The following is a 72,089-nucleotide window of genomic DNA, read 5'->3' on the forward strand; positions in this document are numbered from 1 at the left end:
CGGAGTTTAAGAAAAAAGAAGAAGACTTTTAAAATTTGTGGTCTTAAAAGCTTAAGGTGTAAAAAGTTTGTGGGGCTATGTCATTTGTGTTGTTATAAAAACTTCTCATTAAGGGTAAATGGGTAAAATGAAAGAGTTTAAAGTTGAATTATTTCCAAATTTAAAAATGTGTTATTTGTTTTGAAACAAACTAAAAAGAAAAGTAACTCTAGTAGAATGTCACCTAACACTAGTACTCTTATCATTAAATTTGTATGACTAATTTTTCACCTAAAGCTTTCATGTTATATTTAATAACATCAAAAAGATTTTCATGAAATATTTAAAATCACATGTTTGTATATGTACTTTTGATTCACGTTACAATTCCTAAAAAAAAATTATGTCCTCTTAAAATAGTTATTTCAATAAAAATGGAAAGAACGCTTCATTATAATACATCTCTCAAAATATTTACGGACAACTTTTACCTAAAAAAAGTGTGTATATATATTTTTAATGCCCTTCTTTTGGAGTAAGGTATAAATAAAGACATACTATTTAAAAGGCCGAATTGGTCGGGTCCCTCCTGAACATGACAATTTTTATTCAATTTATTTTTCACCATTATGTTAGCTTAAATGCCCTCTATTAGGTGAAGGGGTAAAAGTTATCAAGTTTAAAGGAATCCTGAATTTTGCCTATCTAAAACGAGCGACATACTATATATTACGAGCAAATGTATCACCACTAATGTTTAACTTTTTGGGAGTGGGTTTTGAAGAATTAGGAGTAAGATGAGGAAGACGACAGATATGATGAAACCATGCGGCTGCTTTTCTAGATCTTTTTTCCCCACCCTTTTCTTTTCATTAGTTTTTGGATTGTTCTCTTGGCTATATTTGGATTTTGCTATTTAACGACTAATTAAAGTATTCCTTTGACGTTTGACATTAGTTTTTAACAATACTCCTAAAATGCCGATACTCTTATAAAATAAAAGCAATTTAGTAAAACATGAACAAGAAATAGAGATAGAGAGAATGAAGAGATTTTCTTCTTCAATTGTGTATTTTTTCCTATCTATTACAAGGCCTTTATATAGGCATAAAAAGTGAAGAAAATATGTCATGGAATATGTCATTGAACATACAAATTATGTCATTGAATATGTCATTAAACATTTTAGATGAAGATCATGGAAGAAGAGTAGACATCCACCATAATGTGATATTCATCATAATACTCCCCCCTGGATGTCCATAGATAATGTGCCTCGTTAAAAACTCTCTAAAAAAAATATTGGGATGTACATAGTTATTTATGATATGCATTGCTTGCTGCCTCATTAAAAACCTTACCAGGAAAACCCAGTGGGACAAAACCTTGGTTAAGGAAAAGAGTGCAGCGTATAGTTACTCCCCCTGATGAAAAATCACTTAATGTCTCGAAGACGACGCATTCCAATCTTATATATCAGCTTTTCAAATATTGAGGTTGGTAATGCCTTAGTGAACAGATCAGCCAAATTATCACTTGAACGAACTTGTTGTACATCTATTTCACCATTCTTCTGAAGATCATGAGTGAAAAAGAATTTTGGTGAAATGTGTTTTGTTCTATCTCCTTTGATATATCCTCCTTTCAATTGAGCTATGCATGCAGCATTGTCTTCATACAATATTGTTGGAATATTCTCTTTCGAAGAAAAACCACATGTTTGCTGAATGTGTTGAGTTATAGATCTTAACCAAACGCATTCTCGACTTGCTTCGTGAATGGCTATTATCTCTGCATGATTTGAAGAAGTAGCAACCATAGTTTGTTTTGTCGAACGCCATGATATGGCTGTACCTCCACTTGTAAATAAATAGCCTGTCTGAGATCGACCTTTGTGTGGATCAGACAAATATCCTGCATCTGCATAACCAATCAATGATGGCTTGGATTCGTTTGAATAAAATAAACCCATATCAATGGTCCCTTGGAGGTATCTGAATATATGTTTAATACCATTCCAGTGTCTTTGTGTTGGCGAAGTACTAAATCTTGCCAATAAACTTACTGAGAAAGCTATATCTGGTCGGGAATTATTGGCAAGATACATTAATGCCCCAATTGCACTAAGATATGGTACTTCGGCACCAAGAAGCTCTTCATCATTTTCATGAGGTCGGAATGGATCTTTCTTTATATCAAGTGATCTCACAACCATCGGGGTACTCAATGGATGTGCTTTATCCATATAGAATCGCTTTAAAATCTTTTCGGTGTATGTTGATTGATGGACAAATATTCCATCTTTCATATACTCAATTTGTAGACCAAGACAAAATTTTGTCTTTCCAAGATCTTTCATTTCAAATTCTTTCTTCAAACAGTCTACTGTTTTTGGAAGCTCCCCAGGAGTTCCAATGATATTTAAATCATCAACATACACAGCGATTATAACAAATTCAGATCCAGACCTTTTTATAAAGACACAAGGACAAATTGGATCATTCTTGTACCCTTCTTTCAACAGGTATTCACTCAGGCGATTGTACCACATACGACCTGATTGTTTCAATCCGTATAAAGATTTCTGAAGCTTTATTGAACAAGTTTCTCGAAAACTTTTATATGCTTCTGGCACTTTAAATCCCTCAGGTACTTTCATAAAAATTTCGTTGTCTAATGATCCATACAAATAGGCTGTAACAACATCCATTAGATGCATATCAAGTTTTTCTTGCACTGCCATATTTATGAGATACCTGAAGGTGATAGCATCCACTACAGGAGAATATGTCTCCATATAATCAATTCCAGGCCTTTGGGAAAACCCTTGTGCCACAAGTCGTGCTTTATATCTAACGACTTCATTTTTATCATTTCGTTTCCGCACAAAAACCCATTTATACCCTACTGGCTTTATGCCTTCAGGTGTTCGAACTATGGGTCCGAAGACTTCACGTTTTCCAAGTGAAGTTAACTCTGCCTGGATAGCGTCTTTCCATTTTGGCCAATCATTTCTCTGTCTACATTCATTGACAGATTTTGGTTCAAGATCCTCATCTTGTTGCATTATTTCAACAGCAACATTATAAGCAAAAATGTTATCGATAACAACATTATTTCGGTTCCATCTTTTCCCGGTTGAGACGTAACTTATTGATATCTCTTCATTTTCATTATTTTCAGGTACCTGGACCTCCCCTAAGGTCTTATCATTTGTTACGTCTTGGGGCTCTTCTTGAGCCACTACCTCCGTGTTATGTTCACTTTGATCATTTGCTCCTTTTCTTCTTCGAGGATTTTATCTTTAGAACCGATTGGTCTACCACGTTTCAAGCATGGCTTAGACTCATTTGCTTTATAACTCAACACATTCAACAAACATGTGGTTTTTCTTCGAAAGAGAATATTCCAACAATATTGTATGAAGACAATGCTGCATGCATAGCTCAATTGTTATCCCAGTTGAAATACAATAATCATTAAAGGCTTGGGATGTAAACTCACCAACATTATCAAGACGGATTGTCTTAATTGCATAATCTGGAAATTGTGCTCTTAACTTTATTATTTGAGCCAACAATCTCGCAAATGCCATATTGCGAGTTGATAGTAAGCACACATATGACCATCTTGTAGATGCATCTATCAAAACCATATAATATTTAAATGATCCACATGGAGGGTGAATGTGACCACATATCACCTTGTATACGTTCCAGAAATGCAGGGGATTCCATCCTAACTTTAATAGTTGATGGTCTAATAATTAATTTTCCTTGAAAACATGCAGTACAAGAGAATTCCTTAAATTGAAGAATTTTCTGATTCTTCATTGCATGTCCATGTGAATTCTCAATTATTTTACGCATCATATTAGAACCAGGATGGCCCAACCGGTCATGCCAAATAATAAAATTATCTTGATTAGTAAACTTCTTGTTTACTACGGCATGTGTTTCAATCCTGCTAATACTTGTGTAGTATAAGCCGGAGGAAAAAGCGGGTAACATTTCAAGCACATATTTCTTACCGGACGTTATTGTAGTAATATAAAGATATTCAATCTTTTCATCATTTGTAGTCTCAATATGATAGCCATTTTGGCGAATATCTTTGAAACTTAATAAGTTTCTTTGAGATTTACTACAATATAGTGCTTCATCAATAGCCAAATTTATTCCTCCTGGTAGTAATAAATTGGCTCTTCCAGAACCTTCAATTAATCTTGTACTACCGGATATTGTATTAACATTCGCTTCTTTCATTACCAAATAAGAGAAATATCTCTTATCTTTTAAAATAGTGTGTGTTGTAGCACTATCCAGAAGACATATATCATCTTTATTAATCTTGAGTCCAACTGAAGACTGTGGAATTTTCATATTCTTCATAAAAAAAAAGACAAATAATACATCATAAGAAATATGAAAGACAAGCAAAAAAAAAACATTAAGAAATACATTAGAAATATAGAAACTAGCAACACATGATGCATTAGGAAAATACACTCAAGAAAAAATAAACTAGTTGCAAACATAAACATAACAACTTTTATAACTTCATTCCCCAGTAAGATGATTCATTCTTCAGTCAATATCCTCAAAGAAGTCTCCAACTTCTAAATGAGTAATATTTGTTAGGCCTTCAAAATCATCATCTTTATATGCAGGATGTGCCTTAGAATCATATTTATTTGAGGGACCTGCTTCATCATTATTATTTTGAAAGGTCAAGTGTGCCTCCACATTATTTTCTTTTTTCTTGAGGGAGGCTTGATAAAGTTTGACAAAATATTCTGGCGTACGACAAATGCGTGCACAATGACCTCTCATACCACATCGGTGACACATACTAGCTTTACCTTTTGAATGATTAATTTGAGAACCCTTATTGTTCTCCAATTTATTTCTACCATAATGACGATAATTGTTTCGCCCCCTGCCACATCCACGTTTACGACCATGTCCACGACCACGGTAATTATTTTGTTTTCTTTCAAACTTATCATATGTTGCTACAACATTCACTTCCGGAAATGGAGCTGACCCAATGGGACGGGCTTCATGATTTTTCATTAATAGAGTATTATTCTGCTCAGCCACAAGTAGGCATGTGATTAACTCAGAATATTTCTTAAAACCTTTTTCACGGTATTGTTGTTGTAGCACCACATTTGAAGCGTGAAAAGTAGAAAATATTTTTTCCAATAAGTCCTCATCTGTGATAGTGTCTCCACATAATTTTAATAGAGAACTTACTTTAAAGATAGCAGAATTATACTCACTTACGGTTTTAAAGTCTTGCAACCTTAAATGTATCCACTCATACCGAGCTTTCGGTAATACCGTAAGTTTTAGGTGGTCATATCGATCCTTCAAATTAATCCATAATTCAAGTGGATCTTTTACTGTTAAATATATTAGTTTTTAACCCTTCATGTAAATGATGGCGAAGGAAAATCATGGCCTTCGCTTTATCCTGATTTGATGCTTCATTTCCTTGTATAATCGTATTTTCAAGACCTTTAGCGTCAAGGTGAATTTCAGCATCAAGGACCCATGATAAATAGTTCTTCCCGGTGATGTCAAGTGCCACAAATTCAAGTTTTGATAAATTTGACATAGTGAAAACTATCATAAAAGATGAATAAGTTAGAGAAATAATTATAATAATAAACAATTAATGAAAACAAAACGATTAAGGTAAAAGAAATGAAAATAGAGCTATATCATGTTAACAATCTACTATTTCATTTTATTCTTGCCATAAAGTAGAAATTATATATTGTTTCATTTCACTTTATATTATTGATATATATATATATATATATATATATATGTTAATAGAATTTAACGTTTTATTAGTTGCAGTGACTAGATAATGTATACACTACATACATATGCATACATTTTTTTTAATGGTATTGTGTCAGGTGTGAAAAACAACATGATAAACAAAAATATGAAAAAGGGAACAACAACATGAATGATGTAAATTATCAAAAATTGCAAAGAAAAATTTAGGTTGTAAGAATTAAGCATATGATATATGTACTGCCATAAATAAAATGATTATAATGATACATACCTCAATAAAATATGGCTCAACTTAGCTGGAGTTAAGAATAAAATTAGAGCTTCGTGCTGATAACGTGTTATAAAATAAAAGCAATTTAGTAAAACATGAACAAGAAATAGAGATAGAGAGAATGAAGAGATTTTCTTCTTCAATTGTGTATTTTTTCCTATCTATTACAAGGCCTTTATATAGGCATAAAAAGTGAAGAAAATATGTCATGGAATATATCATTGAACATACAAATTATGTCATTGAATATGTCATTAAGCATTTTAGATGAAGATCATGGAAAAAGAGTAGACATCCACCATAATGTGATATTCATCATAACAGACACCACATTATTCATTTTAAGTCACATCAGCGCACAATTACTTTGATTAATTAAATTAGGTACCAGACTTTGCTTATCTTTTTCTCTCTTTTCTTTTTCTTTTTCTTTTTCTTTTTCTGTGGTTGCTTTTTATGGTAGGATTTCCTAAAAAACACTCAAATTATGCACCATATCAGGAGAGCAAATAAAGAAATTTTACATATATTTATTAACAAAAAATATAATCCAACAAGTTCTCCTTTACACTACTTTGTCATTAAAGGACCGAGAAACTCAATTTTTGTTAATAACGAAGTCAGTTTCCACAAGCAAATAGCAACTCATTCACTGTTAAAAGAAAATAACCCTAAATGTAGGAGGATAAGTAAGGATAATTGTGATTGCCCATGACGGAGGGCAAGCTGAGGGCGGGTCAAAAAGGACTGACAGACTTCTGAAGAAGGGGTGTATATGTCACCTTAGGCGAATTTCATATCGGAATGTGAGAAGAAAGTGAAGAGTTATATAAGGCAAGAGTTAAGTTTACATGGTACGCCCTCTTTAGGGTTCGAGGCGGCGCTGCCCAAAAAGATAAATTCGTGCGGGCTTAGACCCCAAAGCAGACAATACGTACCATGGGCTTGGATCGTGACAATAATATTTGAAATCATCTTTGCAAAATCTACAAACGATTTTCTTCTTTTTATTCTGAATTTCAAGGGTTTTCTCTTAACCATTAGCAATAGAGGATGTGAGAGAAGCACCAAGAGGCATGACTAATTTTACATTCCAATTAGGGCAATGATCCAATAAGATACAAGGTGCTTAAATGGAGTAATATAAAGAGTGATAATTCATATGGTCGACCGCAATTTGCTTAAATTTGAGAGATAATTGTTCTTGCATATAATAAAATAAAGAATAATGAACGAAAATCTGGAAAAATGACTATAAGATATATCTTCTTTAATTCTGGTAATATATTCTTCTTCCATATTGGAAGTTACCCTTAGGAGATGAAACTATACGGAAAATGAAATACATTTCAGTGTAACAAGCTTAATTTAGAGGAAGCAATTTAAGCCTAAAGCTTGAAGTAGCTAAGTAATAGAACAGTTCTTTGAATTGGAGTTTTTTTTTTTTTTTTTTTTTTGTAATTTATAAAAAAATAAAAGTATGACCAATGACGGTTGCATTGCCTAACTTATGCCTGCGTCAATAAGTTCAATTTCCCATGAAAAACACATGTTAAAATATCTAAGCAGCTACCATTTCAAGCTGCTTCTCTGGCCCAACTTTTTTTTTTAGGTCAAAATTGGTTTCTTTTATCATGAGACATAACATGTGTGTAGGTTAGATATAGTCTTTTCAGCTACGATTTAAGAAAGAATGAAAGATAATATGTGTATATAAATATATACTAGTTTCTATGTACGTGCATCGTGGATCTTTGATCAATTATTTATACGAATAAAAATATTTTTATTAAAACAAAGAAGAAGAAATAATTGTTATAAAGCAATTGGCCTAGATAAAATGCAACTATCTTTTAAATATTGAAAATCAATATTATTTACATTAACATAATACTTAAATTTAAAAAGATTGGATATCATCTGGACCAACAAAAATGATCTATTAATTAATTAAGTTAGTTCGACAGTATTTGTTGCCTGCCTAAAATAAGCTTTGTGAATAAGCAATCCATAATCTCATGTTACAATTTGCTGACCGAGTATCTAGTACCTTAAGATGGAAATTCGGGTAAAAGTGGACTTTTATATTTGCTTCTTCGAATGGGTGTACTTCTACTATAAAAATATGCATTGTGTTTAGACAATATAGTCGTATCTTTGTTTAACCAAAAATTTGAGTCTTTGGTCAAAGCTAAAAAGAAATTCGGGTTACTGATAATCAAGAGACAAAAATAAAATACTTTTGAGAATGATGGTAAAACAACAAATAGTTTTGTATTTCAATGAATTCTCAATAGTCTTCCGTGTCCTTACAAATGATGATACTTCTTTCTTTTATAGGTAATTCTAGGTAAAGGAATGAAGCCTCAGCTTTAATGGTATAATTATGAGTAATAAATGATATTAAATAAGCCGTTATACAATCATTCCTATTAAATACCAATTTTCTAACGTATCAGGTATTTAATAATGAATTTGGACTCCTTTTTGTCATCAGATCTTTGTCTTTAATGCCTTCTAATCCGTTGGCTGTAAATGACTTGAATTGGTACGAGACTCGTATCTGCACTTCGTCTCGTACCTATTTAAATTCCTCTTCCCGTGGTTGTCTCCATCCGTGCCTCTTAGTCAATTGTTGCGCTTTGACCATTTAACCAAACCACGTGTCATGCCACGTCATCTTTAATATAAACTCAGTTTTTTCCCAATACAGATAGTCCCCCCCACTTTGCATTTATTTATCAATTAAATAATTGGGAAGTGGATCTTCATAAAAAAGGAATTTTCGTCACAATTAATGCTTATGACAATATTAACGCCTCAGTAGTCTTTTCCATTTAATGTTCCGCCCATGTGTCATTTTCTGATTGATTATGCTATTTACACCCTTTTTCAAGACTTCTTCATTCTCACTATTCACGAAGTGATAGTTGCCTTTATTATAGGCTTTCCATCATTACACTTCTAAGGTTGACGGTTCCCATTATATACATAACTTTTTCTTCCTTTGTCTTCTTCACAAATCTTCAGCAAACACTTTCTTCTTTATTTCTACTTTCTTTCGACTTATCCTTCCTAACAATGTCTTCTTCAAACCCTAACCGTAAAAAAGTTCCAATTCTAGACCAATTCCCCAACGCCCCTGTTAGACACAGAAGAGGCGGAGGAGGTAGGCTTCGAACAGGGTTAGAATCTACTCGAGGCGGCTCCTCTGGTTCTTCTTCAAGGAGTTCTATCCCAAAGGCCCCCTCTTCTAAAAGTAGAGAAATTCTTGATTCTTCTCAAGAACCCTCAGTTGATGAGATAGTTCCCAGCGATTTATCTTTTGAAAGTGACAAAACGTCTCTTCAAAAGCAAATTGCAAATTTAGAAAAAGCCGATACTTACCCTACAATATTAACCGAGCTTACAATCCCCACCATAAGAAAAGATTGTAACTGGAAGGATAGTCTTCGAATGCCAATTCCTTCCCCAAATCAAAGAATTTCCTCCTTTAGAAGTGGGTATTCTTTTGTTTATACTTACCCCTTCACTTTAGGTTTTAATCCTCCGATTGACCCAGTTATTCTTGATTTTTGCCATTTCTTTACAATTTGTTTGGCCCAAATCGGTCCACTAGTGTGGAGAACAGTGGCTTGTTTGAGATACTTATCCTCCAAAGCCAATTTCAATTTCACCTTCTCTCACCTCATTCATTTATACCACCCTAACTTAATACGCCATGGGGTTTTTACCTTAACTGCAAGGAGTAAAAAAGTTCTGGTAAATCCTGAAGATGACAAAGATCGTGGATGGTATATCCGTTACGTTGTTGTTCGTACGGTGGACTTGATTGGCGAAACAAATACTCCCTTCCCTGAGAAGTGGAATTTTGAACGTAGGTTTCCTTTTATTTACCGTACCTACTTTTGAGAATTTCAAAAGAAATTTTGTTTTTAACCTCGTCTCTTCTTGGTTTTTTGTAGCAACCATGGGAGATGTGGAACCTATTCCCAACTTTCGTGGTTGGGTATACTCACTTTTGAAGATTGCTTCTAGGGAACAAAGAACTTGGAAATCGATTTCTTCCTTACATGGCTGGAAGGTCAAAACACATGGTATGCCCCTTTTTATATGTTTTCTTTTACATGTTAAGCATTTTTTCCTCAATTTTGATCATGTATATCCATCCTTTAATCAGGATTTGGCGTTAGAGGAATGACGACTGAAGTAGTTATGGCCATTCGCATGTCTGCGAATGCTACTCTTGATTTGGATAAGGCTCGAGCCTTGCTGCCAAAAAGGAAAGTTATAAAAGAAAGTTCTGAAGAAGAGGAAGGTACCTCCCTAATTACCAGGCCAAGGGTCAGGAGTCGAATAATCATTGATGATGAAATTGAAGACACTCCTGCTCGAACCTCCACCACTGAGCCTGTTTTGATTCATTCTGACGAGGACACCGAACTAAGAGATAATAATGAGTCAATTCAGCATCTTTTTGATAGTGGTTTCGGGAGTGGCGAGCTCGGCCCTGTTTTTGATGAAGCTCATCTTTCCTCATTCGTTCCTATTTCCTCCATTCCTCTGCCAACCGTAAGTATTTCTTTACCAGTTTTGACGACTTCCGTTCTTTTGCCAGTTTCTACCGCTCCTATGTCCGTTCCTGCGTTGGTTTCTACATCTTCTCCTTCCATTCCTATTTCTATATCTTCTCCTTCCATTCCTTCCATTGCTCCTCTTCCCTCTGTTCATCATACAGAGACGGGTTCTAGCAGTGGAAGTATGGCTATGAGAAGTGTTACTCTGGAAGTTCCTGCCAATCATAGCCTCTTGAGAAAGACTGGTAGAGCCGATGTTTGGCTCGAGCCCCTAATTGGAGATATTGAGAAGAAGAAGATGGAGAGCCATAGTTGCTTGACTCTGATGAATGACATAGTTCATTCTACTTTGAAGGTATTTTTCCTCTTCTTACCAACAAGTTTTTTTTCTAATTATCTTCAATCCCTTATTTCTATGAGTTGCCTCTGTAGGCTAACCTCATTGGTACGGAATTAATGGGAAGAATTTTCCTTCTAGAAAGAAAAGCCCGTGAGTCTGAAAAAACTGTCCACGAGGCCGAAGAAATAGCCAGGGGAGCCCAGCTTGAAGCAGCCAATTGGAAAGAACAGTTTGAGAATGCTCAAGGGACCATAGAGGAGTTGCAAGAAAATAAAAACCTCCTGGAGCAGCAAAACCGTGGTTTGACTTCTGAACTGGCAACTGCCAAGGCTTCTTCAAGCCAATTTAAAAGAGACAAAGAGCTTTTGGAATGCTCTTTGTCAGAACAATTATCAAAGTCTAGTGAAGAAGTTAGGGAGCTTAAGACACTTTTGGCTAAGAAAGAAGAGTATGCAAGAGAGTTAGTGCAAAGCTTGACTCAAGCTCAAGCTGACTTACAAACCTCCTCTGACGAGATTCATGCTTTGAAAAGTTCTCATGCCTCTCGTGAACCTTTCCTTGATTCCCATTTAGCTGAGCACCAAATCTTAAAAAACGATCTTGCTATGTGGGAAAAGGAATATGGACTTCTGTAGGAGAACTTCAACATAGAGGTGAGTTGGCTTTCCTAAAATCTCGCCATGATGCTTTGATGGAAGCTGCTCAAGAAGGCTTTGATTTGCAGTCTGAACTGGCCAAAGTCGTAGATACCATCGAGAAAAGTCAACAATCTACTGATACTCCTTCTCATGTACTTGAAGCTCCTGGAACGGAAGAACTTTTAAAAGAAGAAGTGGCTACTGCAGCAATTGGGGTTGCAATTCCTGCTCCCGAGGGTGAAACTTCTGATGTTCCAAACCCTTCAGTGACTAGCTGAAAATGAAACTACTGTAAGGGATCTTTTGATGAAGTCCCCAGTCATCATAATGGGCCATTTGTAAAAAACAAATATTTTGTTGACTAAGTTTGTACTTAGTTTTTTTATATAAAGAAGTTTTATCGGTTCTTCTGTATATTCTATTCTTGCCTATTTATCTAGGACTTATGGAATAGCTTAGCATTTTTGTCCTTTTAAAATGCTTTATGATTCTTCTCATGGATTATCAACAGGAGGCTTATAAAAGAGGGCCCTTTTATTTTATCGACACTTAATGAAGAAGACGTCTCAACTTCATAATGGTATTATAATACGATGAAAGAAATAGGAATACACATGTTTGGTATGAAACAACTTTGGCAAGTTTTTATTCATAAACTTTAAAGTGTTTGACTATTACATGTATTACAATACATCTACAACTTTCTTGTAACTGTTTTTCTTGTAACAGATTTGTACATAACATAGAATAAACAAGGTTTTCTTTTATAACCTGTTTCAATACATAGTCATGACCCTATCTTTATATATTAAGAAGGGTTTGAGAGGTGACTTTGTTTATGAGTTTTGAGAGATGACTCTGTTATTCTCATGCATGCTGAAGACTTCGTAACTTTTATTCAACACCTGTCTCTTTGTGGCCGACTTTTGTTTGATATTCGTATCTGCATTTCTACACGTATCTGCGTACAATATTGTAGTCCCCCAATTGTTTGAGCGGTGAAGTATGAAGCCTCGAGCACTTGTTTATTTCTTCTACTTTGGACCTTTTCCTGAAACAGAAAGATATACGGGACTCGAAGGTGCGATTATAGATGAAGACTGCCTAACTCGTGTGTATTTCCATCAGATTAATTGTAACCCTGGGCTAGGAATTTAAGAATACTCCATTTTGCCTTGCAGGTTGTGACTCATCATTTGGCACGAGTTAGGGTATTTTGCCTAGCATCTAAAATCGTTAGTAAAATATTAATAATCCAAGAGAGAAATTTTAACATGGTGATACCTGACCGTAAGTACTTTCTCAAAAGTAATATCTTTTTAAGTGGACGGCATTCCAATGTGAGGGTAAAACTTTACCGTCCATTGTCTCCAACTGGTATGCTCCTTTTCCCGCAATGTCACGGACTTTGTACGGTCCTTCCCATGTTGGACTTAGCTTTCCTGAGTTGGCAGCCTTTACAGATTGGAACACCTTTTTAAGCACGAAGTCCCCAATTCTGAAAAATCTGAGGTGTGCTTTCCTATTGTAATATCGTTCAATTACTTGCTTTTGTGCTGTCATCCTTATCAATGCAGCTTCTCTTCTTCCTTCAAGTAAATCAAGGTTGACCCGCATCTCTTCATCATTAGATTCCTCCGTTGCCTGATCGTACCGTGTGCTTGGCTCACCTATTTCAACTGGAATTAAGGCTTCCGCACCATAAACCATTGAAAATGGTGTTTCTCCAGTGCCTGTTTTGGTCGTTGTACGATAAGCCCATAATACTCCAGGTAACACCTTAGGCCAATTACCTTTTGAATCTTGTAACCTCTTCTTCAAGTTGTTGATAATGACTTTGTTAGTAGATTCTGCTTGTCCATTACCTACTGGATGGTATGATGTAGATGTTATCCTATTGATCTGCCAACTTTGAAGAAATTCTGTGATTTGAGCTCCAATGAATTGTGGTCCATTGTCACACACGATCTCCTTTGGTGCTCCAAAGCGGCATATTATATTTCGCCATATGAAGTCTTTAACTTCTTTCTCTCGTACCTGTTTAAATTCCCCTGCTTCTACCCATTTAGTGAAATAATCTGTAAGTACTAGTAGAAACTTTACCTGACCTTTTGCTTGTGGAAGTGGACCTACGATATCCATTCCCCATTTCATAAAGGGACACGGGGCTATAACAGGATGTAGTAACTCAGCTGGTCTGTGCATATTGTTGTCGTACCTTTGACATTTATCACATTTGGACACGAAACTGGTTGCTTCCTCTTCCATCTTAGGCCAATAATATCCTGCGCGAATTAACGTTCTTACCAGTGACCGTCCCCCTGCGTGATTCCCACAATGTCCTTCGTGCACTTCTCTCATCACATTCTGTTTGAGAGGGTCCAAGACACCTTGCTAGTGGTCCACCGAACATCTTTCGATAAAGATTTCCTTGATATAAACAATATCGAGCAGCTTTTTTGCGAAGCGCGTGAGCCTTTCCTTTGTCATTAGGCACGGTACCGTGCTGTAAAAAGGCAACAATTTCGTTTTTCCAATCCCATGTTAAATGATTAAAATTTACCTCGTTTTTATCAGATTCGAGAACGGAATGAAATAAATGTATGACTGAAGCATCTGTATTGTTTGCCACGTCTGCTGCGGATGCAAGGTTTGCTAAAGCATCTGCCTCTACATTCTCATCTCTTGGGATCTGCACTACTTTCCAAGTTTGGAATTGCTTTATTAACTCCCGTACCTTTGCGAGGTATTCTTGCATTCGTGACTCTCTGGCTGTATAAGTCCCCAGCATCTGATTAACCACGAGTTGAGAATCACTCTTGATTATAATCTGTGTTATGCCGAGTTCTCGTGCCAATTCTAAACCTGCAATTACAGCCTCATACTCTGCTTCATTGTTAGTTATAGAATGACATTTTATAGCCTGTCTAATAGTCTCACCCGCAGGTGGTACGAGGACTATTCCTAGGCCTGCCCCTTTTACATTAGATGAACCATCAGTGAATAAAACCCAAGTCTCCGGGTTTGCACCATTAAAAACTAGTAATTCTTTTTCTGCTTCTAAATGCATCCCCTGACTAAAATCAGCCACGAAATCAGCTAGTACTTGAGACTTTATAGCGGTCCTGGGTTGATAAACAACTTCATATTCACTTAGTTCTATAGCCCATTTTGCTAATCTTTCTGAAAGTTCGTGTTTATGCAAAATATTTCGAAGCAGAAAAGCAGTAACTACATTAATGGGATGACATTGAAAATAAGGTCTTAACTTTCTAGATGCCATGATCAAAGCTAATGCTAATTTTTCTAGCTGTGGGTATCGTGTATCAGCTTCCAATAAGGACTTACTTACATAATAAATAGGAGATTGTTTACCTTGGTCCTCACGGACTAAAACAACACTCACCGCGACTTCAGATACGGCCAGACAGATGAGAAGTTTTCCCCCCACCTTTGGTTTTGCCAACAATGGTGGTTTTGACAAATAAGCTTTCAAATTTCTAAGGGATTGTTGACAATCTTCATTCCATTCAAAATGATCTTGCTTTTTGAGTGCAGAGAAAAACTTAAAACACCTTTCTGAGGATTTGGAAATAAATCTCCCCAAAGCTGCAATTCTTCCCGTTAATCTTTGTACTTCCTTTTTATTAGTAAGGATATCAGGGATTTCTTCTATTGCTTTGATCTGAGAAGGATTCACTTCAATACCACGGTTAGAAACAAGAAAACCCAAAAACTTACCTGATGCAACTCCAAATGCACATTTTTCTGGGTTGAGTTTCATATTAAATTTTCGCAAAATTTCAAAAGTAATAGATAGATGAGAAATATGATCATGAGATTGCTGGGTTTTGACGAGCATATCGTCTATATATACCTCCATTGTTTTCCCTAAATGTTCTTGGAACATTTTGGTGACCAACCTTTGATAGGTTGCCCCAGCATTTTTGAGACCAAAGGGCATTACTTTATAACAGTAAGTCCCCCTGTCTGTGATGAAAGAAGTTTTTTCTTCATCACCAGGATCCATTTTAATTTGATTATATCCCGAGTATGCATCTAAAAAACTTAAAAGTTCATGACCTGCGGTTGCATCAATTAGTTGGTCTATATGCGGTAAGGGAAAGGAATCTTTTGGACAGGCTTTATTTAAATCGGTATAATCCACACAAACACGCCACTTACCATTTTTCTTGGGTACGACCACCGTGTTAGCTAACCAATTAGGATACTTTACCTCACGGATCGATCCGATTTTTAATAATTTTTGGACCTCATCCTGAATCACCTGGTTCTTGAAAGCACCTTGCTTTCTTTTCTTTTGCTTTATTGGTGTGAAAGAAGGGTCCTCATTGAGTTTGTGAGTCATCACATCCGGTGGTATCCCTTCCGTTCAGGCCATTGCTCAAATAACATCACTGCCTCAAGCTCTTCAACTGTCGTTTGGATGCTTTCATTTTCTTCAGGTTCCTGAATTGTATCAGGCCTTGAGTCCAAATCTATCTTTTCTTGTTCAGCTGAAGTTCGATCTTTTTTACCCTCAGCTGTTTCCTGTAATTGCTATTTTTCTTTATTTACAATGCTCGTACTTGTTACAACGTTGACACTTCTAGCCATCTGCTGATCCCCACGAATTTGGCAAATTCCCCATGGTGATGGGAATTTAATAACCTGATGTAGAGTTGATGGGACATCATCCATATCGTGTATCCATGGTCTTCCCATGATCATATTGTAGGCCATTTCCATATCAACTACCTGAAATTTAGTTTCTTTAACAACACCCGTAGCAAAAGTTGTTAGAATTACCTCTCCTTTTGTTACTACACTTGAATTGTTGAAGCCTGACAAGGTGTGCGCCTTGGGTATCATTTTGTCTTAAGCTTGCATTTCACGTAACACCCTTAGTAATATAATATTTACAAAACTCTCTGGATCAATCAAAACTCTTTTTACGTTAGTATCATGTACAAGTAAAGATATTACCAGTGCGTCATTATGTGGAGTTGTCACTCCTTCAGTATCTGCGTCATCGAACGAAATACTTTCATTTTCTAGGACCTGTCGCACCCGTTTCCCGTGTGTAATTGTTACCTTGGAAACCTTGTTGGAGGCTGTGTAGGTTATGCCGTGAATATCTTCTCCCCCGCTTATGACATTCACTGTCCTCTTGGGTGAAGGAGGTTGTGGTGGCTCTTGCCTGTTTTTCATATAAGCTTGTTTCCCTTTCTCGCTAAATAACTCGGTGAGGTACCCTTGCTTCAATAGATGATCTACTTCACTCTGCAAGAATCTACATTCTGAAGTTTTGTGCCCGTGATCATTGTGGAATTCACACTAATGATCTGGATTGCGTCTATTTGGATTTGACCGCATCTCTTTTGGCCACCGTACCTTATCTCCCATGCTTCTTAAAACAGCTACGAGCTCGGAGGTAGAGACATTAAAATTATATCCGCCGAATCGTGCCTTTAAACTTCTGTCATCATCTCGTGATTCTTTTCTGTTCCGATCATTCCTGAACTTTGAAGAAGAGCCAGAATCCCTGTTCCTCGATTTTTGATCATATTGCTGGCTATCTTATTTCGACCGTGGGTCTTTTCCTGCGGGTCCTATATATGGATCGTACCTGTTTTTACCTGATCTTTTTTCGGTTTCTGATCTTCGGGGACGGCCCCTTTCTTCATGATGAAACTTAGGTATGGTATCTTCTTCAATTCGCAGCTTTGTACTATACCTGTTGTAAACATCATTCCATGTGGTTGCAGGAAATTCTCGAAGACTTTCTTTGAGTCGTCTCGTGGCTTCAGAACTTTTGTCATTTAAATTACTTGCAAAAGCTATAGCAGCCCAATTGTCAGGCACACGAGGTAGAGTCATTCTTTCACGCTGGAATCTATCAACGAAGTTTCTAAGCAACTCCGAATCCCCTTGTTTGATTTTGAAAATATCTTCCATCCTTTTCTCAACCTTTTGTGCTCCCGAATGTGCTTTAATAAAAGAATCTGCAAGCTCAGCAAAAGAATTAATAGAATTTTCAGATAAAAGAGAATACCAGGTTAATGCACCCTTGGTGAGTGTTTCTCCAAATTTCTTGACCAGTACTGATTCAATTTCTTGTTTGGTCAAGTCGTTGCCTTTCACGCCTGTTGTAAATGCAGTCACGTGGTCACGTGGGTCTGTAGTACCATCATATTTCGGGATGTCAGGCATTTTGAATTTTTTCGGAATTGGAAGGGGAGCAGCACTTGGCTTCCATGGTTGTTGTGAGTATTTGTCCATGTCTACTCCTTTTATTACAGGCGGAACTCCAGGGATTTGTTCAATACGCTCATTTTGTTCCTTAATCTGTTTCTGCAAGGTTAGTACTAAATTTTGCAAATATGAATTATTTGAATTACCTGGTCCCCCTTCCTGTGGTTCACTGGGGGTTGCTCCGTTTCCAGAATTATCAAGACCAGAACGAGGATTCTCCAATGTATTATTATTAGGAGTTGGTGTGGGTGGTGCATCAGGCAATCGACTAACAAGTGCTTGAAGAGCTTTGCCGACCTGTGCATCAATTAACTTTTGTAAAACTTCAGTTGTAACTCCTTCAAAGTGTTCAAATTGTTCTTGTTGATCAGCACGGGATTCAGTAATAGGAGTGCCTTCACGAGATTGACGTGGTGAATCTGGAGGAGAGGGAACCACGTCATCTTGATTTTGATGTATTTGATTCTCATGGATTCCCAATGTGTTATTACTGTTATTGTCGGTGTTGTTGTTTGACATGGTGACGACAATGGACAAGATATAGCTTAAAAGAAAAGATTATCAGATTCCCGGTAACGGAACCAATTTGTTTAACCAAAAATCTGAGTCTTTGGTCAAAGCTAAAAAGAAATTCGGGTTACTGATAATCAAGAGACAAAAATAAAATACTTTTGAGAATGATGGTAAAACAACAAATAGTTTTGTATTTCAATGAATTCTCAATAGTCTTCTGTGTCCTTACAAATGATGATACTTCTTCCTTTTATAGGTAATTCTAGGTAAAGGAATGAAGCCTCAGCTTTAATGGTATAATTATGAGTAATAAATGATATTAAATAAGCCGTTATACAATCATTCCTATTAAATACCAATTTTCTAACGTATCAGGTATTTAATAATGAATTTGGACTCCTTTTTGTCATCAGATCTTTATCTTTAATGCCTTCTAATCCGTTGGCTGTAAATGACTTGAATTGGTACGAGACTCGTATTTGCACTTCGTCTCGTGCCTATTTAAATTCCTCTTCCCGTGGCTGTCTCCATCCGTGCCTCTTAGTCAATTGTTGCGCTTTGACCATTTAACCAAACCACGTGTCATGCCACGTCATCTTTAATATAAACTCAGTTTTTTCCCAATACAGATAGTCCCCCCACTTTCCATTTGTAGATAATATTTTTTGAGTATTTCTTTTAACCATTTTGGCTACTCTATCATGACTAAAATTCTGTTGTTGACATTGATCTCTCTTTGAATTACAATACATAGTTTCTGCAAGAAAACATAATGCAATAAACATAGTCCAACATTAGAGATTAACTAATCATGCATTTAATTAAAAAAAAAATTATCATCATTGGAAAACAAATGCATATTAAAAATTATTATTTTAAAAAAATATTCTTCATTTTATGGTGATGTTGTTGTCAAAATATATACGTACAGACCGGCCTTTGAAAATATACTCCTTCACTTATTCGTGGCCACTATAGTAAAGTTTAGTATTGTTGTCAAAAATTTAGCTTAGTGAATTTATGTGTCTCAATCAGTATTTGGTTGCGTTTTGTCAGGCTCTCATAAAAATAATTTCATTTTGTTTCTTCTCTCCAATAATATAGTTTCAATTAAATTTAATTGTCAGTTCCAAAATCTTCTTCTTTAATTAAGCCAGCAATTTCAGTTTTCGAGTTGGACATGTATGGTTAAATAAACTCTATTCGGGATATCTAGAAATATTATCCGAGAGTACTGTTTTTTCTCATCCTTGCACGAAATATTCTTAAAACTTATTTTTTATCTCTTGTCCCTTCACGTACTCCTTTTTTCTCCCTTTTCCAAATAAAAATATATAAAACTAAATTGAGATGACGTAAACTCTCATGTAAATCCTTATCCTCCAATAAAACTTGCCGTTTTGCAATCTTTATCAAACCGCATCAAACCATACCAAACATAATGTCAAAAAGCAAAACTACATTATAGGCCAGCCTCTAAAGATACAACTCCTTTACTACCGTAACGATCTGGCCGGTCGTTTTAAGAGTATTAGCCATGATCCCCTATTTATTGTCCCCTCTGCTTCATTTTATGCTTACTTAACTTGTCGGGTGCTTGGTATCGAGTTCGGGAGAGTTTCAGAGTGGAATGGAACACATTGTCCCTAAGTTTGAAGTTTGAATTGTAAGAGCTGATTGTAGTTTGACCTGGGTGAAGACGACTCCGGAATGGAGTTCCATCGGTTCCAATAGCTCCGTATGGTGATTTTGTTATTAGGGGCATATCTGGATGTTGATTTGGAGGTCCATAGGTTATTTCGGCGTTTTTGGGCGAAAGTTAGAAAATTGGAAGATTTTTGGGAAGTTTGACCGGGAGTGTACTTTTTGATATCGGGGTCGGATTCTGATTCCAGAAGTTCGAGTAGGTCCGTACTGTCAAATGTGACTTGTGTGCACAATTTGAGGTCAATCAGACTTGATTTGATAGGGTTCGACATCAGATGTGGGAGTTAGAAGTTTATAAGTTCATTAAGGTTGAATTGGGATGCGATTCGTGGTTTTAAAGTTGTTTGGGTTGCTGCTTGGAAACTTCAAGGTATATCTGTCAGCGTCCGTACAGCTCGGAGTCCCCCTCCATCCTTATTATGTTGTCTTTTCTTTATTCTCTTAGACTCTTATGTATAGAGACATTTAATATTTTCTTAGAGCTTGTGGCTTGTAACTACCGAGTTTTGGGAGTCGTTTCTTCTCGGAGTTGCAATTTTACTTACATGCAGAGCGATAGTTTTCAGTTATATATTTATCTGTTGATGTTGAATTATTAGTTGTTGTTTCAGTTTTTTTTTTTCCCGTGATTGTTAGGCTTACCTAGTCTCAGAGACTAGGTGCCGTCACGACATCCTACGAAGGGAAACTTGGGTCGTGATAACTACAATAGATTTCCTTGCCTTTAGAGAAAAGTTTAGTAGGATTCTAATTTCACAATCATAGTCATCTAAAAAATTTATCATTATATTCGAAGTTTTAAATTTCAGATAAAATTTAATTTCATAATTGTAGCCAAATAACAATTCTAGTTTAAGTCAAAGTCTCATATATTGGGTAAAATTGTACAACAACAACAACAATAATCCAGTATAATCCCACTTAGTGGGGTCTGGGGAGGGTAGTGTGTACGCAGACCTTACCCCTACCCTGGGGTAGAGAGGTTGTTTCCAAATAGACCCCCGACATCATTTCCTCCAAGAATTTCCCACCTTGCTCTTGGGGAGACTCGAACTCACAACCTCTTGGTTGGAAGTGGAGGTTGCTTACCATCAGAGCAAGCGTGAAATTGCATATATATTTTTAAATATATTTTAGCTTTGGTCGAGAATATTTTTGTCTTTAAATATTGCGGGTTTTAACATTTCCATTTTTTAATAACCAGTTTTTACGAATATAATTTGTAGTCGATTTTTCTTACGCTAGAAGAGTAAAAGTAAATTTATTAATACATTCATATTAAGAAAACTTGATTTTTTAAGGTAATAGAAATCAATCAGAATGGTTTCCCCCTCTCCTTCTTCGTCATTTGTTTTTCTCGAAAAGTAGATGTGATTATAATCCTAAACTATTTTTTGCATGAAAAGTCAAATAACATTAGTAATGAAGTAAGAAAAAAGTAATGAACATAAACTTACACATGGAAGAAGTAAGTAGTCCGTTTTATCTTGGGCTTTTGCTGCAAATATGATTGACAGATTGAGTCCTTTAATTTGTATTGATTCTAAAAATTCAAAGAATCAATACTCATGTCAAAGAGAAATTAACTGAAAAACGGTATCGAAGTATGCTACATAAAACATGCTGAAATTCAATAGAAAAATAACACCTATGGATGAAGGTGGCAGACATGCATCTGTTAGAGATATTAAATTGTATTTGGTTGATTCCTAAGAGAATTCGAACTTGTAAGTCTAAAGAAGTTTTAGTCGCATTGCAAGTTTTATTAGCAAAATACCTAAAGTCACTCAAATTGTATCTACGCACAAATATATTTATCATACAAATTTTATCATTATTATTGGGTATCAATCATATATTGAACAATTATAGATAATAAAGTAGAGACAGTAGAAACTCTATAAAATTATTCTGCATTAGGATTTGTTAGAAATTATAATAGGATATGGGACGAAATAATTAGGCCTTGATAGTGTAGTCACTGTTCTTAATGAATTTAAGCCTCCCAATTTCGTTGCTGTAGGGATTATGGCAGAATTCCTCCAGAATTCTACAAAGCCTCTGCAATCCGAGTTTCAGCAATTAACTTGAATTTCACACAAGAACGAAATAGTTATGAGTTGTAGAAAATAAGTAGAAGAGAAAGAGATGAAAGTTTCAGATAATATCGTTTTGGAGATGAAATAGGTATTTATAATATCTCTAGGAGTCTGTTGGAATTAACAGACTCATCTCTTCATAACAGGCATATTTTAAAAACAATAGCCACCTTCTTTTAAATTTTAAAAAGTATTAAAACGTTTTTTTTAAATTAAAAAGGCTAAAAACATTTTTAATTAATCAAATAATGAGTGGCTAAAATATTAATTCGGGCTACTTAATTGGCCCAATCTTCACTATTAATAATATAGTCAAATTTCAATTTCCCTCCAAAACACCTTCAAAATATTCAAACTATATAAGACAAAGAAATACTTTTAAACACCTCTTCATTTTTTTTTTCCAATAAGGGACAAACAACCTCTTTTCAAATACTCCCATCAAACACTAACTAATCTAAGAGGATTAATCTTACAATATTAGTCCTTATGCAAATCAAATTAAGTGATCTATTTGGTTTTGAAGTCCAAACTTTTAGTTTGGACGTCCTAATGTAGGACTTAGATTAAAGTGTAGTATTTCCAGTTGTGACCTTTTCGTGTAACTTCTAGTGAAAGTTAATGTAAATATTTAAGGGCATAAAAGTTCATTAATATTTTAGGAATATTTTTATCGTTCAATATTTAGTATAAAATATTCGTGCTTTTATATATATATATATATATATATATATATATATATATATATATATATAATTTAATTTGGCCTTTCGTGTAATAGGTTCTTCAGTTGAGATGAATATGTAGCAAGTTCAAATGATAGAGAATTGGTTGCATTTTTTTTGGCAAAATACCTTACCACCTCCCTAAACTTGATATGGATTATTAGTTACAGCCTTAAACTATTTGTGGTCTTAATTATTCCCCTCAAAATGTCCATTTGAGAGCCATTGTCACACCTTCTTTTTTACCCGAAAGGGGATATAAGAGAGTTTTTTCAATTAAAATGATAATAATCGAAACAGGATTATTTATTCAAATTCAGAGTCACCACTTGGGATAATTTATGGTGTCCCAAGTCACCGGATTAAAATCCTGAATCAAGGAAGTTTGACTCTATTTTACAATCCGCGAAACACATAAATCCGGGTAAGAAATTCTGTTAACCCGGGAGAAGGTGTTAGGCATTTCCAAGTTCCGTGGTTTTAGCATGGTCGCTTTAATCACACTTGACTTAATTAAATTATCTAATTACTTATTTAAGAACCTATGTATATTTTCCTTTTTACCGCTTTTAATTAAGAAATTATCCTAAAGCGAGTCACGCGTACGTGTACTCATTTTGTTTGGCGGGTCAAGAATCATGCCACGCATACGCGTCCACAATTAATCACGCTTTATTAATATCAAGAAAGTTTGGTCGAAGTTGCGCGAACGCATACCTCAAATTATTTTTAGAATCATAATTATGTCACGCGAACGTGTACACAATCACGATGATAGATTAAGTCGCGCTTAAAGCAAGCTACGAATATTCATTTTTAGAACCGTAATCATGTCATGCGAACATATACGTAATCACAATAATAAATTCAAAACGCGCCTAAAGGTTTGCCTACCCACGTGCTAGCGGACCTAAACACGCTACTAGCGATATAAACAAGTGATAAAGCAATAAACTAAAGCAATAAAATATTTTAAATCCAAATTCTGATTCTTTTTAAGCCCAGCCATCTACGACCCAATTACACTAATTAGAAGCCATCAATGAATTATCTTTATTTTCTTGCCCTTAATCAACTTAAATAATAGAGTCATAGGCTAATGAACGAACAATGATCCCAAAAGCTAATCAGGAAAGGGCATGAAAGCAACATAAATCTCAACCATACGAACACACTGAGAATCTCAAACCACACGCATCAAAAATTTCTTTTCGTCAAAACTCAAAATACAGGATTGAAGGGAAAGATTAAAGTAAGAAAAGGACCTCGAAGAGTGATAACCTTTTCAACTACAGTAGCAGTGTATGAATATCATTGAAACTGGAATTAAAATTCGACAATAGCACGTCAAATCTACATCGGAATCGCAGACCAAAAATACGAACAAGACCTCAGATGTATTCCAAATCCGGGCTCGAACAACAGACTACAGACCTCAAACAACAACTCCAACTATCGAAAAACTCGTTTCAAATCCACTCCAGTTTGGAAACCAAAACCACAAGAACATCCTAATTTTCAGTATGCGTTTCGAGTTTGAGATACAAAAATGAAGCTAAAGTCAACTTAAAATCAGAAATATAAAGTCAGAATCGAAAGACAAAACAACCACTTTTCTTTAATTAATTTTATGCCCAGATTTTCTTTTTTTTTCCATCTGTTCTTGTGTGTGTGTGTGTCTTGCAGCAGGTTATGATGGAAAAGGAGTGGTTGGCAGGCGACGACTATGGTTGCGTCTAGATCTAGTGCCGCTGGAGGAGTTCCGACGAGTTTTTGGCGGGTTTGGGCGGCTAGTTCGTGGTTCGAAATGGGGAGGGTGTCGGTCTGCTTCTGTTGGTTTGTGCGTGAGAGATGAGGGGATCTCGTTGGGGCGTGCTCGGTGTTGCTACTATGGAGAGGAGGTCCGGCAGCTCAGAAGAATTAGAGGCGTGAGATTCAGGGGGTTTGGTAGAATGGTAAAGGGGTTAGGAGATGAGGTTAGAGGAGACGGCTGGGAGGGGTGGTCGGCGTTGTGGTGGTGCTGCTAGGTTAGAAGAAGAAGGTTTCTTTTGGGTTTTGTGAGGGTGATGGCTGGTGCTTTTTTTTGTATTCTAGGGTTAGGTCTTCTTTTTGTTGAAGAAGAAGATCTCCTCCTCTCTTGGGAGCTAGGGTTGATGGAAAAACGGTTGTTGTCTCATAAGAAGATAGGTTTAGGGTTGTTTTTGTGTCTAGGTCTTGAAAATGTGTGTTAGGGTGCATAAGAAGAAGGGGAAGTGAGTCTTAGGATTTGGGCTTTAAAATTGGGTCATGTCTTTGGACCTCTTCAATTAAGACCAAACAAAGTTAGCCTCAAATTTTACTTTTTCTTCTAAAACAAGACTAAAAATACTAATTAACCCTACTTAAGTAAAATAACTATTAAAATAAAACTAACCGTTAAAACAAACCTATTTTTGGTATTTTTCAAATATCATACTTAAAGATAAAAATGGAAAAATCATTGTAAAATTAAAGTAATATTCCTGAAATAAAGTGGAACTATTTTTGTAATTTTGAATTTTATGTAAGGTAGATAAATTAAAAGTAACTAGATAAAATATTAATTAGATACATAAAAGAAAATATTTTGTAATTTTTATTTTTGTAATAAAATAAAGTAAAAGAGTCAAAACTATTTAGAATAACTATATTAGACCTAAACTAACTATTTAAATGCTAAAATGTATAAAATCTCGGGGAGGGTCAAAAAATTACACGTCTACAGCTGCCCCTCTTTGACTGGAAATGCGAAGAGCTTTCGGACAAAGAACGACGAGACATATTTTTTGACCCGACCCTTATTTAGGGAGACCAAAAACTAAAAGAAAGGAGAATGTGACCGAGCCCTGGTATTCGAGCTGCCTACATATTCTTGGCGATAAAGGAATCAGGCCACGTGTAGTTTAGAAGTAGGAACAGTGATGGAGTATATCGAGGTGAAGAACCGATTGAGGTGCCGTCGAGGTTCCGGTCCGTGGTTCCTACCATTACATCAAAAAGGAAAAATTACAGCAAAAATAAAAGAAAAATACAAGATCCTATCTACTTATTGTCTTGAATCTTCTTTGAATCTCCACTTGCTCCTTCAACATGACACTAAAAATTCGCCTCATTCTTCAGGTGGACATCCTGCTGACTTGAATTTGAAGAAAACTGGAAGTTGACCTTGTTCTTCAGCCGGGCATCCTGCTGCTTGCACTTGAAATAAACTTGAACTTGGAGTAGACTTGAGCTTGAAAACCTTGTTCCTCAGGCGACTCGTGCTACTTCTGATTTTGAAGTAAAAATCACCCCTATTCTCCAGGCGAGATCCTGCTGTCTTTGACTTGAATCTTGAAAACTGAAAGTTGACCCTGTTCTTCAGGCGGACTCCTGCTGCATTTGACTTGAATCTTGAAAACTAGAAGTTTAACCTGTTCTTCAAGCGGGCTCCTGATGCCTCTGACTCGAACTTGAAAACTGAAAGTTAACCCTGCTCTTCAGGCGAGATCCTCCTGCTTGATTTTGACTTGAACCTGAAAACTAAAAGTTGACCCTATTCTTCAAGAGGGCTCCTGATGCCTCTAACTTGAACTTGAAAACTGAAAGTTAACCCTGTTCTTCAGGTGGGATTCTCCTGATGCCTCTTGAACTTGAAATTGAAACCCGAACACTGACCCTGTTCTTCAGGTGGGCTCTTGATGCCTCTGACTTGAACTTGCAAACTAAAAGTTGACCCTGTTCTTCAGGAGGGATTCTCCTGATGCTTCTCTAACTTGAAATTGAAAGTTGATCCTGTTCTTCAGGCAGGTTCCTGGTGCTTCTTTGACTTGGACCTAAAACTGATTTCTGAAATGTTGCTCCTCGTTCTCCAGGTGGGTGCCTGCAATCAAAAACAACAAAACAAACAAAATTTTCTGCCCCAGTTTGCACTAGGAAGATTTGTGAGTTGTTAGCAAAACTATAAATCACCTATGTTATTGATGAAGGATGCAATGATGAGGGTAAAACTAAAAACTCGACTAGGATGCGCGTCTCTTGTGAGATTGATCTTAAGGAAAACTATGAACTAAGCTTAACTAAACTAAGAATTGACCCTATTCTCCAGGCGAGACCCCTGAACTCAAGAAAAACTAGAAATTGAAAACTTAAGGAAACTAAGAATTGACCCTATTCTCCAGGCGAGACCCCTGAACTCAAGAAAAACTAGAAATTGAAAACTTAAGGAAACTAACAATTGACCTTATTCTCCGGGGGGGGGGGACCCTTGAACTTTAAGAAAAACTAAATATTGAAATCTTAAGGAAACTAACAACTGACCCTATTCTCCAGGCGAGACCCCTGAACTCAAGGAAAATTAAAGACTAACCACTTAAGAAAATTAAAAATGACCCTATTCTCCAGGCGGGGCTCCTGAACTTAAGGAAAGCTAAAGATCAACAACTTAAGAAAACTAAAATTGACCCTATTCTCCAGGAGGAACCCTTGAACTTAAGGAAAACTAAGACTAACAACTTAAGGGAACTAAAAACTGATCCTATTCTCCAGGAGGGATCCCTGAACTCTAAGAGAAACCAAATATTGAAATCTTAAGGAAACTAACAACTGACCCTATTCTCCAAGCGGGACCCCTGAACTCAAGAAAAACTAAAGATTAACCACTTAAGAAAATTAAAAATGACACTATTCTCTAGGCGAGGCTTCTGAACTTAAGGAAAACTAAAGACTAACCACTTAAGAAAATTAAAAATGACCCTATTCTCCAGGAAGGACCCCTGAACTTAAGGAAAACTAAGACTAACAACTTAAGGGAACTAAAAACTGACCCTATTCTCCAGGAGGGATCCCTCAACTCAAGGAAAACTAAAGACTTAACACTTAAGAAAATTAAAAATAACCCTATTCTCCGGGCGGGACCCTTGAACTTAAGGAATGCTAAAGATTAATAATTTAAGGAAACTAAAACTAACCCTATTCTGCAGGCGTGTAATGACTTGGCCGGTCGTTTCATGAGTTACCACTCCGTTTTCCTCATTTCTACTTCTTATTGCCTTGTTCAACTGTATTTTTGTATTATTGGGTTGGTTGGCTCGTGTTCGGAGAGGTTTTGGTAAGGTTTGAGACACTTAGTCTCTTTTGAGTGAGCTTAAGTTGGAAAAGTCAACCGGATGTTGACTTATGTGTTAAAGGGCTTGGATGTGAGTTTCGATGGTTCAGATAGCTTCGGGAGGTGATTTGAGACTTAGGAGCGTGATCAGAATGTGTTTTGGAGGTCTAGAGTAGATTTAGGCCCAAATTGGAGAAATTAGAATTTTGGCGTTTTCCTGTTGATAGGTGAGATTTTGATATAGGGGTCGGAATGAAATTTTGGGAGTTGCGGTAAGTTCGTTGTGTCATTTGGAACGTGTGTACAAAATATCAGGTCATTCGGTCGTGGTTTGATATATGTTTTGATCGAAAGCGGAATTTAGAAGATTTTATAATTCTTAGGCTTGAATCCGATGCGAATTTGGTGTTTTGATGTTTTTTGAGCATTCCGAAAGTTAGAACAAGTTTGAATGATGTTATGGGATATGTTGGCATGTTTGGTTGAGGTTCCGAGGGCCTTGGGTGAGTTTCGGATGGTTAAACGGATCATTTCAAGTTGTGGAAAATTGTAGAAAACTGTTGTGAGTGTTGCAAACTGTTGGCCTTCGCGTTTGCGAGTGGGCCCTCGCATTCGCGAAGGGTTGAGATGTGAGGCTAGAGATTTGGTCTTCGTGTTCGCGAGGAGGTCCCGCGTTCGCGAAGGGTTGGAGTCAGGAAACACCACGTTCGCGAGAGAGCAGACGCGTTCCCGATGGTTTGAGCTACTGAGGCATCGCGTTCGCGTAAGAGGAATTTTAGTCAACTTAAGTTTGTGCTTCGCGAACGCGATGCTTTGACCGCGTTCGCGAAGAAGGAATTGAAACAGCTGGGCAGAATGTTTAAAAGGCCTATTCTGCGATTTTGAGCATAAGTTCCTCCATTTTTTGGCGATTTTGAAGCTTTTTGAAGAGGATTGAAGAGAGAATCAAGGGGGAACAGTTAGAGATTTGGAACATCCGGAGGCCGATTCGAGAGGCAAAGGTATCGCGGGCTAGAGTTTGGACAGAGGTGAGTAATGATTGTCAATGTTGTCTTTGTTGATACCCAATTTTTTTCTGTATTATTTTTTATATGAAAATTACCTTTCAAATAACATATGTATGCATATATAAGTATTTCCAAGGGTTTTCTTATTTTTCATTAATTTTTAAAGATTTTTGGATCAATTTATTCCCCTATTTTATCAAGAAAAAACCAATAATTATTCTTAAATTATCATTTTGGCAATTCACTTATTAGATTCTCATATTTATACTAGAATATAGCTAACATAATTTTTGCATAATTTTACAAATTTATTTAGTATTTTTAAAAGCTAAATTGCATATAATTGCAATATTAGCCTATTTTAAGATTTAATTGTGTTAATAATTATAAAATTGACTCCAGTATTTTTATTTTTATAATGATATATTATTAATCATTTTAGTATCTTTAATTATTTCCAAAAAATATTTTACTAGTTTTTATAAAATAAATAATAGAAAATGGCTATTTAAATGTTAGCCCATTTGTATTTTAATTTTGGCCAGATTGGGCACCCCTAATTGAACCCAATTTCAGATCCCATTACCCGGCCCAAATCCTAAATTTACCCGATCCACGACCCTCTTAATAACCCGCCCGGATCCCCCTTTCAATCTCAGCCGTTGATCATTTAGATCAACGGCTCATACTCACCCTTTCCTTTTTAATTTTCCAATACCCCCAAACCCTAATCATTTCTCACCGGTAGCCGCCCCTGAATTCTCCCTCTCCCAAATTCTCTCTCAGAAATCCTAGCCGCCTCCCTCAACTTCCACCCTAAAACCACCGGAATCCATGGCTTCTAAGGCCATAGAAGTCATATACCGACCTCCTATAACTCCTACACGTTTGGTTACTGAAGTTTCAAGGCCTGACCACGAAGAAGCTTGGCCCATAGCTTGTTTGATTCGAGTTCTATGGCCACCTACGGCCTTGCTCCGACAAGCCATGGCTATGCGAGCCTGATCTCGACTTCTCCTGCTCAGATCAACGACTCTCCAAGCCTTTCTCACCATCTGGTTTCTTCTGAAACCCTAACTTTTGAGGTTCTTCTGATTTCTTTATATCTGTTCTAGATCCGTGTTTTCCCTAAACTTTTAAACGGTTTCTCGAGATTTCTGTAACACTCCTCAAATTTATAAAAGTTTCGAGATACGCTAACTATAGAACTAAATTATTACTATTTATATATATATAAGTATATAATGGATATACAATTAGAAAACTATTAATAATTTTACTATTATTAATTATTAAAAGTGGGTATCTTTAATTATTAGTTTTAAAAAAAAAAGGGAAAGGGGACTTAAAGCCCAACAAAAGGGCTATTGAAAAATAAAGGCTTTAAGCTTTAGAGAAACAGAACCCACGATTCTTCAAAAAGGGTAAAGGCTTTTGCCTGCCTTAGACGAAAAACAGAACACTGAGTTCTGTTCGCTCACGAACCAGAGCACACAGGCAACGAATACAAATCCTAGGGTTCTTCATAACTCACTTATTCTTGAACTCAGGTATGTAAAATCTCCTATTGTCAATTACCCTACAGTAGTAATATGTAAGAATTAAATAGCTAAATCCCTTCTTCCTCTATATCATCAATAAATTTCATAATTAGGTGTAGTACTTTAAAATTGATTAAAATGCACTGGTTGTTGTAGAATCGATTGTTTGACTGGTGTCAATTGGACTGGGGCCTACGTATTGGCTCGAGGTGAGTTGATATAACCCTTTACTAAAGTGGTTTAACTCACAAAAGCACGCATACAAGGTGTTTGATGAATTGCTTAAAAGAGTTTATCTTTATTTAATTAGAGCGAGTGATTACCCATTAATTTAGAATTGTTCTAGCAAAAGTTTAGATGATCTATATGTGCTTAAATTTTCAGATTTTTGTGTTGTTCTTATATGCTATTTTCATGTTGAAAATTATGAAGAAGAAAGAATCTTTGGAAATATTTTTATATGTTTATTTCATTCTTATGTCATGCTTTACATTTAAGGACACCAATATGAGCATGTACATAATGTTCTATAAAGAAAAGATTTAGACTTGAAAAGTCACAAGAAGAAGTTTTAGAAAGAAAAGATTTTTGGGGAGTATCCTTTGTTCTGAGAAGGGGTCATCGTCTAGGCCGAGGGTCCTGACCAAGGCATTGATTTCCCACAACTACTTGTGCCAAAGTAGGGAGCATACGAGCCGAGGGTCTCGTTGCCGAGAATTTACTTAGCCATGCTAAGGTATGATACATGAGCGCTGAGAACCATGAAGCGAGTGACACCTCGTGGATTGGGCCTATTCGATCAGGTTGGGATCGAACCCGTGCCGATCACACGGTGACTGAGACAAAATTAAGTCAGGATAGTTGGAACCCCCAAAGTATAAAGTGAAGTATTTTTTTTAAAGAAAGAAAAAGAAAAGAATTTCTTTTAGAATATTCATAAATTGCTATTATGCAATTATTTTAGAATTATTCTTATAAGCTTTATGTTTTACATGCATTTAGAACCTTTGCTCGTAATGTATATGTTATAAAGTTTCTCCCCCTATTGTTGAGACTCACTGAGTATGGTGGATGGTACTGACGTTCTCTTTTGGGAACCTACGTTGGTCTGCGGTACAACGTAGGAACCGGATTTGCAGGCGAACAGGCTACGAGTTAGGACTTCCTTCCTTTCCAGTGATATTGGTGAGCTTCGCTTTTGTTCGTGGAGTATTCTTAGAGTCATTTTCATTTAGCTATTTCTTTGTTTATTTAGAGAACCTGCCAGGAAATCTCATGTCCTGAGCAGTGCGTCAGTTTATCAGTAGAGGCTTCATAGACATAGTCATTGGGTTGAGATTCAGATGTTATTTTATAATAACTTAGCAGTAATTCGGTAGTTACTACGAATAAAGCTTTGGAGTTGATTTATTTAAATATTTGAATTAATCAAAAATATTTGTTTAGAGTATTGCTTTGTTGCATATAAAGTTTGGAGTTATAATAGGGTTGATAAGCAGAGATGGTTCGCTCGGTCATGTTTAGTGATCGAGTGCCGGTCTCGACTTGTTCAGAAAATGGGTCGTGACAAACTTGGTATCAGAGCCTCAGGTTTATGGAGTCCTAGGGGTCTATGAAGCCGTGTTAGTAGAGTCTTGTTTATGTGTATGAAGCGCGCCATACTTATAAATATGAGGCTACAAGCATTTAGGAAAAGTCTCTTTTTTTTCATACTTTAGATCGTGCAATAGAGTCTACCTCTAAGTATTCGTTTCTCCAAAACTCGCAGGAATGGCTCGTACTTGCAACTCTGACACCGACACCGACACTCAGGATGCTTCTCAAGAAACCATCGCTACTATTGTGTCTCAAGGTAGAACTAAGAAGGCTTCGACTCAGAAAAGGAGGGGAAAATCTGCAAAGGGAGTCCAAGTACCCCGGGTTGAACAAGAAGAAGGGGTGGAGCATGATGATCCAGTACCTCAAGATCCAGTACTGCCCCCAACAGCAGCCTCGACTCAGGCAACTATATCTCCCGAGGTGGGTTAGATGTTTAATGTTGTCAACAGTGATATGGAGATGTTTAAAGCCTTTATGTCCAACCAGAACGAGAGAAGAGATGAGATTCCACCTCAATCGAATAGACAGAGCAATTCTGAGTCCTCAAGAGTGAATGAATTTTTGAAGTTGAGTCCTCCAGTGTTCCATAGTTCTATAGTTGATGAAGATCCAATGTTGTGGCTGGAGGGTGTCAAGAAAGCCCTCCGAGTGATGAAAACATTTGATGATGAAGCTGTAGAGCTAGCTGCTTACTAGCTTAGAGATGTGGCCGGTGCTTGGTTTGAGATGTGGAAAAAGGAAAGAGATGAAGATGATGGTCCGCCTACTTGGGAAGAATTTGAAGAGGCCTTCATGGCTAACTTTATCCCAGAAGAGGATAGGGAAGCTAAGGCTACAGAGTTTGAAAAGCTCAAGCAAGGGAATAAAAGTGTGCAAGAGTACTACATGGAATTCATAAGGTTAGATAAGCATGCTCCTCACATGGTTAAGACTGAAAAATCAAAGATTCGCAGGTTTGTGGGCGGTTTAGCTTACCATATTAAGGATACGACATCAGCTGCAACAGTAGGGATGGAAGCCTTCTCCTCTGTTGTGGGATTTGCCAAGCACTTAGAGAAAGACAGACAACTAAGGAGAGAAGAAAAAGAGCTTAACAAGAAAGCCCGTACAACGGGCAGGTTTAATGGTACATCCAGCGGAGGTAGAAGGGATTCCTCTAATAAGGAGTCATTAGCACCAGCTCAGTTCAGTCATCAGTCAGGTGGTAGGTCTTCCTTCAGACGTACTCAGAGTAATGGAAATCAGTCTCGCCAGAATCAGAATTTTAGGACATCATCCTCACATAGCCAGAATCATGTTGAGCAACATTCACACAAGCAAAGTCTTTGTGGAACATGTAAGCAGCAACATTCAGGTCAGTGCAAGCTCGGGTTTCATGGTTGCTACCATTGTGGAGACATTGGTCATATAAAGGCCAACTGCCCAAAGTTGCGACGTAATCTCAGTGGTGGACCAACTCGTCCTTCTAGTTCCTCAGCTACTGCAGTTGCACCACCTCAGGCTCGTGGTTCTCATAATCAGATCGAGCATGGAGCAGGCAGAGGTGCATACCGAGTTACTCAGGGAGGGGGACAACCCCGTTTGTTTGCTACACTTGATCGTCAGAGTGCAGAGGCATCTGCAAAAATTATTACAGGTATACTTTTAATCTGCTCACATAATGCTTATGCCATAATAGATCCAGGTTCAACATTTTCATATGTGACTCCATACTTTGCAATTAACCTCGGACTAGAACCTGAACAACTTAGTGAGCCATTCCTAGTATCTACTCCAGTTGGCGAGTCAGTGAAAGTCACCAGAGTCTATAGAGGTTGTATAGTTTCAGTCCAAGGTCGCAACACCAAAGCCGATCTCATAGAGTTAGAAATGGTGGATTTTGATGTGATCATGGGTATGGATTGGTTGTCTTCCTGCTATGCCATGTTAGATTGTCATGCTAAGTTAGTCAGGTTCTAATTTCCAAACGAAGAAGTCTTAGAGTGGAAGGGTAGTTCAGCATCGCTTGTAGGTAAGTTTATTTCTTACCTTAAGGCACAACGAATGATCGGTAAGGGGTGTCTCGCCTATTTGGCTCACATTATTAATCCAGAATCAGAACCACCAGCTCTTCAGTCAGTGCCAATTGTTAGAGAGTTTCCAGAAGTTTTCCCAGATGACCTTCCCGGACTTCCTTCCGAAATAATCATAGACTTTGGCATTGATCTTATGCCAGGCACTCTGCCCATATCTATGCCTTCTTATAGGATGGCTCCAGCAGAACTTAATGAGTTGAGAGAATAGTTGAAAGACCTTCTTGACAAGGGTTTCATCAGACCGAGTGTTTCACCGTGGGGTGCCCCGGTCCTGTTTGTAAAAAAGAAAGATGGGTCTCTCAGAATGTGTGTCGACTATCGGCAGGTGAATAAAGTTACCATTAAAAACAAGTACCCACTGCCAAGAATTGATAATTTATTTGATCAACTTCAGGGTGCAAAGTACTTTTCAAAAATAGACTTGAGGTCGAGGTACCATCAGTTGAGAATCAGAAAAGAGGATATATCTAAAACAGCCTTTAGAACTCGCTACGGGCACTATGAATTTGTAGTGATGTCCTTCGGGTTGACAAATGCTCCAGCTGCATTCATGGACCTCATGAATAGAGTTTTCAAGCCATTCCTGGATACCTTTATTATTGTGTTTATAGATGATATTTTGATGTACTCTAAGAGCAAGGAAGATCATGCAGAACACCTCAGAATAGCCTTGCAGACCTTGAAGGAGAATGAGCTTTATGCCAAGTTTTCAAAATGTGAGTTCTGGTTGCACTCAGTGGCGTTCTTAGGCCACGTGGTATCTAGTGAAGGAATAAAAGTAGACCCTCAGAAAATAGAAGCAGTCAAGAACTGGCCTAGGCCGACAACGCCAACCGAAATCAGGAGTTTCTTGGGGTTAGCTGGCTACTATAGAAGGTTTGTGGAGGGGTTTTCCTCACTTGCAGCTCCATTAACTAAGTTGACTCAGAAAGCAGTTAAGTTCCAATGGTCAGACGCTTGTGAACAGAGTTTTCAAGAGTTAAAGAAGAGGTTGACCACTGCACCTGTGTTAACCTTGCCAACAGGTTTGGGTGGGTTCATAGTGTATTGTGATGCCTCCAGAGTGGGCCTTGGTTGTGTTCTTATGCAAAATGGAAAAGTTATTGCTTATGCTTCCAGGCAGTTAAATAATCATGAAAAGAACTACCCCACACACGATTTGGAGCTTGCAGCAATGGTGTTTGCATTAAACATATGGCGACACTACCTTTATGGTGAGCATTCTGAAGTGTTTACAGATCACAAAAGCCTCTAGTACATTTTCAAGCAAAAAGAACTAAATTTGAGGCAGAGAAAGTGGCTTGAGCTATTGAAAGATTATGACATCAATATCCTTTATCACCCGGGCAAAGCTAATGTGGTAGCAGATGCACTTAGTAGGAAGTCAATGAGTGTCTTGGCCCATCTTGCAGTACAAAGGCGATCTTTGGGTCGAGAAATTCAAAAACTAGCAAATGATAGAATTAGATTGGATGAGACCAAAGAAAAAGATATAACTGCTTATGCCTTAGCGTAATCCTCCCTTGTTGCGCATGTTAAGGCTAAGCAAGACGAAGATCCGTACTTAGTGAAATTAAAAGAAGGAGTCAGAAGCAAAGAAATCATTTCTTTCACTTTAGGAAGTGACGGAGTTTTGAAGTTGAATGATCGGTTATGTGTGCCTGATGTAGATGGTCTTAGGAAGGCCATAATGGAGGAAGCTCACAGTTCGAGGTACTCTATCCACCCAGGTGCTACCAAAATGTATCTAGATTTGAAAGTGTTGTATTAGTGGAAAGGCATGAAGAAACAAGAAGCAGATCACGTGGCTAAATGTTTAAATTCCCAGCAAGTCAAAATCGAGCATCAGAGGCCTGTTGGCCTGGCTCAAGACATAGAGATACCACAGTGGAAGTGGGAGATGATTAATATGGATTTCGTAGTAGGTCTACCTCGCACATACCGTAAACATGATTCAATTTGGGTTATTGTAGATCAACTAACAAAGTCCGCGCATTTTCTACTAGTAAAGACGACAGACTCCGCAGAGCAGTATGCGCAATTGTACATCAAAGAAATAGTCCGACTGCATGGTACTCCAGTTTCAATCATATCTGACAGAGGCCCTCAGTTCACGCGCATTTTTGGCAGGCATTTCAGAAAAGATTAGGTACCATGGTCAATTTAAGCACCGCTTTTCATCCACAGACCGATGGCCAGACAGCAAGGACCATTCAGACTCTCGAAGATATGCTGCGTGCATGTGTTATAGACTTTGGAGGTAATTGGGATGATCACTTGCCACTTATAGAATTTGCTTACAATAACAGCTATCAGGCCAGCATTGGTATGGGTCCTTATGAGGCGTTGTATGGGCGGAGATGTAGGTCTCCAGTGGGTTGGTTTGAACCAGCAGAGGTGCCGTTGATTGGTCCAGAGTTTGTTTGTGAGGCCTTGGAAAATGTTCAGCTAATTAGAGAAAGACTTAAAGCGGTTTAGAGTCGTCAAAAGTCTTATTCTGACAAGAGGCATCGTGAGTTAGAGTTCATGGTTGGTAATAAGGTGTTTTTGAAAGTTTCACCAATGAAAAGAGTTATGAGGTTTGGTAGGAAAGGGAAACTTAGCCCTATATTTATCGGACCTTATGAAATTCTAGAAAAGAAAGGAAATGTGGCTTATAAGCTAGCGCTACCCGTTGAGTTGTCCTCTGTTCATCCTGTCTTTCATGTATCTATGCTTAGAAAGTACATTCATGATGAGTCGCATATAATACCTGCTGATACTATAGAAATTAAAGAAGGCTTGACTTATGAAGAGGTACCTATAGAAATTCTTGATAGGAAAGTAAGAAAGTTGAGAACAAAAGATTTAGCATCGGTAAAAGTTTTGTGGAGTAATCATGATTCAAAAGAGGCTACATGGGAGGTCGAGAAAGATATGAGAAAGAAATATCCATATTTATTTGAGGAAAAAGGTATGTGAACCTAAGTTCGGTTTTACATTTATATTCCATTTATTAAATACAAGTTAGCAAGTGTTTATGTCCTTCCTAGATTATATTTAGTTGTCTTAGTGATTTAGTTTATGTCAGAGTATATTTAATTCATTAAAGTGATTTACTTTTGCTAAAGTGTTGTGCTTTAGATTCTTGTTAGTTATTGTGGTACCTCCTTACCGGAGTGTGAGTAATTAATTTATGAGCTGCGTATGGTGCCTATGAATGGCCTGTTATGGTATATTTGGTTGTTGTTGGTGTATTTGTGGTATTTGTGACAGGGATATTTTTGGATAGTCCAATTTATAAGGGAAACTCTAGCGAAATTTTTGAAAACTTAGGGAGTTAGCCAAAATATTGAGTCACTTGGAAGAGTGAGTAGTGCTAAGAAAAATTTAAGAGGTTCAAGGACCTAAGGGATGATTGTTAGCTTAAGAATATGACCCTAGCAACATTCGAGGACGAATGTTTTTAAGGAGGGAAGATTGTAACACCCCTCAAATTTATAAAAGTTTCGTGATACGCTAACTATAGAACTAAATTATTATTATTTATATATATATAAGTATATAATTGGATATACAATTAGAAAACTATTAATAATTTTACTATTATTAATTATTAAAAGTGGGTATCTTTAATTATTAGTTTTTTTAAAAAAAAAGGGGGAAAGGGGACTTAAAGCCCAACAAAAAGGCTATTGAAAAATAAAGGCTTTAAGCCTTAGAGAAACAGAACCCACGATTCTTCAAAAAGGGTAAAGGCTTTTGCCTGCCTTAGACGAAAAACAGAACACTGAGTTCTGTTCGCTCACGAACCAGAGCACACAGGCAATGAATAAAATCCTAGGGTTCTTCATAACTCACTTATTCTTGAACTCAGGTATTTAAAATCTCTTATTGTCAATTACCCTACAGTAGTAATATGTAAGAATTAAATAGCTAATTTCCTTCTTCCTCTATATCATCAATAAATTTCATAATTAGGTGTAGTACTTTAAAATTGATTAAAATGCACTGGTTGTTGTAGAATCGATTGTTTGACTGGTGTCAATTGGACTGGGGCCTACGTATTGGCTCGAGAAGTTTTGAGGTGAGTTGATATAACCCTTTACTAAAGTGGTTTAACTCACAAAAGCACGCATACAAGGTGTTTGATGAATTGCTTAAAAGAATTTATCTTTATTTAATTAAAGCGAGTGAGTACCCAATAATTTAGAATTATTCTTGCAAAAGTTTAGATGATCTATTATGCTATATGTGCTTAAATTTTCAGATTTTTGTGTTGTTCTTATATGCTATTTTCATGTTGAAAATTATGAAGAAGAAAGAATCTTTGGAAATATTTTTATATGTTTATTTCATTCTTATGCCATGCTTTACATTTAAGGACACCAATATGAGCATGTACATAATGTTCTATAAAGAAAAGATTTAGACTTGAAAAGTCACAAGAAGAAGTTTTAGAAAGAAAAGATTTTTGGGGAGTATCCTTTATTCTGAGAAGGGGTCATCGTCCAGGCCGAGGGTCCTGACCAAGGCGTTGACTTCCTGAAACTACTTGTGCCAAAGTAGGGAGCATACGAGCCGAGGGTCTCGTTGCTGAGAATTTACTTAGCCATGCTAAGGTATGATACATGAGCGCTGAGAACCATGAAGCGAGTGACACCTCGTGGATTGGGCCTATTCGATCAGGTTGGGATCGAACCCGTGCCGATCACACGGTGACTGAGACAGAATTAAGTCAGGATAGTTGGAACCCCCAAAGTATAAAGTGAAGTATTTTTTTAAAGAAAGAAAAAGAAAAGAATTTCTTTTAGAATATTCATAAATTGCTATTATGCAATTATTTTAGAATTATTCTTATAAGCTTTATGTTTTACATGCATTTAGAACGTTTGCTCGTAATGTATATGTTATTAAAGTTTCTCCCCTGTTGTTAAGACTCACTGAGTACAGTGGATGGTACTGACGTTCTTTTTTGGGAACCTACGTTGGTCTGCGGTACAACATAGGAACCGGATTTGCAGGCGAGCAGGCTACGAGTTAGGACTTCCTTCCCTTCCAGTGATATTGGTGAGCTCCGCTTTTGTTCGTGGAGTATCCTTAGAGTCATTTTCATTTAGTTATTTCTTTATTTATTTAGAGAACTGGCCAGGAAATCTCATGTCCTGAGCAGTGCGTCAGTTTATCAGTAGAGGCTTCATAGACATAGTCATTGGGTTGAGATTCAGATGTTATTTATAATAACTTAGAAGTAATTCGGTATTTACTACAAATAAAGCTTTGGAGTTGATTTATTTAAATATTTGAATTAATCAAAAGTATTTGTTTAGAGTATTGCTTTGTTGCATATAAAGTTTGGAGTTATAATACGGTTGATAAGCAGAGATGGTTCGCTCGGTCATGTTTAGTGATCGAGTGTCGGTCTCGGCTTGTTCAGAAAATGGGTCGTGACAATTTCTTTCAACAAACTATGCTTTTAAAACCTTTATCTTTCCGATTTAGGGTTTTTGTTAAGTTATTTAGATGTTTCTCTGATTTTTCTTTTTCTCTTGTGTGTTTCTTCTACTATGTTTCTTATTAGTTTCTTCTACTGTGATTTTTATGTGTCTCTCCTAGTGTGTTTTTATGAGTTCTTCTACTGTGTCTTCCTATGTGTTTCTTCTACTATGTTATTATGAGTTCTTCTACTGTGTTTCACATATTGTTCTTTTACTATATTTCCCATGAGTTTCTTCTACTGAAAGATGCATGTTAAAGGTCTCAGTTCCTTTCTGAAATCTCTGAACTTGTTTAGTTAGTATCTTTTCCTTGATTACTTATCATTTCTTCTCTACACTCGATTGATGGCAAGGACCCTAGAATTTGGGGATTCATTCGAGTTTTGAAACCATTGGCTATGTGATTTGTTTGGTTTTCATCTATGAACTTGTTTGTTTTTTTAAAAAAAAGCCCTAACTTCTTTGTACCCATTTTGAGTTTCTGAAGTTATCTCATCTACTACTCGATTAGGCTTCCAAAGCTTTGTTTCGACCTTTGTTTCTTTATATGGTTTTGATTCCCTATTAAACTCTTCTAAGGTCTTTCTACTGGACCCTTTGTATGCTATTTGATACTCTCTCTCTTCTACATTGCTGAGTTACTAAGACTGACCTATGTGACTACCATGTTCCTATAGTCTACTACTTACTGATTTTGCTATTGCATGACGTTTTTCTTTGTCCTAAATTCAGCCTCGCATACTTGTGTGCTCTTTATATGTGCTGAACTTCTCTCTAAATGGCTTTCAATTTTTGATTAATTTCAATATTCCTTTGTGTAAGCCTGATTGATTTCTTTCCTTGTTTGTTGATTTCTCCATTACTTGGTCGAAAACTTTCCTTAGCCTTTCTGACTTGGTTTATTCATGGACCAGTAATTACAAATCTCTGACTACTTGATTTACTATGTACTAATTGATTTTTACCTTATTTATTTAATCGTGTATTTCAAAATTCTTCCCTTAAGTAAACTCATATGTATCTACCCCTAATTGCCTACTTTACACAAGATGCTTACTTGATCCCTTTCCTTAAATAATTTTCTTCATTACCGTTTAAGTTTAAACTCCTAAGAAAGTCTCGCACTAATTGATTTTAATTGATACCCAGTTCCTTAATTATTTTCTTACCTTATTTCCGCCTATTTTCACACTATAAATACCTGCTCTTCATTGACACAAACACACCAACACTCATAGTCTTTCTGAACTTATATCAATACTCAAAAGTATTTTCTCTTGTGGCCTGTTTGCAAGTCCTGCTGCCTGTTTTTCTCTATTTGCTTCTTTGAAGCTGGTATGTCTTGATTTAAGGTCTTCAGCACCACAACAATGTGTTTATTTACTACCTTTGTATGCATGTCTGCCTACTGCTTCTGTATAGTTCAACACTTATTCTAGCATGCTGAAATTTCTTTCTGCCTATTCTATTATGAATCCCAAACCCCTACCCCTATGTGTTCATGCTATAGTTTGAGGCACGACAATACTGCAAATTATTGTCCATGAATCAAACTTGATCCCCTGGGATCCTAGCCTCTAATAATGTGTGTTCTAGCAGGCTTATAGGTATGCTAGCATTCTCCATTGCTAGGCATGCCTAAAGCCTGCCCTTGCCTAAGCAATAGGCTCTTCACAATTTCCTATTCCCCTGGACCCTTTATGGGTACTTATTTGTAGTTGTTTTCCTCTCCTTTCCCCCTTTTAGCATTTTGTTCTTCACTTGCACACTTTCTTAGTCTTTAAGCTCTGCCCCCGTCTTGTGAGCCTTGCCTTGGGACCCTTTAAGCTCCCTCTGACCTTGGACACTTGAGGGTTAGCCCTTCCTCACTGTACTTATCCCTGTTCTAATAATACATTTGGGTGTGAGCGTTTCCCGGAGTCCCATTGAGGCTCTTAGGGAACTTTGACACACTCAAATGGGAGAAAGGCTTTGGATCATGATCTTTTAGAGTTGGTTTACCTCATAACTCAGTGAGGAAGTCAGAATCAGGCTTCTTCTAGTTGTACTTTTATTTATATTTTTCTGATGTATTCTTATTCCGGGCTGTAATAATTCATAATAAACTCTTGGGGATGGTTAGTGAAAAAGGTGGGTAACTATGTATGCAAAGGGTAGATACCATGTCTATAGGTATCTTGAATTCTGTATATTCAAAATGCATATAGAAATCATGCCTATAGGTCATTTTGAATTCTGCATATCCAATTCTCACATAGATACCATGTCTATAGGTATTTTGAATTCTGCATACTCAAATGCATATAGACATCATGCCTATAGGTTGTTCTGAATTCTGCATATCCAATTCTCATATAGAAGTCATGCCTATAGGATTGTTCAATTCTGCGTATTCAATTACACCTAGATACCACACGCATAGGCCTTAAGCAAAATTCTGCAAACTAGATACCATGTTTGTAGGATTAAAACCAGTCTTATGCATCTAGATACTATGCCAATAAGGTTTTTCTGCATTTTTACACCATGTCTTCAAGGTTCATAATCAACAACGCATAGAGAGCATGCATATAGGAACTCCTAATCGAATCTGAGCCGCTTCATTCACGTATCTAGCTAAAAGTGGTAATAACGGGTACTGTCAGTTGTAGAACTTGTAACCAATTCATTAAGACTTGCCTCTCTTTTAACAATCTGATTAACCTTATTTAGCGAGTTTAACCAGTATGTTTCAGGCCCTACTATTTTATTGCTTTTCTGAATCCAGTAGATATTATGCCTATAGGATCCTTGCCCAATGCTTAGGCAGGCCTTAGGATAAAATTATAAGCTGAATCTGTTTCTGTTAATTATTACAACCAGCAGGCAGGCCTGATTCAGACTTCTTATCTGAGTTATGTAATAAACTAAAACTGCCTTAGTAACCGTCCTTCTTCATCTATAATAATCAAACCTAAACAATATGTGTAAGTAGTATGTGTAAGTCATGCTGATTACGTGCTTCTTTGTTCAAGGAGGTATATCTGAGCCTCTACTTGTTATGTGCTTTCCCCCCAACTTGAAATACGTGTTTTGTATGTCGCCTTAGAGTTTTTACCTTTGAAACTACAAATAAGCCCAATATCCCCCCATTTATAATTAGTAGTCCCAAATGCCTCCGGGACTGATAGGATTGGGACGGGTAATAGCATGTAATAAGTAAACAAGACCAACTTGCACTTTAAATACCTTAACGGGGTGGGAAGTGTAGATATGGATATGATGACCACGCGATAACATCACCTGTAGCCCCTCATTGAGTAGTGATTACCGGACGTTGTGTGGGGTGATCCATATTTTTAGTAAACCTAGGACCTCCTTTCCTTTATTATTATTTCTTTAATATTTTCATTCCAGAATCCACTTCCTTAAATTGCTCTTTTAAACTTTGTCTATTTTCAAACCTTTATATGTGAAATCCCCTCCTATTTGAGCTTTATTTGTCTATATGTTAATTGTGCCCTAAACTCACAATAATTGTCTGGCCGGGAACCACACTAGTGGATTCTAAGGGGTGCCTAACACCTTCCCCTTGGAATAATTTCAAGCCCTTACCCAATCTCTGGTTACTCAAATCAAACCCTCTTGGTGTCCTAATGCACCCTAATCATTAGGTGGCGACTCTTCAAATCAAACCCAATTCCCAAAACGAATGAGTTGTCTCTCTAAATGTACAAACCCGATTCCGTGACGAAAAAGGGGGCGCGATAGCATGGCGACTCTGCTGGGGACTTTTAGGCTTTTACCATTTCAGACTATTATTGTGAATTTATGCTTCTTTATGCACAATTATCTGTTTATTTCTTTCAAGCATTCAATTTTCTTTTCGATTGCAAAACTGACTTGCCTTTTTATTTCTTTCCTTTATTACTTTCCTTTACTACTTTCCCTTACTACTGCTTTAAATTATGAAGAACTGTTGTATTTACTGCTTTCATAACGTGCAAATATGTGACAACCTGCTTTAATTATTGCATAACCATGATCAACATCATATTCCACTCGTGCCAAACAAAATACCATAGCAACGCTTATAATGAGTGGTTGTTCTCTTCCGATATTATCACCCCCTAAATCCGGAAAAGGCATATTTACAATAAAACCAGTCGATCAACGGTGTAGTCGATGGTTCCGTGCCTTTCTTCCTTGAGTTGTCCGCTCAAGGGTACCAGTCTAAAACCCCATATAAACCTTACTCTGTTTAAACTATGCATGCATCATGGTCAAACTTAGCCGGGTCAGTTATGTTGTCCACATAATGATCCTTTAAGATAGCCTTGTCCAAAGTCCACCGGGTTTCCCTGAACCTAAACGGACACCACCACGTTCTGTGCATTTATTTAGAGAACTAAATGCTTTATGCTAATTGTTGATATTAAATAGTCAAGTCTGGTGGGGGTAAGGGCCTAGCCCTTTTGTTTTGCAGAAAATGAGGCATGAGGTCCCCAGTTTTGGTATGAATAGCACGCCCCCACTCTTTCTAGACTGGTGGAGGAGTCTTCCATCATATGACCAAATCAACGAGTGGAAAGAGAGGGCCGCCAAAGCTAGTGAAAAGTTGGAATAGCTGGAATACAGTCTGCTGGAATTGGAAGGAAAAGCAAGGAAAAGAGTCACCGACTGCCAGAACGCTGAGGGAAACGAAGGAGAATACCTAGCAAAGGCATTTTTACTGGTGATTCTACGTGAACTAGAGGATTTGATCAATGAGAGCATTCAACCTGAGGAAGGTCCTTCTGGGACCAAATAGATAGGAGTTTATCTTTTCGCTTTATCAAATGTAATAAGGCCAATGACCACTAGTGATATCTTATTTCATGTTATTTAGTGTCGATTTGGGATTCGTCTACTTTTTATCAATAAAATAAGGCATTTAACATTCTAAGTTCTCCAAATCAACTTGTCGTTAGGCCTAAATCGGGCACAAAGAGGTCCCAAATTAGGACTTGATTTACGTTTTCGCACTATGTATTTAAATATCGCAATACTTTTTATACTCCTCACTAACTTGATTACCTTTTGTTTTTATTTTTGCTTTGTTTTATTATTCCCCCCCCCCAAAGGTTAGTTCGTGCACTCTAGCAACATCATTCTATTCCACGAGATCCAGGGGCCCTCCACCCAATCCTCCTCTTAGTCCTGTCAAAAATAAGAACAAAGGCAAGATGGAAGATTTGAACAACGTCAGAAAGGAGAATTTAACTGAACGGGTAGAGGTCACTAATGGCTATGGTACTCAGGTTCCTAAGGAGAATATGTCACAACTAGAGCAGAAGTTGCTGAAATTCTAAGAAGAGCCCGATCAGGTTCGGAATCTGGCAAGCCAGTCATTTTCCCTCAGCACCCCAGATATCAACTTTCCCCACACTCAAAACCCTACACCTCCTCAAAATATCTCAAAGCAACAGAATCATCCCGTTCCTCACCATCACACTATTCCACCAAAGAGCCAATGTAACACCTGCCATACCCCAAACAACACTCCACTACTCATCCCAGAACCTCAGAACTCCACAAATGACCATTTCCACACACCAGGCCACAATAACACTCATATCTACGTGGGATATGAGTACACTTGGGAAGAATTCAACAACTGGTCACTACCATAGCACGGTCCTTACTATCCACTAGAGCAGCCAGGACCACATTTGGAGCGGATTTTCCAACCGACCGGTGTTATCTATGGTTCAGAAGAAGAAGAAGCACTTGCAGCGGTGAGGAATTTGTTCCTAGAAGACAATGACATGGACTGTTATGTTGTTCTCGAGTAGGAGGGGAAGGAAGGCCCTTCCATACATACCATAAGTAGAGGGGCCCGCCTCAATAACTGGACCATCAGGACAACCAGAGCTCGACGAGCCTCGAGGTAGCAAGGCTAAAACAAGTACTGTTTTGATTTACTAAAAGATTTTTATTTTTTTTCTCGCATGTTTTCAATTCCTGCAATAAGATCTTCAATGTTCAAAACAATTATGCAATTTATCAAAGCATTTTGACTTTTCTTATGAATCAACGCTTATTTCTATTATTTTCTCTTATTACTTTACTTATACAACATTACTATTGCTTATCTTGATGAACCGATGACTATGACATGCAATGAGACAACGCAACAAACGGACACAGATTCAGAGGAAGATGAAATACCAGAAGAGATTGTTAAAGAAATTGAAAATTTTGAGAACAGACCTAAGTCCAACTTGGACGAGACTGAGATCGTTAACCTGGGAGATACAGAGAATGTCGAAGAAACACGAATCAGCATCCATTTGTCACCGTCAGAAAAGGAAGAGTACACAAAATTTCTAAGGGAATATGAGGACATATTCGCCTGGTCATATGATGACATGACTGGTCTGAGTACATCTATTATGGCTCATAAACTGCCAACCGATCCAACATGTCACTAGTAAAGCAAAAGCTCAGAAAGTTCAAGCCTGATATGAGTCTGAAAATCAAAGAAGAAGTTACTAAGCAGGTCAAAGCTAAAGTTCTCAGGGTAGTAGAATATCTAACATGGTTAGCCAACATCGTGCCAGTAACAAAGAAGGACGGGAAGGTCAGAGTCTGTATCGACTATCGGGATCTCAACCGGGCCAGTCTGAAAGACGACTACCCTTTGTCGAATATACACATCCTGATCGACAATTACGCTAAGCATGAGTTGTAGTCATTTGTAGATTGTTTTGCTGTTTATCATCAGATCTGGATGGATGAAGAAGATGCTGAGAAACGACTTTCATTACACCATGAGGGATGTACTGTTACAAGATGATGCCATTTGGATTAAAGAATGTTGGGGCCACCTACATGAGGGCCATGACACCATTTTCCATGATATGATACACAAGGAGATAGAGGTATACGTAGACGATGTTATCATCAAGTCCAAAAAAACCACTGATCACATGGAAGATTTGAGGAAGTTCTTCAATAGATTGAGAAGGTACAACCTGAAATTGAATCCCGCAAAGTATGCATTCGGGGTTCCTGCTGGGAAACTACTTGGGTTCATTGTGAGTCGCCGAGGAATAGAACTGGATCAATCAAAAGTCAAAACTATTCAAGAATTGCCACCGCCAAAGAATAAGAAGGATGTGATGAGTTTCTTGTGGAGACTTAACTACATCAACCGGTTCATAGCATAATCGATAGTTATCTGTGAGCCAATCTTTACGATGTTGAAGAAGGACGCCACTACCAAATGGACTGATGACTGCCAAAAAGCTTTCAACAGAATCAAGGAGTACCTATCAACACCACCTGTCTTGGTCCCGCCAGAGCCAAGTAGACCTCTATTACTCTAAGTTGCAGTATTAGATGGAGCTTTCGGTTGCGTTCTGGGATAGCATGATGAAACAGGGAGGAAGGAACAGGCCATCTATTACCTCAGTAAGAAGTTCACCCCGTATGAGGTCTAGTATTCTCTGTTAGAGCGCACTTGCTGTGCTTTGACTTGCGTAGCTCAGAAGCTAAGGCACTACTTCTGTGCCTATACTACATATCTCATATCAAGGATGGATCCTTTAAAGTACATCTTCCAGAAGCCCATGCCCACTGGCAAGCTAGCCAAGTGGTAGATCCTGTTAAGTGAAGTTGACATTGTTTACGTCACTCAGAAGGCAATCAAGGGACAAGAACTAGCAGATCACCTTGATGAAAACCCCGTGGACGGAGAATACGAACCCCTAAAAATGTATTTTCCTGATGAAGAGGTATCGTTCATAGGAGAAGACATTGCGGAATCCTATGATAGTTGGAGAATGTTTTTTGATGGAGTAGCAAATTTCAAAGGAGTTGGCATAGGAGCAGTCCTAGTATAAAAAACCGGTCAGCATTATCTGGTGTCTGCCAAGCTCAGGTTTCCCTGCACCAACAACATAGCCGAGTATGAAGCCTACATCCTAGGGCTCAAAATATCCATTGGCGTGGACGTTCAAGAGTTGCTAGTGATCGGAGATCCAGACCTACTTATACATCAGGTTCGGGAAGAATGTGCAACCAAGATCTCCAAGGTACTCCCGTATCTGCACTATGTACAGGAATTGAGAAAGAGGTTCACAAAGACGAAATTCCAACATGTTCCCAGAGTCCAGAATGAGTTTGCCGATGCATTGGCGACCCTGTCCTCTATGATACAACATCCATATAAAAACTTCATTGATCCTATTCTAGTAAAGGTCCATGATCAGCCAGCCTATTGTGCTCAGGTTGAAGAAGAAGCATATGGAAAGCCTTGGTTTCATGATATCAAGGAATACTTAGAGAAAGGAGAATACCCGGAACTTGCAAATCCTACCCAGAAGCGCACACTTTGGAGGTTATCCAATAATTTCTTTCACAGCAGAGGAATCCTGTATAGGAGGACTCCTGATTTGGGATTACTAAGGTGTGTCAACGTGAAAGAAGCATCCAATCTATTAGAAGAGATTCCTGTAGGGACTTGCGGTCCACATATGAACGATTTTATCTTAGCAAAGAAGATACTCCGTGCTGGTTACTTTTGGATGACTATGGAAACGGACTGCATCTAGTATGTCCGAAAATGCCACCATCGTCAGATACATACAGACATGATAAAGGTACCTCCAAACGATCTTAATGCAACAAGCCCACCATGGCCGTTTGCCGCATAGGGAATGGATGTTATTGGACCAATCGAACCTGCCGCATCAAATGGGCACAGGTTTATCTTGGTAGCAATTGTCTATTTTACCAAATAGGTTGAAGCAGCATCTTATGGAGCAATAACCAAGAAGGTCGTGGCAGACTTTGTCCGCGACCACATTGTTTGTCGATTCAGGATTCTAAAGTCAATCATTACCGACAACGGCTCCAACCTCAACAGTGACTTGATGAAAGCCATCTGTGACACTTTCAGAATCAGACACAAGAATTCTACAGCCTACAAACCCCAGATGAATGGAGCAATAGAAGCCGCCAATAAGAATATCAAGAAGATATTGAGGAAAATGATAGAGAAGCATAAACAGTGGCACGAGAAGTTATCATTTGCTCTTCTAGGGTACCACACCACAGTCCGCACATTAACTGGGGCAACCCCCTATATGTTGGTTATGGTACAGAAGCAGTCATTCTCGCCGAGGTAGAAATTCCCTCCTTAAGGATCATATAGGAAACTGAGCTCGACGACGCAGAGTGGGTGAAAAATTGTTATGAGCAGCTAGCCATCATATACGGAAAGAGGATGAATGTAGTTTGCCATGGTCAACTTTATTAGAACAGAATGTCCAAAGCCTTCAACAAAAGAGTCAAGCCAAGACAGTTCACACCAGGGCAGCTGGTGTTAAAGAAAATCTTTCCACATCAAAATGAAGCCAAAGGAAAATTCTCTCCCAACTGGCAGGGTCCATACATGGTTCACCGGGTTCTGACAGGAGGATCCCTCATACTTGCAGGAATGGACGGAGAAGTCTGGCCAAAGCCAATTAATTCAGATGCAGTCAAAAGTTACTATGTGTAATCTTTATGCTTTCCTATAAGGTGTAATTTGAACTATGCCTGACCTGATTTCCATTTAAGAGGGGATACGTAGGCAGCCCTATGGGTTCGGTCACAATGCAATAAAAATTTCATTTCCCCATATAATAGAGAAGCATAAACAGTGGCACGAGAAGTTATTATTTGCTCTTCTAGGGTACCACACCATAGTCCGCACATCAACTGGGGCAACCCCCTATATGTTGGTTTATGGTACAGAAGTAGTCATTCTTGCCGAGGTAGAAATTCCTTCCCTAAGGATCATATAGGAAGCTGAGCTCGACGACGCAGAGTGGGTGAAAAATCGTTATGAGCAGCTAGCCATCATAGACGGAAAGAGGATGAATGCAGTTTGCCATGGTCAACTTTATTAGAACAGAATGTTCAAAGCCTTCAACAAAAGAGTCAAGCCAAGACAGTTCACACCGGGGCAGCTGGTGTTAAAGAAAATCTTTCCACATCAAGATGAAGCCAAAGGAAAATTCTCTCCCAACTGGAAGGGTCCATACATGGTTCACCGGGTTCTGACAGGAGGATCCCTCATACTTGTAGGAATGGACAGAGAAGTCTGGCCAAAGCCAATTAATTCAGATGCAGTCAAGAGTTACTATGTGTAATCTTTATGCTTTCCTATATGGTGTAATTTGAACTATGCCTGACCTGATTTTCGTTTAAGAGGGGATACGTAGGCAGCCCTATGAGTTCAGTCACAATGCAATAAAAATTTCATTTCCTCCCGCAATTGGAAACTGGGGCAGAATTTTGAGGAGGACCCTCAAAATTTCGAAGTAATTTCAGCCAATCGTCGCAAACAACAGTCAAAAGCATCAACCCAGTAAACTGGGGAAAAATTTTGAGGAGGACCCTCAAAATTCTGTAACAAGAAGGGTTGCAATATCCTGAACCACGTCACAGTCGTCGGTTCATCTAAAGAAAATACTCTTAATCATGTATTTATATTATATTTTACTAAATCATGCATGTCTATTTCTGAAGTCGCTTTGTTTAGTGATGCTACCCCAATGATACATGCAGTATCACTGGATCAGAATCGAGCAGATCGAGCAAAGACAACGGGATTACGAACTAACCTTCCCCTCTACAAAACTCACAATTTTTCTTTGGATGTAGGCACTTGAGTTGCAAAATCATCAAATATGCTATACACTCACGAGACTCACATTGTTCAGAAATACAACTCCCAAAACCGTTGCACCTACTCACAGTTGCTATCCGCACATAATGTCTCCAGTAGGCACAATGTCCCCAACAGCCACAATATCGCAATCAGCTATCAGCTAAGAAAACTCTACTACCACCTACCTTTTATTTCTTACATAAGACTACTATTCTGCCTTCCGAGGTTAAGCTCTACCTCCGTCTGCATTCTTGCATTGCATAAGGCTACTATTCTGCCTTCCGAGGTTAAGCTCTACCTCCATCTGCATTTTTTTGCATTGTATAAGGCTACTATTCTACCTTCCGAGGTTAAGCTCTACCTCCACTTGCGTGGCTAAAAGATCGCCACTTTATTTTTACATCAGCTGAAAGATTGCCACCTTATTTACACTTGCATGGCTGAAAGATCGCCGACTATTTACATTTGCATGGCTGAAAGATCGCCGACTTACTTACACTTGCATGGCTGAAATATCGCCGCCTTATTTACAGTTGCATTGGCTGAAAGATTGCCACCTTATTTACACTTGCATGTCTGAAAGATCGTCGACTATTTACATTTGCATGGCTGAAAGATCGCCACTTTATTTTTGCATCGACTGAAAGATCGCCACCTTATTTGCATGACTGAAAGATCGCCACCTTTACATTTGCATGGCTGAAAGATCGTTGCCTTATTTACATTTGCATGGCTGAAAGATTGCCGCCTTATTTACATTTGCATGGCTGAAAGATCGCCACCTTATTTACATTTGCATGACTGAAATATCGCCGCCTTATTTACAGTTGCATTGGCTGAAAGATCGCCACCTTATTTGCACTCGCATGGCTGAAAGATCACCGACTATTTACATTTGCATGGCTGAAAGATCGCCGACCTACTTAAACTTGCATGGCTGAAAGATCGCCACCTTATTTACACTTGCATGGCTGAAAGATCGCCACCTTATTTACGTTTGCATGGCTGAAAAATCGCCAACTAATGCATTTCATAGGCTGAAAGATTGCTACCTACTGCATCTCATGGGCTGAAAGATCGCCAAATTGTCCAAAGGCATCATTGTTCGAAGGCACCATTTTCATAGCCCGAGAATACCATGCCATGGCCTGAGGACCCATTTTAATCTTTTGCATATCATTATTCAAAGGAATCATGATTCGGAGGCATCATTCGCATAGCCTGAGAGTATCATTTCATGGCCTATGAATCCTTTATTATACGCCTCATGGCCCAGGACATCATGGTCTAAGGACGCCATCCTAACTGTCCGAAGACAAACATTCATGGTACGACGGGAATTTGCATCATGTTTAAATTTACGCACAATATACGCTTGTGTTACTTATTTGCAGGTGAACCGGCGAGCAATGGCCATATCAGTAGGAGCGATCCCGCTCCAGTTCCTGCAGCCCTACCAGACTTTAACCATTCACCTCGACCTAAATACTGTGTCCGTTCTCGAAAGCCCCCATCGGCATGTTCCGCCGACAAATCCTGAACTACATCTGGATGGATTCCTATAAAAATAGGGATGTGTAGGCATCTCAGAAGCTAGAGCACGGCCAAATCTCTTCAAACCATTTCATTCGGTCAAAAATTGGCCATCACATCTTTACCCGACAACTCTTTCATCCTTCCCGGGTAAAGAGGGGCAACTGTTGATACCCAATTTTTCCTGTATATTTTTTATATGAAAATTACCTTTCAAATAGCATATGTATGCATATATAAGTATGTCCAAGGGTTTTCTTATTTTTCATTAATTTTAAAGATTTTTGGATCAATTTATTGCCCTATTTTATCAAGAAAAACCCAATAATTATTCTCAAAATTGTCATTTTGGCAATTCACTTATTAGATTCTCATATTTATACTAGAATATAGCTAATATAATTTTTGCATAATGTTACAGATTTTTTTAGTATTTTTAAAAGCTAAATTGCATATAATTGCAATATTAGCCTATTTTAAGATTTAATTGTGTTTATAATTATAAAATTGACTCCAGTATTTTTATTTTTATAGTTATATATTATTAATCATTTTAGTACCTTTAGTTATTTCCAGAAATTATTTTACTAGTTTTTATAAAATAAATAAGGAAAAATGGCTATTTAAATGTTAGCCCATTTGTATTTCAATTTTGGCCAGACTGGGCACCCCTAATTGAACCCAATTTCAGATCCCATTATCGGCCCAAATCCTAAATTTACCCGACCCACGACCCTCTTAATAACCCGCCCGGATCCCCCTTTCAATCCCAGTCGTTGATCATTTAGATCAACGGCTCATACTCACCCTTTCCTTTTTAATTTCCCAATACCCCCAAACCCTAATCATTTCTCACCGTTAGCCGCCCCCGGATTCCCCCTCTCCCAAATTCTCTCTCAGAAACCCTAGCCGCCTCCCTCCACTTCCACCCTAAAACCACCGGAATCCATGGCTTCCAAGGCCATAGAAGTCCTATACCGGCCTCCTATAACTCCTACACGTTTGGTTACTAAAGTTTCAAGGCCTGACCACGAAGAAGCTTGGCCCGGAGCTTGTTTGATTTGAGTTCTATGGCCATCTCCGGCAAGCCATGGCTATTCGAGCTTGATCTTGACTTCTCCTGCTCAAATCAACGACTCTCCAAGCCTTTCTCACCATCTGGTTTCTTCTGAAACCCTAACTTTTGAGGTTCTTCTGATTTCTTTAGATCTGTTTTAGATTCGTATTTTCTCTAAACTTTTAAACGATTTCTTGAGATTTCTTTTAATAAACTATGATTTCAAAACCTTTATCTTTCCGATTTAGGGTTTTTGTTAAGTTATTTAGATGTTTCTCTGATTTTTCTTTTTCTTTTGTGTGTTTATTCTACTATGTTTCTTATTAGTTTCTTCTACTGTGATTTTTATGTGTCTCTCCTAGTGTGTTCTTACGAGTTCTTCTACTGTGTCTTCCTATGTGTTTCTTCTACTATGTTCTTATGAGTTCTTCTACTGTATTTCGCATATTGTTCTTTTACTATGTTTCTCATGAGTTTCTTCTACTGAAAGATGCATGTTAAAGGTCTCAGTTCCTTTCTGAAATCTCTGAACTTGTTTCGTTAGTATCTTTTCCTTGATTACTTGTCCTTTCATCTCTACACTTGATTGATGGCAAGAACCCTATAATTTGGTGATTCATTCGAGTTTTGAAACCATTGGCTATGTGATTTGTTTTTTCTTCATCTCTGAACTTGTTTGTTTCAAAAAAAAAGCCCTAACTTCTTTGTACCTACTTCGAGTTTCTGAAGTTATCTCATCTACTACTCGATTAGGCTTCCAAAGCTTTGTTTTGACTTTTGTTTCTTTATATGGTTTATATTCCCTATTAAACTCTTCTAAGGTCTTTCTACTAGACCCTTTGTATGCTATTTGATTACTCTCTCTCTCTCTCTTCTACATTGCTGAGTTACTGAGACTGACCTATGTGACTATCATATAGTCTACTACTTACTGATTTTGCAATTGCATGACGTTTTTCTTTGTCCTAAATTCAGTCTCGCATACTTGTGTGCTCTTTATATGAGCTGAACTTCTCTCTAAAATGGCTTTCAATTTTTGATTAATTTCAGACTTCTTTTATGTAAGCCTGATTGATTTCTTTCCTTGTTTGTTGATTTCCCTGTTACTTGGTCGAAAACTTTCCTTAGCCTTTCTGATTTGGTTTATTCATGGACCAGTAATTAAAAATCTCTGACTCCTTGATTTACTATGTACTAATTGATTTTTACCCTATTTATTTAATCGTGTATTTCAAAATTCTTCCTTTAAGTAAACTCCTATGTATCTACCCCTAATTGCCTACTTTGCACAAGATGCTTACTTGATCCCTTTCCTTAAATAATTTCGTTCATTACCGTTTAAGTTTAAACTCTTAATTAAAGGAAGTCTCGCACTAATTGATTTTAATTGATACCTAGTTTCTTAATTATTTTCTTACCTTCTTTCCGCCTGTTTTCACATTATAAATACCTGGTCTTCATTAATACAAACACACCAACACTCATAGTCTTTCTGAACTTATATCCATACTCAAAATTATTTTCTCCTATGGCCTGTTTGCAAGTCCTGCTGCCTGCTTTTCTCTATTTGTTTCTTTGAAACTAGTATGTCATGATTTAAGGTTTTCAGCACCACAACAATGTGTTTATTTACTACCTTTGTATGCATGTCTGCCTACTGCTTCTGTATAGTTCAACACTTATTCTAGCATGCTGAAATTTCTTTCTGTCTATTCTATTATGAATCCCAAACCCCTACCCCTATGTGTTCATGCTATGGTTTGAGGCTCGACAATACTTCAAATTATTGTCCATGAATCAAACTTGATCCCCTGGGATCCTAGCCTCTAATAATATGTATTCTAGCAGGCTTATAGGTATGCTAGCATTCTCCATTACTGGGCATGCCTAAAGCCTGCCCTTGCCTAAGCAATAGGCTCTTCACAATTTCCTATTCCCTTGGACCTTTTATGGGTACTTATTTGTAGTTGTTTCCCTCTCCTTTTCCCCTTTTAGCATTCTGTTCTTCACTTGCACACTTTCTTAGTCTTTAAGTTCTTCCCCTCTCTTGTGAGCCTTGCCTTGGGACCCTTTGAGCTCCCTCTGAACTTGGACACTTGAGGGCTGGCCCTTTCACACTGCACTTATCCCTGTTCTAATAATACATTTGGGTGTGATCATTGCCCGGAGTCCCATTGAGGCTCTTAGGGAACTTTGACACACTCAAATGGGAGAAAGGCTTTGGATCATGATCTTTTGGAGTTGGTTTACCTAATAACTCAGTGAGAAAGTCAGAATCAGGCTTCCTCTAGTTGTACTTTTATTTATATTTTTCTGATGTATTCTTATTCCGGGCTGTAATAATTCGTAATAAACTCTTTGGTATGGTTAGTGAAAGGGTGGGTAACTATGTATGCAAAGGGTAGATACCATGTCTATAGGTATTTTGAATTTTGCATATTCAAAATGCATATAGAAATCATGCCTATAGGTCATTTTGAATTCTGCATATCCAATTCTCACATAGATACCATGTCTATAGGTATTTTGAATTCTGCATACTCAAATGCATATAGACATCATGCCTATAGGTTGTTCTGAATTCTGCATATCCAATTCTCATATAGAAGTCATGCCTATAGGATTGTTCAATTCTGCGTATTCAGTTACACTTAGATACCATACGCATAGGCCTTAAGCAAAATTCTGCAAACTAGATACCATGTTTGTAGGATTAAAACCAGTCTTATGCATCTAGATACTATGCCAATAAGGTTTTTCTGCATTTTTACACCATGTCTTCAAGGTTCATAATCAACAACACATAGAGAGCATGCCTATAGGAACTCCTAATCGAATCTGAGCTGCTTCATTCACGTATAGATCTAAAATTGGTAATAACGGGTACTGCCAGTTGTAGAACTTGTAACCAATTCATCAAGACTTGCCTCTTTTTTAACAATTTGATTACCCTTATTTAGCGAGTTTAACCAGTATGTTTCAGGCCCTACTATTTTATTGCTTTTCTGAATCCAGTAGATATTATGCCTATAGGATCCTTGTCCAATGCTTAGGCAGGCCTTGGGGTAAAATTATAAGCTGAATCTATTTCTGTTAATTGTTACAACCAGTAGGCAGCCCTGATTCGGACTTCTTATCTGAGTTATGTAATAAACTAAAACTGCCTCAGTAACTGTCCTTCTTTATCTATAATAATCAGACCTAAACATTATGTGTAAGTCATGCTGATTACGTGATTCTTTGTTCAAGGAGGTATATCTGAGCCTCTGCTGTTATGTGCTTTCCCCCAACTTGCAATACGTGTTTTGTATGTTGCCTTAGAGTTTTTACCTTTGAAACTACAAATAAGCCCAATATCCCCCCCTTTAGGATTATTAGTCCTAAATGCCTCCAGGATTAATAGGATTGGGATGGGTAATAGCATGCAATAAGTAAACGAGACCAACCCGTGCTTTAAATACATTAATGGGGTGGGAAGGGTAGATATAGATATGATGACCACGCGATAATGTCACGTGTAGCCCCTCATTGAGTAGTGATTACCGGACGTTGTGTGGGGTGATCCATATTTTTAGTAAACCTTGGACCCCCTTTTCCTTTATTCTTATTTCTTTAACATTTTCATTCCAGAATCCGCTTCCTCAAATTGCTCTTTTAATCTTTGTCTATAACCTTTATATGTGAAATCCCCTCGTATTTGAGCTTTATTTGTCTATATGTTAATTGTGCCCTAAACTCACAATAATTGTCTGGCCGGGAACCATACTAGTGGATTCTAAAGGATGCCTAATACCTTCCCCTTGGAATAATTTCAAGCCCTTACCCAATCTCTGGTTACTCAAATCAAACCCTCTTGGTGTCCTAATGCACCCTAATCATTAGGTGGCGACTCTTCAAATCAAACCCAATTCCCAAAAGGAATGAGTTGTCCCTCCAAATGTAACAAACCCGATTCCGCAAAGGAAAAAGGGGGCTCAACAATCTTGAGGGTATGAAACCCCATATTCCACATCGTTGTGCTATATTGAGGTTACACACATGCTAGATGAAGAGCGTGGGGCTTTGCACCATTGGGGATTGTGACTTAGTCCATTCCGAATGACTATTTTACCGTGTATTTGATTGAAAACTGTTTGCTATCATCCTGTTTTGGGCTGAATGCCATATTTGGGCCTTGTGCCAATTATTTGGACCCTTATGAGATTTTTACTGCTATTTTCTCACTGTTTTGATTTTATATATGTACTCAGTCATGCTATATTATACTGTTTTCATAACTCAGCCATGTTTACTCTATTTTAATACTTTAAATGATATTTTGGGTTGAGCATCATATTTTACTGTGCCCGAGTAGCTTTTAGAGATTTCTGACTGAGTAGGGCCGAGGGCCCGTGTCGTGAGGATTATTATGGGATCGGGATGCACGCCGCAGCAGTGTTGTACTGATTATGATTATGAGGTCGAGGGCCTGAGCTTTACTCCACAAGGTGGCTTGATATGAGGCCGAGAGCCTATTGATTATGCCACGAGATGGCTTCATATTGCATTTGGGCCGTAAGGGGCCCCTTCCGAAGTATGTACACCCCTAGTGAGCACGGGTATCCATTATGATATGAGATATAGCCCGAGGGGCTGGTGTTGTTCCATGTTATTGTCCGATGGGCTGATTCTGTTGACATTGTTCTCGAGGGGCGGATTTATGTGTTTATCCTTTCTAGCTGCTTCTCATTTACTTGTTTAACTGTTAAAAAGGTGTTTTAAAGAAGCTTATGCTGAACCAAGATGTTTTTACAAGATTTCACTATTTTATTGCATTTTATTGGTTTTACACTGCCTCTTTATAACATGTTGTTGTGTTTTACGTGATTTTATTATCGCTCACTCTTCATTTATTGTTATTACTCACTAAGTTGGAGTACTCACTTTACTCCCTGCACCCTGTTTGTAGAATCATGAGCTTCAGGTCCTGCTAGTGATGGTTGATTGCTCCCAACAGGCTATTCAGAGTCTACTAGGTAGCTGCTCGGCGTTCGCAGCTCAGTGTTTCTTTCTCCTATCTTACTTTCTATTTCTAGTTGTGTAATAGACTGTACAAACTTTTTCAGACTCTTAGACACATGTTTCTTTGCTCATGACTGGTGACACCCCGATGTCGGGCTGTGTTTGTTTCGCAAATTATATTGTTTCACTGTTTCTTTTGGGATTTAATCATGTTAATGACTTAAATTGTGTTATTTTAATTGTTTAAAATGAATTGGGTGTTGTGTCGGCTGGCATTGTCTTCACGAGAGGCTCCATCATGACTGGGTCTGGGTTTAGGGTCGTGACAAGTTGGTATCAGAGCCTAGGTTACATAGGTCTCACGAATCATGAGCAGGTTTAGTAAAGTCTCGCAGATCGGTACGAAGACGCCTGTATTTATCCTCTAGAGGCTGCAGAACCTTTAGAAAAAACTTCATATTCTTGAAATTCTTATCATATGAATCTGTTGATCCGAGTATTAAACTTCTGTTATTCTATTCTCTCATAGATGGTGAGGACACGTGCTACCGGTTAAGATGGATGACCACCAGTACCACCAGCTGTGGCCATAAGAGCCCGAGTACACGGTCGTGGTCACGGTAAGGGCAGGGGTATGGCCCGCACAACAGCTAGGGTAGCACTTGCAGATCCACCAGCCACCCCAGTTCAGGATCAGGTCCCAGTTATGGACGCTCCAGTAGCACCAGCTGTGCCCGTTGTGATTCCGGGTCTTCAGGAGGCCTTGGCTCAGATTCTATCAGTATGCACTGGCCTAGCTCAAACGGTTTTAGTTACTACAGCTGCAACTACTTCTCAGGCTGGGGGAGGCACTCAGACTCCCGCCGCTCTAATCTGTGCCAACCCTGCACTACTACAAAGTAACGAGAGTGGTCGAAGCAGCTTTTACCCGAGAAGGTCGGGATCAATTTCCACAGGGAGCTAGAAATGGGAACTGAGTTTCTATCTAAATTGGAAATGCGTAATTGCTCTTAATTGCACTTCTAATCATAGTTGGTTTTGATATTACTTCTAAATTTATACTAATAAGATGCTAAATTAAGCTTAGAGTAAGATACTTGAAGGGTTGTCTAAATAGTTAAAAGGCACTAGGGAAGTGACTTTCTCCTAGGTGGATACTTGATGGATTCTCGAGCCTAAGGCTAGGTTGTCATGTTGGGGATTACGATATAACCAATGCACTGAACTTCTCACTCTATAACTCTCGGTAGTTTGAGTGATTTTTGCCATAATTGACTCTCTCAAGACCAATTGGGTATAATAATTTGTGCAAGCAATTTAGGTTCAAGTCGGGTATTACTATCTCTAGGTTTAATCCTTTACTTGGGGATATCAATCTCTTGAATACGCCCCAATTTTTTGTTGGAGTAATTTTCCTAGACTCAAGTTCTCTTTCTCAAGAAGAACCCAAGTCAAATAGGCACAAATTAGTGCTTGCAATCACTAATTCAACATTGAAACCATAAATTAGTCCAACTATCAAATACCCATAGATATTCAAGCCTTAAAACACAAGACCCATCAAATACATACACTAGGGTTGAGCCACAACCCTAGCTAATGGGTCTAGCTACTCATGATAATAGAAGAAAACAAAGAAATATATGAATAAAAACTCATCATATTTAATTACAAGCTAAAACTTGAAGATTCAATGATAAAATTACTCTAAAATTACTTAAAATGGCAAGGAAACATTGTTCACGAGCGCAACCCAACGTTAACATACAACTAATGACCTAAAAATGGGAAAAGAAACTATTCATACTAGGCCAAATTTTCTAGACAAAAATACCCCTGCGGGGGTAGTGCGGTCCGCACAAAATCGAGTGCGACCACACTTAGGCGTCTTGTCTTTAAACCCTGCTCTTTGAACTTGGCCACCGCGAGCCGTACAAAGTGCACCGCAGCCATAGTGGCTTCTATTGCTGTCCGCACAAAAAGGACCGCGGACCGCACTGGCAATGATTCCTCAAATTGGTAACTCTCTCAACTCCATCTTTGCGGATCTCACAATATCGAGTTCGGATGAGATGAAGCCAATGTTGTCCGCATAAATTGCTTTGCGGACACATTGCTTGAGTGTCTGAATTGATCACCTCTCTAAACTTCCTCACCGTGGACCGCACAGAATAGAGTGCAGCCGCATTGGACCTATTGCCCTGTGCTTGGACTTGTTCTTGGTACTTGTGCATGTTTCACTCCTTCTTGAGCTGGTTTTGACGAATTGTCACCTTATTGACCAAACCCTGCAAACAAGTAGAACATGTAAGCTTTTGGGACTATTTTGTACACATTTTTAATCAAAACTCAAGTAAGAAGGCATGTAAAATGCATTATAATCCCTAGTTATCATGCTTGCACACCTGAGCAGGTCATGCAGGGACTTCAGATACCAGGGGCACATCTAGCCCAGCCGGTTGTAGCTGCTCAAGACTATGTAGATCCTGCCATGCCAGAGGACGAGCATCACAGGTTGGAGAGGTTTGGTAGACTTCAGCCTCCGACTTTTAGTGGTGCAGAGAGCGAGGATGCCCAGGGTTTCTTGGACAAGTGTTAGAGGATTCTTCGTACAGCGGGTATTCTGGAGACCAGCAGGGTTGCTTTCACTACTTTTCAGTTTTTTGGAGCCGCCTTCATGTTACAACCCATATCCACATGTGTTAGTTCATTCCATATATTAGTTAACATAAATCCAAGAAGGAATTATCTTTGAGATGATAAGAAGTCAATCCTATTGGTCTTAAGTGATACAAGAGTGTATAAGGGTGATTAACCAGTATTAGAAGTTAAACGAATCAAGGATGTTGTAACTCGTATTTTCAGGTAATCTAGCGGTGCTTAATACACTCAAGAGGTCATTTATTAAGGTATTTTAATCATATAATATCCGTATCATAAGTCATGAAGTCAAACGAGTTATGAAACAAAAGTCGACAAAAGTTGTCGCAACTTAGGTTCATAATTTTACTTAAACATTGGGTCAAATGTTTCTAATCTTTTCTCATAATTTACAAGGAATTACGGGGTGATCTACCAACCAAATTAAAGATCTATGAGTCTAGTTTCCATAGCATTAAACCGTTCATCAATACGATCTCGGAGTAGAGAGATATTCGCGTTTTCGCGAGACTGCGCCAAGCACCTCTCTATGGGGCCCACTAAGGCGGTTTAAGATATTTGGACCTATATAGGATGCCTCCAACCCGTTTTAAGTCATTTCTTCTCACTATTTTCAGACCTTAGAACCCTAGGAACATCCTCTCAAGGTTCTCTCAAGATTCAAGACCCAAAAAAAGGGCAAACAACACAAATCAAGTGTCGGGAATTCCGTGGCGCTAGTAAGTCTCTTGTTCTTCTTGTTGTTGCTCATTTTTGTGTCGTTCCAGCTCGTGTGGGAGGTTGTTTTAAAGGGTTTATGTTCTGTAAATACTCCCTCATGTTCTTAATATCAATCCTAGGTGATTTCAAGCCTTCTAAAGTGATTCTAGTGCCGAAAAACACTAATTGATCGCTAGTTTCGCTTTTTTGTTGTTGTGGCAGCATTGGAGGGATATTTCATGGAAATTTAAGGTCAAATTGGAGTTGTTCTTTCTGTATAAAGGTAAGGAACCTCTTACTCTATATGTATTTAAGATTATCCAAGTTGCGGCTAAGCCATTGAAGCTAGAACTTGTGAGATATATATCGAAAGGCTTGGTAGTAATGTTATTGTTTTGTGGACTGTTTTGCGTTGTTGTTGGGCTGCGTATTTTACTACTATCTTGTGGAGTTTTGGAGGAGGAAGGGTGTGGAGAAACACCATATATATGTAGGGTTATGGGCTGATAGTTATTCGTAACATTTCCAGGTTGTTTGACACGACTACGGTGGTCGTCGTATGTATGGAGTGATTAGGCTGTGTGTGGACTATTTTGGGAGGCTCAATATGTTTATTATTGATGTTGTTTGGGCTGTTTGGTGACTGTTTTGAATGGTGTGAGGTCATATATATAGGGGAGGTGCTGTCCGTTTCATCGTAAAATAGGTTGTGGTCGATACATAATAGTTATGACGCTTAAATGATAACGATAGTATCGTTTCTCTTATTGTAGACTAAGGAGTTTTGACAATTGCATAGCTTGAGATTGGGGCAGTATATACAAGGTATGTGAGGCTATCCTTTTCCTTCTTTTGCACGACTCCGATTGTACATAATGTAATGAACGATCTTCCAAGATACTCTACTCTTAGAAGCTAGCAGTACTTACATTGTTTTCCCTCTTATGGAACGATTGATGTTAATGTTGCTTCTCTTATTCTTATGTTATCAATGTTGTTGGTACTTCCTGATTCTTATAAGGTTCATAGTGAAGAGTTAGTCCTAATAACGTGTACAGAGGATACCGACCTTACGTCACTCCAAAAGGTTTAGAATGTGATTCCATGAGTCGAGCATGCATTATATATATGTATCTATTTTACTCTACCGAGCCACGCTATAGTTGGCCGGGTACGGCACCTATTGTGCAACCACTGATCAGTTGGGTTTTACCGAGCTCCACGTGGCCGGGTACGATTCTACCGAGCCTATTATGGCCGGGTACGATATGATGATGATGATGCCCACAGAGGCGAATGCTTTAAAGGTTTATGTATTTATACATATGTATCATGCATTTCATGTAAGTAGCCCTCAGAGGTACTAAGATGTTACAGGTTGTATATTCTCTATCCTTGCTTACATTACTGATCGTATTTATGGTTCCTTGCCTTACATACTCAGTACTTTATTCGTACTGACGTCCTTTTATTTGTGGACGCTGCATGTCGTGCTGCAGGTCCTGATAGACAGGCAGGTGCAGCTCCCCCACCACAGTAGACTGTCCAGTTCAGCGGTGATTGGCGAGATCCCTTCTCCGGACTTGCCTTGGTCTTGGTATGCAATTTTTGTTATAGACATTATGGGTATGTCGGGGCCCTGTTCCGGCTATGTTGCAACACTTATGTTCTTTTAGAGGCTCATAGACAGGTGTCGGCTCATGTATAGTTTGGTATGCCTTGTCGGCTAGTTTTTGTTGTATAGTCTTTCATAGTAGCGTGGTAGCTCATACCTTATATGTAGTTTCTTGATTGTCTGGTCATCCCCTGCTATGTATGTTCATGCCGTCATATTTTATTGTTGGTTGTCCATGATCCAGGTCTACCATTTATATTGATCTCGTCAGCCCTAAAAGATAATAATGAAGGTTAGATGAAATGTACGTTGGTGCTCGGCAAGTGTGGTCGGGTGCTAGTCATGGCCCTCCAGTTTGGGTCGTGACAAACTTGGTATCAGAGCAAGTCTGTCCTAGGGGTTGTCTATGAGCCGTGTCTAGTAGATTCTTGATTATGGATGTGTAGCGCGCCACATTTATAATCAGGAGGCTACATGACATCTAGGGTTGTTACCTTCTTCCTGAATCTAGATCGTGCGTAGAGTTGAGTCGTAAGTGTTCGTCTCTAATATTCACCTTGTTTTTTTTCAGTGATGCCTTCGACTAGGAAGCAAACGATTAGTAGACGGCTTGATACAGCAGCGGGAGAGGGTACCAGTCAGGTGCCCCAAGTCAGAGCAGGACAAAGTGAGGCTCAAAGTGAGATGCCCTCTCATACCTCATCTACTCCATCTCCTCCAGAGGATATTAGAAGGCACCCAGCGCCTCCAGTTCCTCCGTCTGGCACTCCAGACCAGGATATGCGGAGTGCTTTGCAGTTATTGACTAGCTTGGTAGCTGCTCAGGATCAGAGGCAGAATACAGGTGCTGCTGAGAAACCAGTTAGTACAAGAGTTCGTGATTTTATTAATTTAGACCCTCCAGTGTTTACCGGATCAGACCCCAAGGAGGACCCACAGACTTTTATTGAACAGGTTCATCGTACACTTCGGGTTATGCATGTTAGTGATACAGAGGCAGTAGAGTTGGCTTCTTATCGGCTACGGGATTTAGCGGTTCTCTGGTATGATAGTTGGGAGAGATCCAGGGGTCCGAACCCTCCTCCAGCTGTGTGGAAGGAATTTTCTGAGGCCTTTCTTCGTCACTACTTGCCAGTTGAGATACGACGAGCTAGAGCTGATAAGTTCTTGAACCTTAGACAAGGTAATATGAGTGTGCGAGAGTACAGTATGCAGTTTGATTCTTTGGCAAGGTATGCTCCCCATATGGTGGCCGAGATGAGTGATAGGGTGCATATGTTCGTGAATGGGTTGGGACCACATCTGATAAATGAGTGTACGACAGCCTCCTTGGTGGAGGGCATGGATATTTCCCGTATTCAAGCTTATGCCCAGACCCTAGAGGATCGTAAGCGCCAGCAGAGGGCAGTTAGGGAGCAGGATAGAGGCCAGCATAAGAGGGCGAGATTTGCAGGGTATTCTGATGACTTCAGAGGCCGCATCAGGCCACAGTTTTCGAGGAGTTCGGCGCCACCTGTAGCTAGTGCTCCTCCACAGTTTCAGAGGCCTCGATATGATCGATCCTATTCTGGTCCAGGTCAGAGTTCGCGGGCATCTGGCTCGCAACATCACAGGGATACTAGTCAGATGAGACCCCCAACACCACATTGTGATCAGTGCGGCAAGGCCCACTTTGGACTGTGTCGTCGAGGTTCTGATGCATGCTATTCGTGCGGGCAGCCTGGCCATATGATGCGGGAGTGTCCTAATAGAGGAGGTGATGGTATGGCTCAGCCGACTGGATCTGTGTCTGGTTCTTCCTCATCAGTTCGACCTCCAGCACGGGGTTTTCAGCAGTCGACAGGTCGTGGTAGGGGTAGAGGTGCAGTGCCGAGTTCGAGTGGTGCTCAAAATCGAACCTATGCTCTAGTAGGTCGACAGGATCTCGAGTCGTCTCCAGATGTTGTTACAGGTATTATATCTGTGTTTTCTTATGATGTATATGCGTTGATTGATCCGGGATCTACATTATCCTATGTTACACCCTTTGTGGCTAATAAGTTTGGCATTGAACCTGAATTGATAAGTAAACCCCTCGCGGTATCTACTCCGATAGGAGATTCTGTGATTGCTAGAAGGGTATATAGAGGTTGCACTGTGATGATTTGTAGTCGTCAAACCTCGGCAAATTTATTTGAGTTAGAAATGGTTGATTTTGATGTGATAATGGGAATGGACTGGTTGGCCTCATGCTATGCAAATGTTGACTGTCGTACGAAGATGGTTAGGTTCCAATTTCCGGGTGAACCCGTCATTGAATGGAAAGGGAACATTGCTACACCAAAAGGTAGGTTTATTTCCTATCTTAAGGCAAGGAAAATGATCTCAAAAGGTTACATTTATCATCTCGTTCGCGTTAGGGATGCGGAGGCGAAACCGCCTACTTTACAATCAATCCCTGTGGTCAACGAATTCCCAGATGTTTTCCCAGATGAACTCCCAGGCCTTCCTCCTGAAAGGGAGATTGAGTTTAGCATTGATGTGTTGCCTGACACTCAACCGATCTCTATTCCTCCATACAGAATGGCCCCGGCAGAGTTGCGAGAGTTGAAGGTGCAGTTGAAGGACTTGCTGGATAAGGGCTTTATTAGGCCTAGCACTTCACCTTGGGGTGCACCAGTCCTATTCGTGCGGAAGAAAGACGGGTCGTTACGGATGTGTATCGACTATCGACAGTTGAATAAGTCTACTATAAAGAACAAGTATCCACTTCCAAGAATTGATGACCTGTTTGACCAACTCCAGGGTGCCAAGTATTTCTCCAAGATTGATTTACGTTCAGGGTATCATCAGGTGAGGGTTAGGGAGAAGGATATTCCAAAGACGGCCTTCCGGACAAGATATGGGCACTTTGAGTTCTTGGTGATGTCGTTCGGGCTAACAAATGCCCCAGCAGCTTTTATGGATCTCATGAATACTATATTCAGGCCCTATCTTGATGTGTTCGTGATTGTATTCATTGATGACATTCTAGTGTATTCTCGTTCGGAGGCGGAACATGCGGGCCACTTGCGGATAGTATTACAGACGCTTCAGGATCGTAAGTTATATGCTAAGCTCTCCAAATGTGAATTCTGGCTGAACTCAGTAGCATTCCTTGGCCATGTGATATCTGATGAGGGTATTAGTGTCGACACTCAGAAGATCGATGCAGTAAAGAATTGGCCGAGACCTACAACACCATCAGAAGTCCGCAGCTTCCTAGGGCTAGCAGGATATTATAGGCGGTTTGTAGAAGGATTTTCCTCTATATCATCACCATTGACTAAGTTAACACAAAAAGCTACCAAATTCCAGTGGTCTGACACTTGTGAACGTAGTTTTCAGGAGTTGAAGAATCGATTGACATCTGCACCAGTGCTCACTCTTCCTGAAGGAACAGAAGGTTATGTGGTATATTGTGATGCCTCAGGTATAGGTTTGGGGTGCGTATTGATGCAGCGTGGGAATGTGATTGCTTATGCATCAAGACAATTGAAGAAGCATGAAAAGAATTATCCAACCCATGATTTGGAATTGGCTGCAGTAATATATGCTTTGAAGATATGGCGGCACTACTTATACGGCGTCCATGTTGACATCTACACAGATCACAAGAGTTTACAATACATCTTCAAGCAGAAAGAGTTGAATTTGAGGCAGCGTAGGTGGCTTGAATTATTGAAAGACTACGACGTCGAGATATTGTATCATCCCGGTAAAGCCAATGTTGTGGCAGACGCTCTCAGCCGTAAATCAATGGGAAGCTTAGTACATATTGAGGCAGGTAGATGGGGGTTGATTAAAGAGCTTCATCAGCTAGCCAATATGAGAATCAGATTGTTAGACTCTGATGACGGAGGTGTTACTGTACAGAATACATCAGAATCATCTTTGGTAGCCGAGGTAAAAGCACGACAATATGAAGATCCTATCTTAGTACGATTAAGAGAAAGCATTCAACAGTGTAAAAGTATGGCTTTTGGGATCGGAAAAGATGGGGCACTGAGATACCAGAGCCGATTGTGTGTGCCTAATGTGGCAGGGTTGCGAGAGAAGATTATGAATGAGATTCATCAATCCCGATATTCCATCCATCCCGGCTCGACAAAGATGTATCATGATGTCAAGGAGCAATATTGGTGGGATAATATGAAGAAGTCTATTGCAGAATTTGTAGCCCAGTGTCCCAATTGTCAACAAGTAAAGATAGAACATCAGAAACCCAGTGGATTGCTTCAAAATATAGAGATTCCGACCTGGAAGTGGGAGGTGATTAATATGGACTTCATTATTGGATTACCTCGCTCTTATCATAAGTTTGACTCCATCTGGGTGATAATTGATCGACTTACAAAATGTGCCCATTTTCTGCCAGTAAAGACAACTTACACGGCTGAAGATTATGCAAAGTTGTATATCAAGGAGATTGTTAGGCTTCATGGTGTGCCCATATCTATTATATCAGACCGAGGAGCTCAATTTACGGCTAACTTTTGGAGGTCTTTCCAGAAGGGTTTAGGCACACAGGTAAATCTCAGCACTGCATTTCATCCGCAGACTGACGGACAGGCTGAACGTACCATTCAGACACTGGAAGATATGCTACGAGCATGTGTTCTAGATTTTAAGGGGAATTGGGATGATCATCTTCCACTCATAGAATTCGCCTATAACAATAGCTACCATTCCAGTATTAAAATGGCCCCATACGAGGCACTATACGGGAGGAGATGTAGATCACCAGTTGGATGGTTCGAAGTCGGTGAAACAGAATTATATGGGCCAGATTTGATTCACCAAGCTATTGAGAAGGTGAAAGTGATACAGGAGCGATTGAGGACGGCACAAAGCAGGCAAAAATCTTATTCTGATGTCCGACGTCGTGATCTAGAGTTTGAGGTTGGTGATTGGGTTTTCCTGAGGATCTCACCAATGAAGGGTATTATGCGTTTTGGGAAGAAAGGTAAGCTGAGTCCAAGGTATATCGGGCCGTATAAAATTCTTCGACGAATTGGACAGGTTGCTTATGAGTTAGAATTGCCATCCGAATTGGAATTTGTCCACCCGGTATTCCATGTATCTATGTTGAGAAAATGTATTGGAGACCCTTCTCGAGTCATCCCTATCAAAGATGTACAAGTTACAGAGGACCTATCAAATGAAGAAGTGCCAGTGGCGATATTAGATCGGCAAGTCCGCAAGCTGAGAACAAAAGATGTAGCTTCCGTCAAAGTATTATGGAGGAACAAAAATATGGAAGAAATGACATGGGAAGCAGAAGAGGAGATGAAGTCTAAATACCCTTACTTATTCCAGAATGAAGATAACAAGGATGCTGGTGGAAGACAGGATACATTGGAAGAAGAAACGGCTCTATGAGGTAAGCAATAATTTGAGAATACTCCTCCTTAATACAAAATGGTGATATGTAGATAATGTAAATACGCATAATGCTTTGTGTAGCCTTGTGAAGCCATATGTTGGGCTTAATTACTTGCAAGTTTTGCTAGTGACCATTTTATAGGGGAAAATTGATCGGAAATTTCCATTGGAATCCACGATGATTTAAACTCCCCATAAACCCTTACATTCGAGGACGAATGTTCCTAAGGGGGGGAGGGTGTTACAACCCATATCCACATGTGTTAGTTCATGCCATATATTAGTTAACATAAATCCAAGAAGGAATTATCTTTGAGATGATAAGAAGTCAATCCTATTGGTCTTAAGTGATACAAGAGTGTATAAGGGTGATTAACCAGTATTAGAAGTTAAACGAATCAAGGATGTTGTAACTCGTATTTTCAGGTAATCTAGCGGTGCTTAATACACTCAAGAGGTCATTTATTAAGGTATTTTAATCATATAATATCCGTATCATAAGTCATGAAGTCAAACGAGTTATGAAACAAAAGTCGACAAAAGTTGTCGCAACTTAGGTTCATAATTTTACTTACACATTAGGTCAAATGTTTCTAATCTTTTCTCATAATTTACAAGGAATTACGGGGTGATCTACCAACAAAATTAAAGATCTATGAGTCTAGTTTCCATAGCATTAAACCGTTCATCAATACGATCTCGGAGTAGAGAGATATTCGCGTTTTCGCGAGACTGCGCCAAGCACCTCTCTATGGGGCCCACTAAGGCGGTTTAAGATATTTGGACCTATATAGGATGCCTCCAACCCGTTTTAAGTCATTTCTTCTCACTATTTTCAGACCTTAGAACCCTAGGAACATCCTCTCAAGGTTCTCTCAAGATTCAAGACCCAAAAAAGGGCAAACAACACAAATCAAGTGTCGGGAATTCCGTGGCGCTAGTAAGTCTCTTGTTCTTCTTGTTGTTGCTCATTTTTGTGTCGTTCCAGCTCGTGTGGGAGGTTGTTTTAAAGGGTTTATGTTCTGTAAATACTCCCTCATGTTCTTAATATCAATCCTAGGTGATTTCAAGCCTTCTAAAGTGATTCTAGTGCCGAAAAACACTAATTGATCGCTAGTTTCGCTTTTTTGTTGTTGTGGCAGCATTGGAGGGATATTTCATGGAAATTTAAGGTCAAATTGGAGTTGTTATTTCTGTATAAAGGTAAGGAACCTCTTACTCTATATGTATTTAAGATTATCCAAGTTGCGGCTAAGCCATTGAAGCTAGAACTTGTGAGATATATATCGAAAGGCTTGGTAGTAATGTTATTGTTTTGTGGACTGTTTTGCGTTGTTGTTGGGCTGCATATTTTACTACTATCTTGTGGAGTTTTGGAGGAGGAAGGGTGTGGAGAAACACCATATATATGTAGGGTTATGGGCTGATAGTTATTCGTAACATTTCCAGGTTGTTTGACACGACTACGGTGGTCGTCGTATGTATGGAGTGATTAGGCTGTGTGTGGACTATTTTGGGAGGCTCAATATGTTTATTATTGATGTTGTTTGGGCTGTTTGGTGACTGTTTTGAATGGTGTGAGGTCATATATAGAGGGGAGGTGTTGTCTGTTTCATCGTAAAATAGGTTGTGGTCGATACATAATAGTTATGACGCTTAAATGATAACGATAGTATCGTTTCTCTTATTGTAGACTAAGGAGTTTTGACAATTGCATAGCTTGAGATTGGGGCAGTATATACAAGGTATGTGAGGCTATCCCTTTCCTTCTTTTGCACGACTCCGATTGTACATAATGTAATGAACGAGCTTCCAAGATACTCTACTCTTAGAAGCTAGCAGTACTTACATTGTTTTCCCTCTTATGGAACGATTGATGTTAATGTTGCTTCTCTTATTCTTATGTTATCAATGTTGTTGGTACTTCCTGATTCTTATAAGGTTCATAGTGAAGAGTTAGTCCTAATAACGTGTACAGAGGATACCGACCTTACGTCACTCCGAAAAGGTTTAGAATGTGATTCCATGAGTCGAGCATGCATTATATATATGTATCTATTTTACTCTACCGAGCCACGCTATAGTTGGCCGGGTACGACACCTATTGTGCAACCACTGATCAGTTGGGTTTTACCGAGCTCCACGTGGCCGGGTACGATTCTACCGAGCCTATTATGGCCGGGTACGATATGATGATGATGATGCCCACAGAGGCGAATGCTTTAAAGGTTTATGTATTTATACATATGTATCATGCATTTCATGTAAGTAGCCCTCAGAGGTACTAAGATGTTACAGGTTGTATATTCTCTATCCTTGCTTACATTACTGATCATATTTATGGTTCCTTGCCTTACATACTCAGTACTTTATTCGTACTGACGTCCTTTTATTTGTGGACGCTGCATGTCGTGCTGCAGGTCCTGATAGACAGGCAGGTGCAGCTCCCCCACCACAGTAGACTGTCCAGTTCAGCGGTGATTGGCGAGATCCCTTCTCCGGACTTGCCTTGGTCTTGGTATGCAATTTTTGTTATAGACATTATGGGTATGTCGGGGCCCTGTTCCGGCTATGTTGCAACACTTATGTTCTTTTAGAGGCTCATAGACAGGTGTCGGCTCATGTATAGTTTGGTATGCCTTGTCGGCTAGTTTTTGTTGTATAGTCTTTCATAGTAGCGTGGTAGCTCATACCTTATACGTAGTTTCTTGATTGTTTGGTCATCCCCTGCTATATATGTTCATGCCGTCATATTTTATTGTTGGTTGTCCATGATCTAGGTATACCATTTATATTGATCTCGTCAGCCTTAAAAGATAATAATGAAGGTTAGATGAAATGTACGTTGGTGCTCGGCAAGTGTGGTCGGGTTCTAGTCATGGCCCTTCAGTTTAGGTCGTGACACTTCACTTAGTGGGAGGCTTATGAGAGGAATAGGCCTGTTAGTGCAGCACCCTTTACCTGGCAGAAGTTCTCCGTTCTCTTTTTGGAGAAGTATGTGCCACAGTCTCGTAGAGAGGAGCTGTGCAGGCAGTTTGAATGGTTGCATCAGGGAAATATGACTATGACGCAGTATGAGATGAGGTTCTAGAAGTTAGCTCGTCATGCTATTTGGTTGGTTCCAACAAATAGAGACAGGATTAGGAGGTTCGTTGATGGAGTCACTTATCAACTTCGTATTCTCATGACCAGGGAAAGGGTGTCTGGTGCTACTTTTGAGGAGGTTGTATACATTGCTCGTGAGATTGAGTTAGTTCGTCGCCAGAACCGAGATAAGAGGAAGGCCAAGAGTCCTCGAGGATCTGGTAGTTATAGTGGTGCTCCTTTGAGAGGTCAGTTTCAGCACGGCAGAGGCCGTCCATTCAGGCATGCTTAGCCAGCTCGCCCAGGTTATCATGGGGCGTCATCGGGTCAAGGTTCTCATAGTTCTCATCGGGGCCAGTCATCACTTAGTGCCCTTCCAGCTCAGAGTTCATCCCGTGCTCCATCAATTTGGAGCTTTTCTATGCCAGGTGTATCTGGTAGTCATTCCGGTGCTAGGGGTTCCCTTCAGTCCCCGTCTCCAGCACTCGGGAGTTGCTATGAGTGTGGAGAGATGGGTCATATGTAGAGGCAGTATCCTCGTCGTCTTGCGGGTTCATCTTAGCAGAGGAGTCAGCCATCGGCTTCAGCGCCAGTTACTTCACCACCACCCACCCAACCAGCTAGGGGTGGAG

The 72,089-nt window shown here is 38.7% G+C and overlaps 1 protein-coding gene and 1 long non-coding RNA gene across 2 annotated transcripts; one reads left to right on the forward strand and one right to left on the reverse strand.

Moving 5' to 3' along the window:
* Nucleotides 1–5,226: 5,226 nt before the first annotated feature.
* On the reverse strand, nt 5,227–6,176 carry LOC138884188 (uncharacterized). Its single transcript, XR_011404358.1, has 2 exons — nt 6,067–6,176; nt 5,227–5,609 (listed from the first exon to the last, which is right to left on the reverse strand). It is a non-coding gene; the product is annotated as an uncharacterized lncRNA (long non-coding RNA).
* Nucleotides 6,177–32,897: 26,721 nt separating this feature from the next.
* Nucleotides 32,898–34,454, forward strand: LOC104241092 (uncharacterized). Its single transcript, XM_009796008.2, has 2 exons — nt 32,898–33,807; nt 34,264–34,454. The coding sequence occupies exons 1-2, from the start codon at nt 32,898–32,900 to the stop codon at nt 34,452–34,454; spliced, it is 1,101 nt and encodes a 366-aa protein (XP_009794310.2).
* The last annotated feature ends 37,635 nt before the right edge of the window (nt 34,455–72,089 follow it).

Source organism: Nicotiana sylvestris, chromosome 12 (assembly GCF_000393655.2).
Source record: "Nicotiana sylvestris chromosome 12, ASM39365v2, whole genome shotgun sequence".
Classification (NCBI taxonomy): Eukaryota; Viridiplantae; Streptophyta; class Magnoliopsida; order Solanales; family Solanaceae; genus Nicotiana; species Nicotiana sylvestris.

Coding starts and splice junctions, on each gene's coding strand:
- LOC104241092 (XM_009796008.2), top strand. CDS start 32,898: ATGTGGAAAAAGGAAAGAGATGAAGATGATGGTCCGCCTACTTGGGAA. Junction 33,808..34,263: donor ATCTGCAAAAATTATTACAG/GTATACTTTTAA, acceptor TTATTAATCCAG/AATCAGAACCACCAGCTCTT.